At 43.5% G+C, this 61,050-nt stretch overlaps 1 protein-coding gene and 1 non-coding gene across 2 annotated transcripts; both read left to right on the forward strand.

Moving 5' to 3' along the window:
- Positions 1-21,714: 21,714 nt before the first annotated feature.
- LOC129812505 (WD repeat-containing protein 43-like) lies at positions 21,715-57,513 on the forward strand. Its single transcript, XM_055864117.1, has 17 exons — positions 21,715-21,969; positions 23,188-23,322; positions 26,317-26,438; positions 27,064-27,184; positions 33,170-33,288; positions 36,281-36,383; positions 36,737-36,801; positions 38,607-38,766; positions 40,647-40,733; positions 41,456-41,578; positions 43,627-43,767; positions 47,692-47,810; positions 48,240-48,303; positions 48,518-48,631; positions 52,744-52,807; positions 54,807-54,865; positions 55,079-57,513. The coding sequence occupies exons 1-17, from the start codon at positions 21,763-21,765 to the stop codon at positions 55,196-55,198; spliced, it is 1,923 nt and encodes a 640-aa protein (XP_055720092.1). The 5' UTR covers positions 21,715-21,762; the 3' UTR covers positions 55,199-57,513.
- On the forward strand, positions 43,362-43,498 carry LOC129813465 (small nucleolar RNA SNORA15). The gene has a single exon (XR_008753171.1). It is a non-coding gene; the product is annotated as a small nucleolar RNA SNORA15 (small nucleolar RNA).
- Positions 57,514-61,050: the final 3,537 nt, after the last annotated feature.

Genomic DNA, 61,050 nt, shown 5'->3' on the forward strand with positions numbered 1-61,050 from the left:
AGCGATGACCGGTGGCATTCAGTCTTTCTGTAGTTAGTACATCTGTCAAGGGGTTATTATCACTGTACACTGTCACAGAGGGAGCATAAAATAGGTCATCTCGGAACCGCTCAGTCACTGCCCATTTGAGGGCCAAGAATTCCAGTTTCCCTGAGCGAAGGTGATAGTTTCTCTTCGCTTGAGTCAGGGTGCGGTTTTGGTCAGGAGCCCCTGAAGGTGGCTTTTCACCTCAGCATACAAGAGGCGTAGCACACCGTTGTATCTCTTTGACACTGGTATGTTATCAGTCAATGTTATCTCCATTCTGAGATTTTCAATACACCCTATGTCCATGTCATCTTTTGCGAAAACAGCTCTCTGAGCATCCGTTAATTCTTGTTGTTCTTGGCTCAAGTGCTGAACCTCTACAGGTGGGTCCCACCACTCTATTTGACCGTTGTCAGGGCCAGGCTCCGGTGGGGATCTGTCCTGAACCTGTGCTACAGTAACCTTTTCTCCACTGGGCACAGGAACCGGGTGACACGCTACTAATCTCTGTAATGTCCCTATCACTGTTTGTCTTGGTAAGGTAATGTCATGTTTGGTAGTATTCACTACTGCAATGTCAACTTTTCGAGATGGCCGTTTTGATGTTTTCACGACCTGACTTTGTAGGTCCAGGCCCCAGATCACTCTCACGTCCGGTTCAAATAACACCATTTCATCATTGAAGGGAGCCCCTCTTGGGATACAGGAATGAATCCATTTTGTTTGTCCACCTAGAATAACAACATCACGTCTGCCTGCTGTAAGCAAGCATTCCTCCGTGTATTCTGAGTGCTGAAGCAGATGGAGTAGAGTCTTTGCCTTTCCCTGTCCTTGCTTAAGTGCATTTCTAAGCATCTTTACTGTATACATCTTGTCTCAAGATGGCATAGCAGTCAGAGGTCCTTTGTCCTTGTCTTGTTGTGTCCCGTATATATATATATATATATATATATATATATATATATATATATATATATATATATATATATTTACACCTTTCTCCGCATATCTTTTATATATTTTCTTTTCCAAAAACTCAACTTCAAAACACTCTCCTGCAAACCGCCCCACCGATAAAAAAAAAAAAAAGGATTATTTACCTCAATTCTGAAATCCACAATAGAAGCTAGCCAGAAGCTAACCAGAAGCTAGCCAGTTTACTGGCTAACGTTAGGATTCAGCAACCACGGTTTGTGGTCATCAGCTATTCCTTTAGCTCGAAAATCTATCACCAGTTTTGTACAACGCGACTCAGACCAGAACATACCAGATCTATTTTTCTCTCCATATCCCCGGATTTCAGCTCTGGACATTTACACCTGGATTTCGCTGCTAGCTAGCTGCTATCTGTGTGACTATTGGCTTACGTCGATCCCGGAGCAAACATCAATTATTCCGGAGCTAGCCAGCTGAAGAGTTCCATCAGCCACTCCTGGGCTACAATCCCCTATCCGGACCCATTTTACTGCCAATGCGGAGCCCCACTGGGCCTTCATGACTGGACTACCGACGTAATCTGCCCGAGGGAGTTATCCAACTGGCCCCTCCTTCGCGACATTACCTGAACGCCCATCTGCGGCCCGCTAATCATTAGCTGTCTTATCGGCTGCTATCTGAATAAGTCTATCGGACAATCTTTCTTGGGTCACTATAACTATATCTATTTTGCCAATTGGATTGATCCCGTCTACCACACGGAACCACACTAATCTACCGACGGAAACGCACGAGGTGGCTAAAAACAGACCTCCATCCTATGCTAGCTTGCTACCGATGGCCCGGCTAGCTGTCTGAATCGCCGTGACCCCAACCAACCTCTACTCACTGGACCCTTATGATCACTCGACTAAGCATGTGTAACGGATGTGAAATGGCTAGCTAGTTAGCGGGTACGCGCTAGTAGCATTTCGATCAGTTACGTCACTTGCTCTGAGACTTTAAGTAGGGTTGCCCCTTGCTCTGCAAGGGCCGCGGCTTTTGTGGAGCGATGGGTAACAACGCATCGTGGGTGTCAGTTGTTGATGTGTGCAGAAGGTCCCTGGTTCGCGCCCGTGTCGGGGCGAGGGGACGACGTAAAGTTACAACTGTTACATTGATGCTGTTGACCCGGATCACTGGTTGCTGCGGAAAAGGAGGAGGTTGAAAGGGGGGTGAGTGTAACGGATGTGAAATGGCTAGCTAGTTAGCGGGTACGCGCTAGTAGCATTTCAATCAGTTACGTCACTTGCTCTGAGACTTTAAGTAGGGTTGCCCCTTGCTCTGCAAGGGCCGCGGCTTTTGTGGAGCGATGGGTAACAACGCATCGTGGGTGTCAGTTGTTGATGTGTGCAGAGGGTCCCTGGTTCGCGCCCGGGTCGGGGCGAGGGGATGGTTTAAAGTTATACTGTTACACATGCATCTCCTTAATTTCAATATGCCTTGTCCATTACAGTTCTAGTTAGTGTTTATTGGCTTATTTCACTGTAGAGCCTCCAGCCCTGCTCACTATACCTTATCCAATCTTTCAGTTCCACCACCCACACATGCGATGACATCACCTGGTTTCAATGATGTTTCTAGAGACAATATCTCTCTCATCATCACTCAATACCTAGGTTTACCTCCACTGTATTCACATCCTACCATACCTTTGTCTTTACATTATACCTTGAATCTATTTTATCGCCCCCAGAAACCTCCTTTTACTCTGTTCCAGACGTTCTAGACGACCAATTCTCATAGCTTTTAGCCGTACCCTTATCCTACTCCTCCTCTGTTCCTCTGGTGATGTAGAGGTGAATCCAGGCCCCGCAGTGCCTAGCTCCACTCCTATTCCCCAGGGTGCTCTATTTTGATGACTTCTGTAACCGTAATAGCCTTGGTTTCATGCATGTTAACATTAGAAGCCTCCTCCCTAAGTTTGTTATATTCACTGCTTTAGCACACTCTGCCAACCCGGATGTTCTAGCCGTGTCTGAATCCTGGCTTAGGAAGACCACCACATTTTCATCCCTAACTACAACATTTTCAGACAAGATAGAACAGCCAAATGGGGGCGGTGTTGCAATCTACTGTAGAGATAGCCTGCAGAGTTCTGTCCTACTATCCAGGTCTGTACCCAAACAATTTGAACTTCTACTTTTAAAAATCCACCTCTCTAAAAACAAGTCTCTCACCGTTGCCGCCTGCTATAGACCACCCTCTGCCCCCAGCTGTGCTCTGGACACCATATGTGAACTGATTGCCCCCCATCTATCTTCAGAGCTCGTGCTGCTAGGCTACCTAAACTGGAACATGCTTAACACCCCGGCCATCCTACAATCTAAGCTTGATGCCCTCAATCTCACACAAATTATCAATGAACCTACCAGGTACCACCCCAAAGCCGTAAACACGGGCACACTCATAGATATCATCCTAACCAACTTGCCCTCTAAATACACCTCTGCTGTTTTCAACCAGGATCTCAGCGATCACTGCCTCATTGCCTGCATCCGTAATGGGTCAGCGGTCAAACGACCTCCACTCATCACTGTCAAACGCTCCCTGAAACACTTCAGCGAGCAGGCCTTTCTAATCGACCTGGCCGGGGTATCCTGGAAGGATATTGATCTCATCCCGTCAGTAGAGGATGCCTGGTTATTTATTTGTTTTAATTCCTTCCTCACCATCTTAAATAAGCATGCCCCATTCAAGAAATGTAGAACCAGGAACAGATAGAGCCCTTGGTTCTCTCCAGACCTGACTGCCCTTAACCAACACAAAAACATCCTATGGCGTTCTGCATTAGCATCGAACAGCCCCCGTGATTTGCAACTTTTCAGGGAAGCTAGAAACCAATACACACAGGCAGTTAGAAAAGCCAAGGCTAGCTTTTTCAAGCAGAAATGTGCTTCCTGCAACACAACCTCAAAAAAGTTCTGGGACACTGTAAAGTCCATGGAGAATAAGAACACCTCCTCCCAGCTGCCCACTGCACTGAAGATAGGAAACACTGTCACCACCGATAAATCCACTATAATTGAGAATTTCAATAAGCATTTTTCTACGGCTGGCCATGCTTTCCACCTGGCTACCCCTACCCTGGTCAACAGCACTGCACCCCCCACAGCTACTCGCACAAGCCTTCCATATTTCACCTTCTCCCAAATCCAGTCAGCTGATGTTCTGAAAGAGCTGCAAAATCTGGACCCCTACAAATCAGCCGGGCTAGATAATCTGGACCCTTTCTTTCTAAAATGATCTGCTGAAATTGTTGCCACCCCTATTACCAGCCTTTTCAACCTCTCTTTCGTGTTGTCTGAGATTCCCAAAGATTGGAAAGCAGCTGCGGTCATCCCCCTCTTCAAAGGGGGGGGACACTCTTGACCCAAACTGCTACAGACCTATATCTATCCTACCCTGCCTTTCTAAGGTCTTCGAAAGCCAAGTCAACAAACAGATTACCGACCATTTCGAATCCCACCATACCTTCTCCGCTATGCAATCTGGTGTCAGAGCTGGTCATAAACATTACATTATACAGTCCATATTGGCAGTTATTGTTCACTTAATGATCATTAATATTAAATTATACACTCCATATTGTTGGTTTTGGTGTTTTTAAGGTTTCATTCTTTTAGAAACACTTTACTGACACGTCACTAATAACCAATATCCTTTACTGATATTGACTGAAGTACTGCTGCCATATTGCAGCCAACTCATACAAATCTGATCATTTGATGTCCTACATTAAGAACAAATGAAGTTCAACCATTATCATTTAATTAGAACTACATGAAATAAGGCTTCCCATCCACTGCATTAAGTGACATCTCCACTTCTGGGAACTGCACCTTCGTAGTGACTTATCGAATTTCAAATGCATTGATCTAAGAACTAGATTCATTAGTCCAAGGCTCTCCAACCCTGTTCCTGGAGAGCTACCCCCCTGTAGGTTTTCAATCCAACCTCAGTTTTAACGAACCTCATTAACTTATTAAGCAGGTAATTATTCAAATCAGGTGCACTAGATTAGGGTCGAATGTGAACCAACAAGACAGTAGCTCTCCAGGAACAAGGTTAGGAGCCCTGCACTAGTCCATCTTCAACCACATCATTTGAGCTGTCACAATGTTATGTTACTAACTGTAATAGGTTGCTGTTAATCACAATTATATAAAATGTAACGAGTTCAAACCACTATCTTCATAGTTAATTTTTTTAACTACAATTATTTATTTTAACAAGTTATAAAAGTCCCGATTGGGCATTACAAAAATGTAAGTTCTGTTTTAATAATGTCCATTCGGAATGTTCTGTTGTCCTCCCACAGCAGGCACGCTCTGAAGGTTCCAAACCAGTGCTTGCAGTAGGCTTCTCCTGGGTCGTGTTGTACTGAGTGGAAGACAAATAATGTGTCAGCAGATGGAATGCTGTGCTAAAGCGCAATAGAGCAAAATACAATAACCATCGGCCGTATATCTTAACAGTATCTGACTCTCTCCAAATATAACCAAACAGAATCGTACTGGAATGGGGAAGTACTTAACTTTTGTTAAGGCCACCTGTGTCTAAACTCTGGTCCCCATCCGTTTAGAGTTGAAGATGTCTATCGTACGTTTCTACAGACCAAATCATACAGTGTGTGAAAGAGGGGGAATGTTAGTATTATAAAATGTATAATAGTATTATAAAAATGAACTGATTAAAAGGAATGAGTGGCGCTGAATATATAGCGTCCAATCCCTCATCCCAATAGGGGAGTATCAGGGGTGTATGTAGTAAGTCAGGTTGAAGTAGGAACGAGTGGCGCTGAAGATATAACTGCCATAACCCTCTGTAGATTGTCAACTCCCTGTTACGAATCCCGCCGAGGATGGTGCCTCTTCCCGTTCGGGCGGCGCTCGGCGGTCGTCGTCTCCGGCCTACTAGCTGCCACCGATCCCCTTTTCTGTTTTCATTTAGGTTTGTCTAATTTGTATCACCTGTTTTGTGTTTAGGGTTAGGGTGTTATTTAAACCCAGTTGGCCCGCCGACTTTTGTGCGGGCTTGTTATTCTCTTTTATGTGGTGGTGATTTATATCGTGGATTCTGTCCTAATTTATGTTGGACTGTATTTTTTGACGCGCCCTTTGTTGTGTGGCGTAGCCGTCTCATAGATTATTTCTGGTTGAAATAATAAATTCCACTTGCTCGGAACTACCCTGCTCTCTGCACCTGACTCCTTTATTTCACCATTGGAATTGTGACAGAAGCCCGCACCAACCATGGAGTCAGCAGAAGCAGCAACCACCCCTCTTCCATCGATGGAGGAGCGTGTTCTCCATCACACCGCCGTTCTCCATAGGATTGGGTCGGCGATGGACATGATGATGGAGAGGATGGAGCGATGGGAGAGGAGGTGGCTTCTCTTGCACCTATTGTGGCCGAAGAGGACACACTTCGGACCGGTGCTGGAGGAGTGCCTCTGGGAGTAGAGATGGCAGGCGGAATACTTCTCGGCCACCCCAGGTGAGTAGGCACAAGACTCACCCAGAGCTTCCTGTCGGTCACATGTTTTTGGTTATTTTTTCCCCTGCGTTTTTCCCCTCTCTCCAGCATTAGGCGCTAGTCGACTCAGGCGCAGCTGGGAGTTTTATGGATCGCGGACTCACCCGTAAGTTGGGTATTCCGCTGGTGCAGATAGACCCACCTTTCCCTGTGCACTCCTTAGATAGCCGACCGTTAGGGTCAGGGCTGAATAGGGAGGCCACGATTCCGCTGGACATGGTAACGCAGGGGGATCATAGGGAGCAGATTAGTTTCTACCTTATGGACTCACCTGGGTTTCCAGTGGTGTTGGGGGTTCCCTGGCTAGCCATTCACAATCCCCTCATTTCCTGGAGACAGGGAGCTCTTCAGGGGTGGTCAGAGGAGTGTTCAGGTAGGTGTGTGGGAGTTTCCATCGGTGCCACGTCGGTGGAGAGTCCAGACCAGGTTTCCACTGTGCACATTCCCCCAGAATATGCCGATTTGGCTATCGCTTTTAGTAAAAAAAAGCGACCAAATTACCACCTCATCAACGGTGGGATTGCGTGATAAACCTTCAGGAGAACGCTGCACTTCCCAGGAGTCACGTGTACCCATTGTCACAGGAGGAGATGTTGGCGTGGTCCCGTGTGGCTCAGTTGGTAGAGCATGGAGCTTGCAACGCCAGGGTTGTGGGTTCATTCCCCACGGGGGGACCAGGATGAATATGTATGAACTTTCCAATTTGTAAGTCGCTCTGGATAAGAGCGTCTGCTAAATAACTTAAATGTAAAAATGTAATGTAAATGGCTATGGAGGCATATGTCACGGAAGCTCTGAGACAAGGGTTCATTCGGCCCTCCATGTCACCCGCGTCCTCGAGTTTCTTTTTTGTGAGAAAAAAGGAGGGAGGACTGCGTCCGTGCATTGATTATCGATGTCTCAATTCAATCACAGTGGGATTTAGTTATCCGCTACCTCTCATCGCTACAGCAGTGGAATCATTCCACGGAGCGCGTTATTTTCACAAAACTGGACCTCAGGAGCGCGTATAATCTGGAGCGTATTCAGGGAGGAGACGAGTGGAAAACAGCATTTAGTACCACATCAGGCCACTATGAGTACCTCGTCATGCCGTATGGGTTAAAGAATGCTCCAGCCGTCTTCCAATCCTTTGTAGATGAGATTCTCAGGGACTTGCACGGGCAGGGTGTGGTAGTATATATTGATGACATCTTGATCTATTCTGCCACACGCGCCGCACATGTCTCCCTGGTGCGCAGGGTCCTTGGGCGGCTGCTGGAGCATGACCTATACGTCAAGGCTGAGAAATGTGTGTTCTCCAAACAAGCCGTTTCCTTCCTGGGTTACCGCATTTCCACCTCAGGGGTGGTGATGGAGTGTGACCGCGTTAACGCCGTGCGTAATTGGCCGACTCCGACCACGGTAAAGGAGGTGCAGCGGTTTTTAGGGTTTGCCAATTACTACCGGAGGTTTATCCGGGGTTTTGGCCAAGTGGCGGCGCCCATTACCTCACTGCTGAAGGGGGGGCCGGTGTGTCTACGGTGGTCGGCCGAGGCAGAGGGAGCCTTCAACCAGTTTAAGGCATGGTTTACTGAGGCTCCCGTGTTGGCGCATCCGGACCCTTCATTAGCGTTCATAGTGGAGGTGGATGCGTCCGAGGCTGGTGTTGGAGCCGTGCTATCACAGCGCTCGGGCATGCCACCGAAGCTCCGTCCTTGTGCTTTCTTTTCTAAGAAGCTGGGTCCGGCGGAGCGGAACTATGATGTGGGGGACCGGGAGTTACTAGCTATGGTAAAAGCCCTGAAGGTGTGGAGACACTGGCTTGAGGGGGCTAAATACCCTTTCCTCATCTGGACTGACCACCGCAATCTGGAGTATACCGAGCAGCGAAGAGACTGAATCCGCGTCAGGCTAGGTGGCCATGTTCTTTACACGCTTTAGATTTACGATCTCTTATAGACCAGGTTCCATCAACACTAGGGCCGACACGCTGTCCCGTCTCGATGACATCGAGGACCGGCCCATCGATCCGACTCCCATCCTTCCAGCCTCTTGGCTGGTGGCCCCGGTGGTATGGGAGGTGGATGCGGACATCGAGCGGGCGTTGAGGGTAGAACCTGCGCCTTCTCAGTGTCCGACTGGCCTTACGTACGTACCGCTTGGTGTCCGTGATCGATTGAGTCGGTGGGCTCACACACTACCTTCTTCGGGTCATCCGGGGATTGAGGGGACAGTGCGGGGTCTTCGGGGGAAATACTGGGGCCCACCTTGGCTAAGGACGTGAGACTCTATGTCTCCTCCTGTTCGGTATGCGCACAGAGTAAGGCTCCTAGGCACCTCCCGAGAGGGAAGTTACAACCCCTCCCGGTTCCACAACGGCCATGGTCTCATCTATCGGTAGATTTTCTGACTGATCTTCCTCCATCTCAGGGGAACACTACCGTTCTGGTCGTTGTGGATCGGTTCTCTAAGTCCTGTCGTCTCCTCCCATTTCCTGGTCTCCCTACGGCCCTACAGACTGCGGAGGCTCTATTTTCCCACGTCTTCCGGCATTACGGGGTGCCGGAAGACATCGTATCTGATCGAGGTCCCCAGTTCAAGTCCCGGGTGTGGAGGGTGTTTATGGAGCATCTGGGGGTCTCGGTCAGCCTTACCTCTGGGTATCACCCCGAAAGTAATGGGGAGGTGGAAAGAGTGAACCAGGAAGTGGGTACGTTTCTGAGGTCGTATTGCCAGGACCGGCCAGGAGAGTGGGCAAGGTACGTCCCGTGGGCAGAGTTGGCCCAGAACTCACTCCGCCACTCATCAGCGAACATGTCGCCCTTCGAATGCGTACTGGGGTACCAGTCGGTCCTGGCTCCGTGGCATCAGAGCCAGACCGATGCTCCTGCGGTGGAGGAGTTGGTACAGCGCTCTAGAGAGACCTGGCGGGCAGTCCAGGACTCTCTCAGGCAGGCCAGTGAACGGCAGAAGAGGAGCGCTGACCGCCACCGCAGTGAGGCCCCTGTGTTCGCACCAGGGGACAGGGTCTGGCTCTCGGCCCGAAACCTGCCCCTCCGCCTGCCCTGCCGGAAGCTGGGGCCGCAGTGTGTGGGGCCATTTAAAGTCCTGAGGAGGATAAACGAGGTGTGTTATAGGTTACAACTTTCCTCTTACTATCGTATTAACCCCTCGTTTCATGTGTCTCTCCTCAGGCCGGTGGTAGCTGGTCCCTTTCAGGAAAATGAGGTGCCAGAGGTCCCTCCGCCCCCTCTTGACATCGAGAGGTCCCCGGCGTACATGGTACGAACTATTCTGGACTCGAGACGCCGGGTGAGGGGCCTGCAGTACCTTGTGGACTGGGAGGGGTACGGTCCGGAGGAGAGATGCTGGGTACCGGTGGCGATTTTTTGGATCCTTCCCTCTTGAGGGACTTTCACCGCCTCCACTCGGACCCCCTGCTCCTCGCCCTCCGGGTCGTCCTCGAGGCCGGGGTCAGCGCGCTGCAGGAGCCGCGCGTCGGGAGGGGGGTACTGTTACGAATCCCGCCTAGGATGGTGCCTCTTCCCGTTCGGGCGGCGCTCGGCGGTCGTCGTCTCCGGCCTACTAGCTGCCACCGATCCCCTTTTCTGTTTTCATTTAGGTTTGTCTAATTGGTTACACCTGTTTTGTGTTTAGGGTTAGGGTGTTATTTAAAGCCAGTTGGCCCGCCGACTTTTGTGCGGGCTTGTTATTCTGTTTTTTGTGGTACTTCACAGGAAACTACTTCACAGGAAAGCCATTTGAACTCCGATTTCAGAGCACTCGTCTGTGTGCTAGAGTGCATAATATCTAATGAATATACGAATGCTCAACACCTGTTGAATATGGCCGGTGTCAGTAAACGTGGGCAAACATGCATAATTAAAATGTTTCCAGCAGCACAGTTATGGTCACCAACGCCCAGGATAACATAAAAACAGCCTAACCAACTATGCTTGGGCAAGTAAAATGGTCAGTGAGCTGTTCTCTCATTTGTGTCTGGAAGTAGCTAGCAAGCTAGCCGACATTAGCCAGTTAGCTTGGGTGCTTGACTGCTGCTGTTCGATCAGAACGCTCAGTTCAACCCTACTCCTCGGCCAGAGCATCCGGTGTGTGCTCTGAACGCTCCAAGAGTGAAACGCTCTGAATTTACAAACGGACAATCTGACATCGCTCTAAGTTAACGAATGTCAAGAGCTCACTCTGGTACTCCAGATTGAATTTATGAACACACATTAGTATAAACCAGCCTTAAGTCTTGAAATCTTTGGTTGTTTAGTACATGGCCTCACATGTGAATCCTTAAATGGGTGGGGCTAGGGCTTAAGACGGTGTGAACAATGCTGAATGGGTGCAGACAAAGACGAGCTCTCCAGTAGGTGTGCCAAAAAAATTCAAGGGACATTTTCTCAAAGGTGAGGTTTCAAGTTGATCAACTTTCAAAGCAGAATTACTTTCCCATTGTTTCTCAATTACACTGTATAACATACAATTTTCTAGCTCTGAGTCTCTACCTTTATCCAATGTAAAAAAAAAAAAATTTGCAACATAAGACCGAATCGAGCCAGTCGGTCAAATCAAATGTTATTTGTCACAGTGAAATGTTTACTTACAAGCCAAGCCCTTAGCCAGCAATGCAGTTAAGAAAAATACCAACAAAAAAAAATTCAAGGGCAGCAGTAAAATAGCAATAGCGAGGCTATATATGGGCGTACAGGTACAAAGTCGGGGGCACCGGTTAGTTGATAATTGAGGTAATATGTACATGTAGGTCGAGTTATTAGTGACTATGCATAGATAATAAACAAAGTAGCAGCAGTGTAAAAGAGGGGGGGGGGGGGGGGGGGCAATGCAAATAGTCTGGGTAGCCATTTGACTAGATGTTCAGGACTCTTATGGCTTGAGGGTAGAAGCTGTTTAGAAGCCTCTTGGACCTAGACTTGGCACTCCGGTACCGCTTGCCGTGCAGTAGCAGAGAGAACAGTCTATGACTAGGGTGGCCGGAGTCTTTAAGGCTGCTGTGTGTGTTTGGGAATAGTACTAAGTGAATGTGGATGTGAGAGTTGTCAGTTTGGAAAGGAAATGTTAAGCTGATTGGAATTTGGATAAGAGATATTACTATTAAGTACTGAGTGAATGAGAGCTGTCAGGGGACTAGCGCCGGTTTGAAGGTGGTTCGTTTCTGAATGAATACCTCAATCAGTTCTGCGTGAGCTGGGTTTCTCGATCTATAACATCATCTACAGGTTCTGTCCACCACTGCCCATTGGCTCACACAGATCCAGCAACGCCTCTCGCTTACAGAGGTCGGAAATTGCTTATTGGAGTAATGGTTACAATCCGGTACATAGCACAGAATGATACTTTCTTCTGATCAATGAAGAGACCTAAGGTTAGCTAGTTAGCTGCAAAGGCCAGGGTAAAAAAAAATATATATTAATAAAAAATGCAAGGGTAGCTAGCTAAGTATTTAGAAAAATGCTAAACAAGAATATACAAGAAATACATAATATCAATTATTTACACGAAACTAAAAAGGATTATAATATCTACTTGCTAAGTTACTTGCTACTTGTCGATGAGTTTGCGTGGAGAAATGTGCCTTGCTACAGGATGTGTAGTTCTGTATGATAGCCACATTAGCAGCTAGTTAGCATTTCATTTTTGGAGGGTAATTACAGGTGAATAATTGATAACAGTTACCTTGTCCGAGAGAGATTTGAACATTTATCAAAACATTATGCCAGGGTAAGCCTACACGAAAAACAGACCTTATATGAAGTACTTCTAAAATTCCCTATGGGAAAAATGTAGTGAAAAAACTATTGAAACCATTTCCACGTTTTACCGCTAGGCATTATGACTCATACTGTGGTACTCAGTTCCAATGGATCGAGTTCTCACCGAACCGGTTAATACATAAAACATTCTCCATTCAGGATGCAAAGGTATCGATTTTCCTCCTTAACACGATTTATTGTCAAGTATAGTGTAGAGAATCATTGTACCTGTAATGCTCGTCGGAAGGATGAGACCAAGGTGCAGCGTGGTACGTGTTCATGATTCTTTATTAAATCCAAACAAAAGCACAACGAACGTCACGTTCTGTAGGCTACGCAGAGCTAACAAAAAACAACATCCCACAACCTGAGGTGGCAAAACAGGCTGCCTAAGTAAAATTCCCAATCAGAGACAACGATAGACAGCTGTCCCTGATTGAGAACAATACCAAGCCAAAACATAAACACAAAACCTAGAAATAAGGAACATAGAATGCCCACCCAAATCACACCCTGACCAAACCAAATTGAGACATAAAAAGGCTCTAAGGTCAGGGCGTGACAGTACCTTACCTAAACCACTGTGAAAACTTATTTCCATAAGCAAAAATATTGTATTTTCAGCTGTTTGAAGCTGGTGTACAAAACCGAAAGTAAACAGCGCACACAGAACTGATCTACCGCTTCTTAGACTTGCTTTCAATTAAAAATCTATAATACACATTTCTATGTGAATTTGGTCGGTCGCCCAAAAAGTTACATATGCCAACTTGAAATGGTTGAAACCGCAGTGAGAGATATTTGGGCAACATCTAAATGCAGACATTGTTTTTACATTGGAATTTGGTTGGGCTTTTAGATGGTTGAAAGCATAGCAATAACACGCTGGATATTGAACTAACTTTTGACTTTTTGTGTGGGTGAATATAGGTTGTAATCTCATTGATCAACATCTCAAACAAATATTACTCAACTATCCATGTTGAAATGACATGGTGTACCCATTTTTTATATATGTATATATCCACCGAGGCACATGCCTAATCTTACATGAAAATATTACAAAAATACACACTATATGTACAAAAGTATGTGGACACCCCTTCAAATTAGTGGATTCTGCTATTTCAAGTGGTGGGCCACACAAGTTTACAGAACGGGACGCGCATAAAAATTGTCTGTCCTCGGCTGCAACACTTACTACAGAGTTCCAAACTGCCTCTGGAAGTAACATCAGCACAATAACTGTTTTTTCGGGAGCTTCATGAAATGGGTTTCCATGACTGAGCAGCCGCACACAAGTCTAAGATCAACATGTGCAATGCCAAGCATCGGCTGGTGTGCTGTAAAGCACGCCGCCATTGGACTCTGGAGCAGTGGAAATGTGTTCTCTGGAGTGATGAATCACACTTTACCATCTGGCAGTCCGACGGATGAATCTGGCTTTGGCGGATGCCAGGAGCACTGTAAAGTTTGGTGGAGGAGGAATAATGGTCTGGGGCTTTTTCACGGTTCAGGGGTAGGCTTAGTTCCCTTAGTTCCAGTGAAGGGAAATCGTAACGCAACAGCATACAATGACATTCCAGACAACTCTGTGCTTCGAACTTTGAGAAACAGACGTCTCACAAGTCCTCAACTGGCAGCTTCGTTAAATAGTACCCGCAAAACACCAGTCTCAACAGTGAAGAGGCGACTCCGGGATGCTGGCCACCTCACAGTACCTCAGGAGTAAACATCAGTTGGCTTTTCATAGCCAAGCATTCAGAGGTCGAGATAGCAGGTGCGGTAGAGAGAGAGAGAACAGCAGGTCCGGGACAAGGGAGCACGTCCGGTGAACAGGTCAGGGTTCCATAACCACAGGCAGAACAGTTGAAACTGGAGCAGCAGCAAGACCAGGTGGACAACCAGGAGTCAACAGGCCAGGTAGTTCTGAGACATGGTCCTAGGGCTCAGGTCCTCTGGGAGGGTAGGGAGAGAGAGAGAGAATTAGAGGGAACATACTTAAATTCACACAGGACACCAGATAACAAAAAAACAAACATTTGGGAGGCCTATTTTAACAGTAAAATGTAACAATAGCATAATTGTTTACCCAAAATGCATGACAAATCACTGGATTAGGTTGCACATTTTGCACATTAAAATATTTTGAATCACAACATGAAAAGATGAAGAAGCAACTTATTTCTTCAATACCATCTCAGTAGTCTATTACACTTTTTGATAAAGCACTGTGAAATACTTTATAAGATGATATGCCTACACGACCAACTCATGGGCTGGTGCTAACAGTGGAAATAATTTGCCTGGAGCCCTGCTACTATGGAATACCCTTCATATTGACTGGAATGCGGCTCCTGACTGGAATGCGGCTCCTGACTGGAAGGCGGCACCTGACTGGCTGGCGGCTCTGGCGGCCCCTGACTGGCTGGCGGCTCTGGCGGCCCCTGACTGGCTGGCGGCCCCTGACTGGCTGGCGGCTCTGGCGGCCCCTGACTGGCGGGCGGCTCTGGCGGCCCCTGACTGGCGGGCGGCTCTGGCGGCCCCTGACTGGCGGGCGGCTCTGGCGGCCCCTGACTGGCGGGCGGCTCTGGCGGCCCCTGACTGGCGGGCGGCTCTGGCGGCCCCTGACTGGCGGGCGGCTCTGGCGGCCCCTGACTGGCGGGCGGCTCTGGCGGCCCCTGACTGGCGGGCGGCTCTGGCGGCCCCTGACTGACGGGCGGCTCTGGCGGCTCGGGGCAGACGGGCGGCTCTGGCGGCTCGGGGCAGACGGGCGGCTCTGGCGGCTCGGGGCAGACGGGCGGCTCTGGCGGCTCGGGGCAGACGGGCGGCTCTGGCGGCTCGGGGCAGACGGGCGGCTCTGGCGGCTCGGGGCAGACGGGCGGCTCTGGCGGCTCGGGGCAGACGGGCGGCTCTGGCGGCTCGGGGCAGACGGGCGGCTCTGGCGGCTCGGGGCAGACGGGCGGCTCTGGCGGCTCGGGGCAGACGGGCGGCTCTGGCGGCTCGGGGCAGACGGGCGGCTCAGACGGCGCTGGGCAGACGGGCGGCTCAGACGGCGCTGGGCAGACGGGCGGCTCAGACGGCGCTGGGCAGACGGGCGGCTCAGACGGCGCTGGGCAGACGGGCGGCTCAGACGGCGCTGGGCAGACGGGCGGCTCAGACGGCGCTGGGCAGACGGGCGGCTCAGACGGCGCTGGGCAGACGGGCGGCTCAGACGGCGCTGGGCAGACGGACGGCTCAGACGGCGCTGGGCAGACGGACGGCTCAGACGGCGCTGGGCAGACGAGCAGTGCAGGTGGTGTTGGGCAGACGGCCGACTCTGACCTGCTGAGGCGCACAGTAGGCCTGGTGCGTGGTGCCGGAACTGGTGGTACCGGACTGGAGACACGCACCTTAAGGCTAGTGCGGGGAGCAGGAACAGGGCACACTGGACTCTCAAAGCGCACTATAGGCCTGGTGCGTGGTACCGGAACTGGAGGCACTGGGCTGGAGACACGCACCACAGGGAGAGTGCGTGGAGGAGGAACAGGGCTCTGGAGACGCACTAGAAGCCTGGTGCGTGGTGTAGGCACTGGTGGTACTGGGCTGGGGCGGGAAGGTGGCGCCGGATATACCGGACCGTGCAGGCGTACTGGCTCCCTTGAGCACCGAGCCTGCCCAACCTTACCTGATTGAATGCTCCCCGTAGCCCGTCCAGTGCGGGGAGGTGGAACCCGCACTGGGCTGTGTTGGCGAACCGGGGACACCATACGTAAGGCTGGTGCCATGTACACCGGCCCGAGGAGACGTACTGGAGGCCAGATATGTTGAGCCGGCTTCATGGCACTTGGCTCAATGCTCAATCTAGCCCGCCCAGTGCGGGGAGGTGGAATAACCCGCACCGGGCTATGCACACGTACAGGAGACACCGTGCGCTCTTCCGCATAACACGGTGTCTGCCCGTACTCCCGCTCTCCACAGTAAGCATGGGAAGTGGGCGCAGGTTTCCTACCTACCGTCGCCACACTACCCTTTAGCCCCCCCCAATACATTTTTGGGGTTTCTTCACGGGCTTCCAGCCACGCTTCCGTGCTGCCTCCTCATACCACCGCTCCTGGGCTTTAGCTGCCTCCATCTTTTCCCGAGAGCGGCGATATTCTCCGATGTGAGCCCAGTGTCCTTTACCCTCCAGAATTTCCTCCCATGTCCAGGATTCCTGTGTAGTGGGCCGCTGCTGCTCGTACTCACACTGCTTGGTCCGAGTTTGGTGGGTGGTTCTGTAACGGCAGTCTAGCTCTTCCTCCTCCTCGGATGAGGAGAGGAGAGAAGGATCGGAGGACCAATGTGCAGCGTGGTAATTTTCCATTAATTTAATTAACACAAAGACAAGATACTGACAAACTAATACAAAACAACAAACGACCGTGAAGCTACAAACGAAAGTGCAATACACAAGCTACTAACGTTAGATATAGACACTATACAAAATAACAAACAAACTAACCGTCACAGTCCTGTGTGGCACAAACACTGACACAGGAAACAACCACCCACAATCCCCAACACAAAACAAGCCACCTATATATGATTCTCAATCAGGGACAACGATTGACAGCTGTCTCTGATTGAGAACCATATTAGGCTAAACACAGAAACAGACGAACTAGACACACAACGTAGAATTCCCACCCAGCTCACGTCCTGACCAACACTAAACAAGCAAAACACATAAGAACTCTGGTCAGGACGTTACAGGAATGCTACGGAATTCTCAGCAAATCTTGTCTGCTAAATGAACTAGTGTAGCCCACAGCCATATGGCATAGCCAGATCAGGGACTAACATAAGGACAACTCAGAGTAAGCTATTCCAGTGAAATAGACTACATTTTCTTCATATCATGTTTCTTTAGACCTGTCTAAAATAAATAATGGATTTATTGTGATGGTGTAGGCTATATTAAATGGATTTATTAGACGTTTAAAAAAATGTAGATGTTCCAAAGGTCTGCATCAGTGACTTGTTAGCTATGCAGGGAAGCCAGGAGATGCTAAACCTGTTTATGTTAATTAATTGCAAATTACCGTGAGACCGGCAGTTAATTGCTTGACAATCACCAGCTGACAAAATGTTATGACTGCCATAGCCCTAGCTTCTCCCATAACCTTTTGACTTTATAGTGTTCCCAGAAAGTGTGGATTATTGAGTCATTGTTAGTTTTACACTTAAGACATGACTCCGCTGTTGTGCTGTATAATTTGTGAATTTTGTCTCTTATATAACACATTCAAAGTGATGTTTATTTCGATGGGTGAGGGAGAAATAACTTGTATTATTGCTCACCACCTGGATTATGGACTTCGCCATACAGCGAATTGAATGTGAGGCTGGGCTGCGCCATGACATGCCAATTAGCTAACAACGTCGAGCCGGTGTAAATGACCAGTGCAATGGAGTTGTATCAAGGTGCATCCCACTGGGTGGCAGTTGCTTCACCGGGCATCGTGAGATACCGGAACAAACAGTGACCACAAGAGGCGGGTGACCTGGGGAGTTCTGAGGTACCGGAATGTTTTATATTTAAGTATTGAATTCATATCATCGCATTTGCGTTGTGGCATAGAGCAGTAGAGGCGAGGCACTGACAGAAGTTGCACAGGGCGTACATTTTTTGTAGCATCATGTCCGGGAATATGTTGGCCTTTTATTAACACATTTTATGCAATTCTACGTGATTTAACATGACTGGAGACTTTGGATGAATTTTTGTTCATACCACACAATGATCAAAATGGCAGGCTACTTTGAAACTGACAAATTGAGAATCTAAGATCAGTAAAAACGACCTTGTCTTGAATCCATCAATAGCCTAGGCCGAGGTGTGTGGCGACACAGTGTGCTACATGAGGAAATTAGTCCTTAAAATGCTTTCCAGTTTCAATGACTCACCCAATGATTCTCACTCACTGGTGATGGCCTATGCACTCCATCCATTGTCTTTCTCTCACACCCTGATCTGTTTCACCTGTCTTTGTGATTGTTTCCACCCCCCTCCAGGTGTCGCCCATCTTCCCCATTATCCCCTGTGTATTTATACCTGTGTTCTGTCTGTTGCCAGTTCACCTTGTTTGTCAAGCCAACCAGTGTTTGTGTGTCAGCGCCTGCTTTTCTCCGGTCGCTATTTTCTCGTCCTCCTGGTTTTTGACCTTTGCCCCACCTCTGGATTACCTGAGCCTGCATTCTGTCCTGTTCCTTTGCCACTGTTTCAGTAATAAACATTGTTACTTCGACACGGTCAGTATCTGGGTCTGACCTTGATTCCTGATACTCTCGCTCTTTTGCAAAACAATATTTGGAAGTTGATCAAATATGTTGGTAGCCTAAAGCATAGAGTCTACAAATTATTCAGTGCAACGCTTGAGAGATGAGTTCAGGCTCATGTCTATCGGGGGAGAGATCAAAGTTAATCTTATTTTAGTTATGTGAGATACTGACGCACTTCTCACACAGCCATCTCAAACATATACCGTTGAAGTCGGAAGTTTACATACACGTAGGTTGGAGTCATTAACTCGTTTTTCAACCACTCCACAAATTTCTTGAAATTATAGTTTTTCCAAGTAGGTTAGGACATCTACTTTGTGCATGACGCAAGTAATTTTTCCAGCAATTGTTTAGACAGATTATTTCACTAATAATTCACTGTATCACAATTCATATGGGCCAGAAGTTTACATACGCTAAGTGCCTTTAAACAGCTTGGAAAATTACAGAAAATTGTCATGGCTTTAGAAGCTTCTGATAGGCTAATTAACATCCTTTGAGTCAATTGGAGGTGTAGATGTATTTCAAGGCCTACCTTCAAACTCAGTGCCTATTTGCTTGACATCATGGGAAAATCAAAATATATCAGTCAAGTCAAGCAATTTCCAAATGCCTGAAGGTACCACATTCATCTGTACAAACAATAGTATGCAATTATAAACACCCTGGGACCATGCAGCCATCAAACCGCTCAGGAGGAATGGGCCGAAATTCACCAAACTTATTGTGTGAAGCTTGCGGAAGGCTATCTGAAACGTTTGACCCAAGTTAAACAATTTAAAGGCAATGCTACCAAATACTAATTGAGTGTATAAACTTCTAACCCACTGGGAATGTGATGAAATAAATAAAAGCTGAAATAATTATCTTATTCTTAGACTTCACATTCTTACAATAAAGTGGTGATCCTAACTGAACTAAGACAATTTTTACTAGGATAAAATGTCAGAAATTGTGAAAAACTGAGTTTAAATTTATTTGGTTAAGGTGTATGTAAACTTCCGACTTCAACTGTACTTGTGTTCCCACATGTACTTCCTGTATTGATTTGTTAATAAAAAATAAAAAAGTACAATTAAAAGTTGACTTTGAACACTATTCTTCCGCATTGAACACATCTCAGCCTATTTTTCATAATTTAGATTCTAACCAAAGAAATATAATTAATAAAAAGGATGTCCCAAGTCAATAATGGCATAATCGGTGGACTGTCTTTCCCCCCCAACGCAGTTAAGCTATTCAGAGTGCGGTTATACTACGCTCCCATTGGCTAGCTAGCGTTGTCTCACTCACAGGCATCAGCGCAGAGACAGTGGCTTTCCAAGGTAAGGATGGAAAGTGTAATTTAACAATTAGCTGCCGACCGGAATGCAAGTCTATTATTATCATGTTTGGTAAAATTTGCCATTGGATTTATTTTCAGAGTTAAAATAAGTTTTAAAAATGTTTCAGAACTCTGCTGAATTCCCTCAATTGAAGGTCAGTTAACATAGGCTATTTAACTTAAAATACCGAGCCGGTAACGTTATCATTAGTAGTCTTATGTGGTAAAAACATGTGCTTATTATTCATAATTTCTCATTTATTAGGTAATCATTCAGTCGAATACGTTATGCAACAGCCATGGAATCTGTCTTTAATCGTTAATGGCTAGCTCTGTCCACGACATGTTATTATATTTTGAATTAAGGGCAAATTTTATTCATTGACTGACATTTCGCGCTACGTGGTATTCACTTCCGGACTTACGCTTCGAACACACCGACTGTGGTTTTGCGTTTCGATACACCAGAAGTACATTCATTTCCAATGGAACGCTGCATTTGCCTTGCAGCATTGCGTTGCAGAGGCAGTTGCAGTGCGTTCTGTGTGGTGCATACGTTCGATAAATCGAACGTATGCATCAAATTGTATGAGTGGACTTGACAGAAAGTAGCAAAATATGAATGTAGATTTTTTTTTTTGTTGCACATATTCAGTAAAAAGGTGGGATTACATAAAAACAGTTTGATTGCATAATTTCTTTACATTTTTTATTTATTTATTTGCCAAGTATATTATTTATTCGATGACATCCTCAAATTAATTGTGAGAGCCTATAATATAATTTCCCTCCAATGCAGTTTTGGAGCGAAATGCAATAATAAATAGTCAAGATAGGCAGAGTAGGCTCTTTCAACAATGAGACCAACGTTGAGGAAGGTGGTATGACTATTTCTTTCACACACACCTCATTGGCTAGGTTAGCAAGCTAGGTTAGCTAGCTAGCTAACGCTAACTAGCCACATCTAGCACAAGCTCACTACTAAACTGACCTGGCAATCCTACTATCGTGGACACTTGTCTCCAAGCAGCATTTTTTGTGTTTATGTCCCTGTAGCTGTCAGCAGTTGTGTCAAAAAGACACGGTTTTGAGGATACTGCGAAAATGATTCTCTCCTCCATGTGTCCAACCGCATGCGACCATTTGCAAAATGTACCTGCATCAGTATAGTTGCCTAGCTGCGCAAAATGTTATGCAGCAGTGATGCAATTACGCAGTGATGCAATTACGCAGTGATTAATTACGCAGTGATGCAATTACGCAGTGATGCAATTACGCAGTGATGCAATTACGCAGCCGGTGTGTTCGAAGCGTTAGAGCGCTCAAAGCGTTGTACAACAAGCGTGATTTTGGCTTAACTGCGTTGGGAAAAGGGGAGACGTTGGTGGACTTGCGGCTATTTGCGAGTGTACCCATAGATGCAACGCAGGAAGTAAAATCGTAGAACCATAGAACTAAAAGCAAGAAGTAAAATCGTAGAACCATAGAACTAGAAGCAGGAAGTATACCCATCAACCTGTAATGTGATTTGTTGAATTAACTCAATTGCCGTGACAAAAAATACATACCATTGCATGAGCCACGTCAGTTAGCATCACTTTAATTAACATTCTACATTACCAGGCAGACATTGAGAACGTACCCATGAGTTTACCAGTGAAATTAGCATGGTTATTGGTTCCAATGCCGTTGTATTCTTTATATTTCTATAATTTTAACCACGCCCCAATTATCTCACAGTAACCAATGAAACTGATGCGCCAACGCGCCTGCTCGGTGGATGATAACACGTGGTTGTTGGCAAATAACGCAGATGCACGCATTGCTTCAATAATGGCGAACGATGGATACAATTCTTCGTTGTGTCTACCCTGCGTTTTCTCGCCAAAATCACGCCAATACCTAGCTTCATTTGCCCAAGATGGCAGACTCCGTATATGGAACACAGATAGTAAAATACTTCATCAAGAATACGTGCCTTCAGCCCATTTGAGTGCCACTTGTACCTGCATAGTTTGGGGACCATGCCGAATCTCCAAGGTATGTGTGGGGGAGGCATAGCCATAGGCCCGGGCGAGCCTGCAAGGAAATAACTTTCTAATAACTAAATCAAATGTCTGTATGAAAATATTTACTATATTCGATGTATACTTGTGGTGAAGTATCATCTTCAGTCGTTTACCATTATGTTATGTGGACTGCGTAGCAAAGTAATTACCAAGTTAGCTTCGTTAGCAACGAGCTAAAGTTAGTTACAGCAACTGTCCTGCAGGACGCACATGTTTTTCGCACATGGTGGTCGCCCCAAAAATTTGCCACATCTCTTTTTGAAGGTGTCATGATTCTTAACAAAAAGGGACTTTTCAGTAAAACGAATGCGTATAGTGACCACCAGTAATAATGAGTTTATTTCAAATACGAACACGTTAAAAGTAGCTAGCTATCTCCTTAGCGAACCGTAAAGGGTAACTACCTAGCTAGGTTAGCTCCTCTAGTTAGCTCTTCACCGTAAATGACGCAGATTCAGATTTCATTTACATTACATTTATTACATAGATTTCCAAATCCTTATTTTTACTACCTCAATGGTTTACTTCGTACAAGTTAACCGTAACACAGGACAATACACGAATAACTTAATTATTTTAATAGCATTGATTTTGACTCCTCCAAGTGTAAAGGGCTTTATAAATACATTTGATTGACAATTTCCTAGCCAACTAACGTTGTGACTTACGCACCGACAATTTACCTAACCAAGTATGACAAAGTACATTGTACCCCCAAATCAGCATTCCACGGCCAATGTTCCTAGTCTTAAATTGTCACAAACTTTAAGGACAACCTGTAGGAAAACCCTTTTTGGTTCGTTATTGAACCTTTAAACCAAACTAGTAATTTGGTGAAGTGTTTCTGGAACCAGAAAGAACCAAATAACCCATTGTAGTTCTAGGTAGGATACGTTTTTAAATCTAAAAGTGTAGCTAGATGCTAGCCTATTGTCCACATGTGACATTGTGTGATTTGTGACCTTAAGTCTTTGATAACAATATACTTTTGTGATTTAGCAGATGCTTTTGATGTTGTAGTCTAGTCTCATTATTTAGGATTCTTGTCAATGCCAGGTTTAAACTGCAACACTATGGAAATTCAGACCACCCATAGATGAGGCCTTCAAAACAGAAAAGGAAAACTGAAGTCATGTGTCAAAGTTGATAAAAAAACGTGATTGACTAAAACTGTATTCTTTTACTTCAGGAGGGACCTCAGAGGAAAAAGAGGAAATCAGAGGCAGGGCATGTGGAGGAGTTGGCGGATCTGTTGGCTCTGGGAACGGTGGCTGGCAGCATTATCATTTACAGCGCAGTGAAGGGGGCACTGCACTGTACACTGGTAAGGACTGAGGTGTAGCACGACTTTCGTTGACAATTTGGGAAGTACAAAAAATCATATTCAGATGAATGTTGCTTGCCCAATGTAACTAAATGACATGGTACTTTAAAAAATACGTATTATAGACTGCAGTGACAAGTCAAGGGTTAAAGTTCTGTCACTGCGATGGATTTCCATGAAATGCATTTGAGGTTATTTTTTAGATCATTGTAGATCGGCAACAATTTCATTGTTCCCTTAAAATCAGGGACTGATTTAGACCTGGGACATCAGCTCTGTGCAATTAATTATTCGGTAGGACAGAACCAGCAGGCTCCTGACCTTGTAGGTTAAGAGTGGTCCCGTGTGGCTCAGTTGGTAGAGCATGACGCTTGCAACGCCAGGGTTGGGGGTTCGATTCCCACGGGGACCAGTACAAAAAAAAGTATGAATGTATGTACTTGTAAGTCGCTCTGGATAAGAGAGTCTGCTAAATGACTTGAATGTAAATGTTAAGAGTTGAATACCCTTGAAATAGCCCATGCTTTTTCCAATATGTTTAAAATAAGCTAAACATTTGAATATTTAGTTATTGGGCCCATTTTTGGAGGTCGGAGTTATATTTTAGATGGTGTCCGCATCCTTTTATTTGTTAAAACATGAGTAGAATGTCTAAGTCGCCGGAACTTAGCTTCTCAGTCCTTCAACATATCAATTATCCCGGGGAGGACCCCGCATCTACTAAGCATGGGGACTGGAATTGGTCACACTTGCAGTTTAACCTGTCTAGGATCAGCGTGGCGCTAGCGGCACCCCCCCCCCCCCCCCACTGAAAAACCAGTGCCGCGAAATTCAAAAAAAATATTTTTTTAAAATATTTAACTTTCACACATTAAAGTCCAATACAGCTAATGAAAGACACAGATCTTATGAATCCAGTCAACATTTCCGATTTTTAAAATGTTTTACAGGGAAGACACAATATGTAAAGATGTACATCTATTACCTAAAAACACATTAGCATAATCCACCATCTTTTATTTGTCCACCAACACCAGTAGCCATCACCAATTCGGCTAAACTAAGATATTTATAGCCCCTAACCAACAAAAAAACTCATTAGATGACAGTCTGATAACATATTTATGGTATGGGATAGGTTTTGTTAGAAAAAAGTGCATATTTCAGGTATATGGCATAGTTTACAATTGCACCCACCATCACAAATGGACTAGAATAATTACAATGAGCAACGTGTTTACCTAACTACTAATCATCAAACATTTCGTAAAAATACACAGCATACACGAATCGAAAGACACAGATCCTGTGAATACAGACAATATTTCAGATTTTCTAAGTGTCTTACAGCGAAAACACAATAAATCGTTATATTAGCTTAGCACATAGCAATTAGCAGCCCAGCATTGATTCTAGCCAAAGTGAGCGATAAAAGTCAACATCGCCAAAAGATATTAATTTTTTCACTAACCTTCTCAGAATTCTTCCGATGACACTCCTGTAACATCACATTACAACATGCATATACAGTTTGATCGAAAATGTTTATATTTAGCCACCAAAATCATGGTTAGACAATGTGAAATGTAGACAAGCTGGTAAAGAAAACGTCCTTGCGCCACTTAGACAGTGATCTACTCTTATACATAAATACTCATAAACGTGACTAAAAAATATAGGGTGGACAGGGATTGATAGACAATTTAATTCTTAATACAATTGCGTTATTACATTTTTTAATTTATCCTTACTTTTCAATACAGTTTGCGCCAAGCGAAGCTACGTCAAAAAACATGGCGTCCTAAGCCACTAAAATGTTTCGACAGAAACACGATTTATCATAATAAAAATGTCCTACCTTGAGCTGTTCTTCCATCAGTATCTTGGGCAAAGGATCCTTTCTTGGGAGAAATCGTCTTTTGGTGGAAAGCTGTCCTCTTGCCATGTGGAAATGTCAACTACGTTCGGGATGAACTGAAAAGCGTTTCCAACTTTTCACATCGTTGCAAAAATAAATGTCCCAAAATCGCACTAAACGGATATAAATTGCTATAAAACGCTTTAAATTAACTACTTTGTGATGTTTGTAACTCCTATAACGAGTGAAAAGATGACCGGAGAAATATAACAGGCTAAACTAATGCTTGGAACAGGAGAGGGTCGGTGTCTTCCACGCGCGTTACGCAGCAAGAAAAGACTTGCTAGCTAAAGGTTTTTTTCATTTGTAGGGCCTGTGAACGAGCAATCGAGCCCGTTGGAATCGTCATCACGTAAAGGCATCCAGGGGAAGACGTAAGAAGTGTCCGTATAGTCATAGCAACGACAGAGCCCTTTTAAATGACTTCAGAAAAGTGGCCAACGTTTCTCAAATCTGACTCCATGTCAGGGAAATTGCTGTAGAATGGGCTCTGTTCCACTTAGAGACAAAATTTCAACTCCTATAGAAACTATAGACTGTTTTCTATCCAATAATAATAATAATATGCATATTGTACGATCAAGGATTTTGTGGGAAGCCGTTTAAAAAATTAGCCACATTAGCATAAATAGTCTAAACAGCGCCCCCATCCCCAACAGGTTAATACATGTACAAAATCATCCTTTTCCCTAAAAGCATGATGGTCATAACCTCCCCATTCATGTAAGAAGGTTAACTTGGCCCAAGACAACCGAGCTGAGAACGACTTTAAGGAAAATTCAGAGCAAAAACTCTTAGTATTTGTCCATTGTTGACACGGTCCCAAATTGTTTTGCTTGTCAGCCCTTAACTTTGAAAATAGAGAAATCATCCCTGTATGATGCGTTCATTTCCAGTATTGTTTTTGTAATTTCACAATTACTTTTTTGTCATCAACCTTGCATCTCAGGTAATATATAATTATTGTTGACATGTCTGATACTAAGTTTTTATCCAAACTGAAGCGTATGAATAATTTCCTTGGAGTGAAATGTTCTCTCACGTTAAAGCTCATATTTGACCTCTGCTCTTCCCAGGATGGGGGTCACAATGGCGGAGTGAACTGTGTTGAGTGGCACCCCGAGGACGGCCTGCTCTACAGCGGCTCAGACGACTCATACATCGTAGAGTGGGACCTGCAGACAAGCAAGACCCGCTGGTGGGTACTTTCCCTTTCTGTGTTTGTATAAATCAGTCACTTAAACAGTGGTCTAAATTCAGAAGGTATTTCTCTGCGATGGTCTATGGCTTAGCAGCAACACCTTTTTAGGGGTATAAAGGTCTGTCCTCCACCACAGGTTTCTCTTGCTGTAGGAATCAGTTAGTTAATGCAGACTACATTCAAAATCAAAGTGCATTTGAAATTTGTTATGGTGTGTCAACCTGGTAATTCTAATTTGTGTAAATTTCGATATCCAAGAGAAAAAGAAAAACGATGGTCTAGCCACTCAAAGGCTATTTGACCTGGTTAGGTCAGGTGGAACTTGGTGTAGGGTATAGAACAGTGGGTAACAGACTGCTTACAAAGGCAAATGTCCCAGAGGAATCAAAGCATCAGGAAAAATAGTTACATTGTGCATCTATATCAATGCACTTGGTGATTTAGAATTTAGTTAACCTTTGTGTTGGGCCGCCCCCCAGCACACATGTTGGTTAAAACCTGTCCCACTGCCCATTGACACTCCAATCCTATATTTTCTCTCCCCCACGCTCTTCAATAAACAATATGGTGGTAGGAATTCTTATTTTATGGAAGACCCATTAATTGTCACTTTTCTCAACAGTAAGTGGAAAGCGGACCGTGCGTCAGTGACCAGTCTGTGTGTGAGTCCCGATGGCAAACTGCTGCTCTCAGCGGGACAGACCATCAAGATGTGGGACCTCAAGACCAAGGAGGTGTACCGGGTCAGTTAGTGGGACCTGTCCAGCAGTGACATGGCCTACATTCACATGAATTACATGCTACTATCCAGGGGAACTGACACACCAAGGGTCCTATCCTCACCTTTTAGTTAATTTACAGTGCATTTGGACAGTATTCAAACACCTAGATTTGATTCACATTTTGTTACGTCCTTCAAAAATGGATAATTGTTTTTTCCCCGTCAGTCTACATACAATACCCCATAATGACAAAGGGAAAACGGGTTTAGACATTTTTGCAAATGTAATTATTTTTTCTTCAAATGTACAAATGTTTTCAAACCCTTTACTCAGTACTTTGGCAGTGGTTACAGCCTCTAGTCTGCTTGGGTATGACTACAATCTTGGCACACCTGTATTTGGGAGTTTTTTTCATTCTCTTCTGCAGATCCACTCAAGCTCTGTCAGGTTGGATGGGGAGTGTCGCTGCACAGCTATTTTCGGGTCTCTCCAGAGATGTTCGATCGGGTTCAAGTCCAGTCTCTGGCAAGGCCACTCAAGGACATTCATTGACAAGTCCTGAAGCCTCCTGCTTTGTCTATGCTGTGTGCTTAGGGTTGTTGGAAGGTGGACCTTCGCCCCCTGTCTGAGGTCCTGAGTGCTACTTAGCAGGTTTTCATCAAGTATTTCTGTACTTTGCTCCGTTCATTTTTCTCTCGATCCTGACTAGTCTCCCGGTCCCTGCCGCTAAACAACATCTCCACAGCATGATGCTGCCCCCCAGAGGAACTCTGGACCATCGGGTTCTTGGTCACCTTTCTGACCGAGGCCCTTCTCCCCTGATTGTGCCATTTGCCTGGGCGGCCAGCTCTAGGAAAAGTCTTTGTGGTTCCAAACTTCTTCAGTGTAAGAATGATGGAGGCCACTGTGTTCTTGGGGACCTTCAATGCTGGAGAATAAAATAATGGTGCCCTAGCTCTCTGAGATGTACGGACGATTCCTTAAACCTCATGGCTTGGTTTTTGCTCTGACATGCACCGTCAACTGTGAGACCTTATATAGACAGGTGTGCCTTTTCAAAATCATGTCAAATCAATTCAATTTACCACTGGTAGACTCCAATCAAGTTGTAGAAACAACTCAAGGATGATCAATGGAAACAGGATGTTCCTGAGCTCAATTTTGAGTTTCAGAGAAAAGGGTCTGTATGGTTGTGTAAATAAGGTTGTGTGTATGTATGAACTCGGCAAAAAAAACGTCCTCACTGTCAACTGTTTTCAGCAAACGTGTAAATATTTGTATGTACATAAGATTCAACAACTGAACAAGTTCCATGTGTCCCTGAACAAATGGTGGGGTCAAAATCAAAAGTCACTATCTGGTGTTTGCATTGTGGTAAATTGCATTTTAATTCAGTTTGGTAAGTAAATTAATTCAATTTCAACTCTGTGAGGGATCCTCTTTGAGAACAAAGGGCCACTTGCATTCATGAATTTAATTTCAAATACTCATCAATATCATGCCAATATGTAAATGAGGGACTTTTCATTTTGCTGCTTTAAGTACTACAGTACGACGGCACCAGATTTGCCAGTTCTTACTGTGAGATGTTACCCCAGTCTTCCAAGGCACCTGCAAGTTCCCAGACATTTCTGGGGGCAATGGCCCTAGCCGATCCAACAGGTCCCAGACGTGCTCAATGAGATTGAGATTTGGGCTCTTCGCTTCCATGGCAGAACACTGACCTTCCTGTCTTGCAGGAAATCACACACAGAACAAGCAGTATGGCTGGTGGCATTGTCATGTCAGGATGAGCCTGCAGGAAGGGTACCACATGAGGGAGGAGGATGTCTTCCCTGTAACGCACAGCGTTGAGATTGCCTGCAATGACAACAAGCTCAGTCGATGATGCTGTGACACACTCCCTTTTGATAATCACTCGGCGTGAAAGGGGGAAAAAATGTCATACTCTGATCCGGTGGAAACGTCAAAATAGGCTTACCTGATTACTTATTCCTTGTCCAAAAACAATGTTTCAAGGATTTATAGGTTATTTATTTTTGTCTGGATATTTCTTTTACCTGCAGACTGCAATGTTATTTGTTGCCCTTTATGTAGGCTATTTTTACTAAATGGCAATAGTTACAAATATATAAAAGTATCATTTTAATTTATAATTGATTAAGACTGTGTCCTCTTATGGCACTTATATCTGACACGGGCAGAGGGAAGATGTCCATATTCATCTCTATTCAGGGAGGAAAAAGGCTGGTTCATGCTGTGGGCCCATCAAGCAGAATATCTTTCTATGTGGGAGTGTTACCACTCTAGTACTGTTCCAGCAGTGTCATTTCTCAGCCCCCGAAACTAGAATATTCATATAATAGTCAGATTAGGATAGAAACACTAAAGTTTCCAAAACTGTCAAAAAAAAGTGCCTCTTTTTTTTTTTTTGTGAAACCTCTCTTGTGCATGCCTATCAACCAGATTCCTTTTTCTATGGCTTCCCTAATGTGTCTTTAGACATAGTTTCGGGGTTTTTATTTATAGTTTTATTTTGAGAAATGAGTGAGAACGATCATATTACGTAAGTGGATAGGTGGGGCCTCAGAGGGAGTTCTGCGCAACAGAGAAAGGCGGCCATTGTTTCTCCCGGTCCTATTGAAAAACCAACACTCCCGGTTGATATATTATCAAATATATATTTGAAAAACAACCTGAGGATTGGTTATAAAAAACGTTTGACATGTTTCTGTGGACATTATGGATATTATTTGGAATTTCCGTCTACGTTGTCGTGACTGCTCTTTCCTGTGGATTTCTGAGTATAACGCGCCAAACGAACGGAGGTATTTGGATATAAAAAATAATCTTTATGGAACAAAAGGAACATTTGTTGTCTAACTGGGAGTCTCGTGAGTGAAAACATCCAAAGATCATCAAAGGTAAACAATTAATTTGATTGCTTTTCTGATTTTCGTGATCAAGTTACCTGATGCTAAGTGTACTTAATGTTTTGTCGAGCGATCGATAATTTACACAAACGCTTGTATTGCTTTCGCTGTAAAGCATAATTTCAAAATCCGAGACGACAGGTGGATTAACAAAGGCTAAGCTGTGTTTTGCAATATTGCACTTGTGATTTCATGAATATTAATATTTTTTAGTAATATTATTTGACTGTGGCACTATGCTATTCAGCGTTGCTGGTGACAATTATCCCGATAGCGGGATGGTGGATCAGAAAGGTTAACCTGTCTAGGACAGGGGTTCCTCTAGCGCCACTCCTCCCACATTCCACTGAAAAGGCAGAGCGGGAAATTCATTTTTTTTCTTTTTTTTTCTAATATTTAACTTTCACACATTAACAAGTCCAATACAGCTAATGAAAGATACAGATCGTGTGAATCCAGCCAACATGTCCGATTTTTAAAATGTTTTACAGGGAAGACACTATGTAAATCTATTAGCTAAACACCTTAGCAAAAGACACCATTTTTCTTTGTCCACCAATACCACTAGCTATCACCAATTCGGCCAAATAAAGATATTGATAGCCACTAACCAAGAAAAAATCCCATCAGATGACAGTCTGATAACATTTATGCTATAGGATAGGTTTTGTTAAAAAAATGTGCATATTTCAGGTAGAAATCATAGTTTACAATTGCACCCACAATGACAACTCGACTAGAATAAATACATAGAGCAACGTGTATTACCTAATTACTAATCATAAAACATTTCGTAAAAATACACAGCATACACTAATCGAAAGACACAGATCCTGTGAATACAGACAATATTTCAGATTTTCTAAGTGTCTTACAGCGAAAACACAATAAATCGTTATTAGCATACCACAAGTGCAAACATTACCAGAGCATTGATTCTAGCCAAAGAGAGCGATAACGTCAACATCGCCAAAATATATTAATTTTTTTCACTAACCTTCTCAGAATTCTTCAGATGACACTCCTGTAACATCATATTACAACATACATATAGAGTTTGTTCGAAAATGTGCATATTTAGCCACCAAAATCATGGTTAGACAATGACAAAAGTAGCCCAGCTGGTCAGAAAATGTCCTGCGCCATATTAGACAGTGATCTAGTCTTATACATAAATACTCAAACTTGACTAAAAAATACAGGGTGGACAGCGATTGATAGACAATTTAATTGCCAGCAGCATACCACCCTGCATACCACTACTGGCTTGCTTCTGAAGCTAAGCAGGGTTGGTCCTGGTCAGGCCCTGGATGGGAGACCAGATGCTGCTGGAAGTGGTGTTGGAGGGCCAGTAGGAGGCACTCTTTCCTCTGGTCTAAAAACTAGTTCCCAATGCCCCAGGGCAGTGATTGGGGACACTGCCCTGTGTAGGGTGCCGTCTTTCGGATGGGACGTTAAACGGGTGTCCTGACTCTCTGAGGTCATTAAAGATCCCATGGCACTTATCGTAAGAGTAGGGGTGTTAACCCCGGTGTCCTGGCTAAATTCCCAATCTGGTCCTCAAACCATCATGGTCACCTAATAATCCCCAGTTTACAATTGGCTCATTCATCCCCCTCTCCCCTGTAACTATTCCCCAGGTCGTTGCTGCAAATGAGAACGTGTTCTCAGTCAACTTACCTGGTAAAATAACGGTAAAATAATAAAATAATTCTTAATACAATTGCGGAATTACATTTTTTAAATTATCCTTACTTTTCAATACAAGTTGCGCCAAGCGAAGCTACATCTAACAAAATGGCGGCATAAGCGATTAACATTTTTCGACAAACACGATTTATCATAAATTGTTCTTACTATGAGCAGTTCCATCAGAATCTTGGGCACTGAATCCTTTCTTGGGTCTAATCGTCTTTTGGTCGAAAGCTGTCCTCTTGCCATGTGGAAATGCCCACTGCGTTCGGCATGAACTGGAAACGCCCACTGCGTTCGGCATGAACTGGAAACGTGCCCAGAGGTTCAACGTGTCTCAGAAAGAAATGCGTCAAAATCGCACTAAACGGATATAAATTGCTATAAAACGGTTTAAATTAACTACCTTATGATGTTTTTAACACCTATAACGTGTAAAAACATGACCAGAGAAATATTGCTGGCTAAACTAAAAGCTTGGAAAAAGAGCAGGTCCGTGTCCACCTTGCATCAGGCGCAGCTGGAAAAGAGACACTACCTACACGTTGTTCTGTTTTATAGAGGCTCTGATTGCGCAATCGACTCCATTCAAAGCGTCACCACGTAATGACGTCCAGGGGAAGGGGTAAGCAGTGTTTGTATCCTCATAGCGTTCACAGTGACCTTTAAACTGACTCCAGATCAGGGGCCAAGATGTCTGAAATCTGACTCCATGTCAGGGAAAGTGCTGTAGAATGAGTTCTGTTCCACTCAGAGACAAAATTTCAACGGCTATAGAAACTAGAGTTTTCTATCCAATAATAATAATAAAATGCATATTGTACGAGCAAGAATTGAGTAGGAAGCCGTTAAAAAAATTACACGATTTCCAGAAAAAGTGACAACAGTACCCCCTATCCTAATGAGGTTTTAAGAGACAAAAGGAAAATGGACTGCTCCTCTCGTGCGCAGGAACTATTTGGAGGACACCTGACTACTTTTGACAAACCTCGTTCATTTTTCAAAATAAAAGCCTGAAACTACGTCTAAAGCATGGTCACAGCCTGAGGAAGCCATTGGAAAAGGAATCTGGTTGATACCCCTTTAAATGGAAGAAAGACGGTCCAGGTAAAAAATATATATAAAAAATCGCTTCTGTGTTTATATTTTCTCAGGTTTTCGGCTGCAGAATACATTTTGTTATACTCACAGACAATATTTTGACAGTTTTGGAAACTTTGGAATGTTTTCTATCCTAATCTGTAAATTATATGCATATTCTACGATCTGGGCCAGAGAAAATGTCTGTTTACCTTGGGAACAATATTTTAAGAAATAAAAATCTGCCCCCTAGCGCTAAGTAGTTTTAACTTGATGTCTAACTCCTACTTGTTTTCATCAGAAGTTCACAGGTCACTCCACAGCTGTGACGAACCTGCGCTTTGCCACCACACGTCCCCCGGACAGCAATGGCCTTTACTTCCTGTCCGGGGCGGCCCACGACAGACTCATCAGCGTGTGGTGAGAACGGACCGCCATAATGCTTCTCTCAGATCTATTATACACGGGTTGTATTGTGTTGTATGTGATTTGAAGTGACTTGTTTGAAGGAGCTCCTTTGTAAAAGAAACCTGTCATTTGTCTCGACAGCCTCGTTCTATAAAGAATAGGGCTGTCAAATGATCTAAAAATAATTAGTCACAAATAATTGCTTGACTTTCGAATAAATACTTTCTGTATTTAATCCAGATTTAATCGATATTTTTTGAATATGCTCAAATTTGTCCCAAAAGATTTGAAAAGCAGTGCATTGGGTTACAGGCATGAGACGAAAATAAATGTACTTCCGGTCATTGGTGTTTTATACAGGCCCTGATTGCGCAATCGACTCCATTCAAAGCGTCACCACTTAATGACATCTAGAGGAAGACGTAGGCAGTGTTTGTTTCTCCATAGCATTTACAGGGACATTAAAACTGATCTGGGAACAGGGGCCAAGATTTCTGAAATCTCACTCCCTGTCATGAAAAGTGCTGTAGGAGTTCTGTTTCACTCAGAGACATAATTCCAACGGCTATAGAAACTAGAGTGTTTTCTGTCCAATAATAATATGCATATTGTACGAGCAAGAATTGAGTACTAGGCAGTTTAATCTGGAGACCGATTTATGCTAAGTCGAAACAGCACCCCCTATATTCGCAAGAAGTTAACCTGTCTAGGATCAGCGTGGCGCTAGCGGCACACCCCCCCCCCCCCCCCCCACTGAAAAACCAGTGCCGCGAAATTCAAAAAAAATATTTTTTTTAAATATTTAACTTTCACACATTAAAGTCCAATACAGCTAATGAAAGACACAGATCTTGTGAATCCAGTCAACATTTCCGATTTTTAAAATGTTTTACAGGGAAGACACAATATGTAAAGATGTACATCTATTACCTAAAAACACATTAGCATAATCCACCATCTTTTATTTGTCCACCAACACCAGTAGCCATCACCAATTCGGCTAAACTAAGATATTTATAGCCCCTAACCAACAAAAAAACTCATTAGATGACAGTCTGATAACATATTTATGGTATGGGATAGGTTTTGTTAGAAAAAAGTGCATATTTCAGGTAGATGGCATAGTTTACAATTGCACCTACCATCACAAATGGACTAGAATAATTACAATGAGCAACGTGTTTACCTAACTACTAATCATCAAACATTTCGTAAAAATACACAGCATACACGAATCGAAAGACACAGATCCTGTGAATACAGACAATATTTCAGATTTTCTAAGTGTCTTACAGCGAAAACACAATAAATCGTTATATTAGCATAGCACATAGCACATAGCAGCCCAGCATTGATTCTAGCCAAAGTGGGCGATAACGTCAACATCGCCAAAAATATATTAATTTTTTCACTAACCTTCTCAGAATTCTTCAGATGACACTCCTGTAACATCATATTACACAATCCATATAGAGTTTGATCGAAAATGTTTATATTTAGCCACCAAAATCATGGTTAGAGAATGTGAAATGTAGCTCAGCTGGTCAGAAAATGTCCTTGCGCCACTTAGACAGTGATCTACTCTTATACATAAATACTCATAAACGTGACTAAAAAATATAGGGTGGACAGGGATTGATAGACAATTTAATTCTTAATACAATTGCGTTATTACATTTTTTAATTTATCCTTACTTTTCAATACAGTTTGCGCCAAGCGAAGCTACGTCAAAAAACATGGCGTCCTAAGCCACTAAAATGTTTCGACAGAAACACGATTTATCATAATAAAAATGTCCTACCTTGAGCTGTTCTTCCATCAGTATCTTGGGCAAAGGATCCTTTCTTGGGAGAAATCGTCTTTTGGTGGAAAGCTGTCCTCTTGCCATGTGGAAATGTCAACTGCGTTCGGGATGAACTGAAAAGCGTGCCCAACTTTTCACATCGTTGCAAAAATAAATGTCCCAAAATCGCACTAAACGGATATAAATTGCTATAAAACGCCTTAAATTAACTACCGTATGATGTTTTTAACTCCTAAAACGAGTGAAAAGATGACCGGAGAAATATAACAGGCTAAACTAACGCTTGGAACAGGTGCGCGCCGGTGTCCTCTAGGCTCATGACGCAGCTCCCAAAGAATGACTAGCTTCAGGGTTTTTTCATTTGTAGGGCCTGTGAACGCGCAATCGACCCCGTTGGAATCGTCATCACGTAAAGGCATCCAGGGGAAGACGTAAGAAGTGTCCGTATAGTCATAGCAACGACAGTGCCCTTTTAAATGACTTCAGAAGAGTGGCCAACATTTCTCAAATCTGACTCCATGTCAGGGAAATTGCTGTAGAATGGGCTCTGTTCCACTTAGAGACAAAATTTCAACTCCTATAGAAACTATAGACTGTTTTCTATCCAATAATAATAATAATATGCATATTGTACGATCAAGGATTTTGTGGGAAGCCGTTTAAAAAATTAGCCAAATTAGCATAAATAGTCTAAACAGCGCCCCCATCCCCAACAGGTTAAAACATTTTTCAAGTGACCCTCATTTAAGATGGCCGTACTTCATTACATAAAGGAAAAACCTCAACCAATTTCCAAAGACTGGTGACATCCAGTGGAAGCGGTAGGAACTGCAAACAAGTGCCTTAGAAATCTGGTGTCTCTAAGAAAACATTGAAAAGACATTGACCTAAAAAAAAAAATCTGAATAGTTTGTCCTCGGAGTTTCGCCTGCCAAATAAGTTCTGTTATACTCAGACATGATTCAAACAGTTTTAGAAACTTCAAGTTTTCTATCCAAATCTACTAATAATATGCATATCTTATATTCTGGGGATGAGTAGCAGGCAGTTGAATTTGGGCATGCTATTTATCCAAAAGTGAAAATGCTGCCCCCTACCCCGAAGAAGTTAAGTTTACAAATGAACAAAGCAAAGCCAACTGACTCGTCTTTGGTCTGGTGTGTGCGCTTCATCTTCATGTCTGTCTATCCACCCCTCAGGCAAGTCCAGAAGGACGGCAATGACAAGAACTCGGTGGTGTCCTTCACCCTGACAGACGACCCCAGGCACATTGACCTCTTCACTTCCAACAGCAAGGAAGAGGTGAGTTGACCAAACATCCCCCAGTGAAGGACCCAGGAGCACTGGCTGTGGAAGGTTATCTTCATCTCCCGCTCACTCTCCACCCTGCTCTCTCAATCTTTGTCTACTCCCTTCTTACCACACTGCTCTGAGCTAATGGCCGTGAGATTGAGATCTGAGGGGATGGAGCGTATCCTCTGTAAAATAATAAAGGGGTGGTTGACCGATCTTGATTCACTGATAATTGCCTACCTTGGTTCAAGACATTCCTTAGAAACTGGGTGTGCATTTGAGGTCTAAGGCAAGGTTGTGGTGGCTGATTTGGGACTGGACCTCTGACACATGCCTAATGCTGTTTCTCCTTCTCCTTCTAGGCGGTGAGGCTGGCGGTTGTGTGTAAGGATGGGCAGCTTCATCTCTTTGAGCACTTTCTGAACGGGTTAGTCTCTAAAACCTTCTCCCTTCCTGTCACTGCAAGTTGGACTCTTCTTATTCCTCTAGCACAACAAGGATCATATCCTCGTTAATTTACAGCCTCTTAGCAGTCAATACCAACACACCTTTCCCATGTCACTGGGCAAGGCGGAGTACTTAAATGGCACTGAGTCTTATACAATATCTGGCAGGGAAAGAGAATGTTCAATAAGGGCAAGGCTGGTTCCTGCTATGGGCACAGATGTATAGTAGTATGACAATTGCCAATTTCAGGAATGAAGTGATGTTCATAGTAGGGTGAAGAAAATCCTTTGGCATCAATTGGCCAGAAAACTGTTACATGGTAGTTAGACAGCATAATATAAGTGTAGTAGTTTGTTATATAGCACTGACAACTGATATTTTATTTACTCTAATTATAGTGCTGGTACACATTATTACATGGTAAACCAGTGTTTTCCACAAACACATGGAGTAGCCAGCCAAATAGAAAAAGTAGCCAGCCAGATTCCCCAAATGTTATCCGAACAAGCTTTATTTTGTTGGCCTCTGGTACATTCTATTGCTAGATTGGTATTTTAAACTAGCAACCAGGGCTGGAAATTGACACCCTACATGTGGGTAGATTTAGTCATTGGTGGCTAAGAATGTATATTTCGCCAGCCATGTTGGCGGGTGGTTACACAGAGCAAATGTCCAAATCTCACATGGTGAAGTTAGTTGAATTGACAAAGGCTGTTAGTGATATGATCTTGTTTCCTGGCCAGTTACATTGTTCTGTTCACATGCTAGGTTGTTTTTCAATGTTTGAGTTTGCAACTGTTTGCTGCTGAGAAGACATCGCACACTGAGATTTTTAAAAAATCAGACAAGCGTGTGCTCACGTTATGACGGTATCGGCCCATCCCTTAACCTCTCTAGGGTATGCTGGACGGTAGCGTCTCACCTCGTCAACAGGCAGTGAAACTGCAGGGCGCCAAATTCAAAACGGAAATCCCATAATTAAAATTCCTCAAACATACATGTATTTTACACCATTTTAAAATGAACTTGTTGTAAATCCAGCCACAGTGTCCGATTTCAAAAAGGCTTTACGACGAAAGCAAGCCAAACGATTATGTTAGGTGAGTGCCTATTCACAGAAAAACACAGCCATTTTTCCAGCCAAAGAGAGGAGTCACAAAAAGCAGAAATATAGATCAAATGAATCGCTAACCTTTGATGATCTTCATCAGATGACACTCATAGGACTTCATGTTATACAATACATTTATGTTTTGTTCGGTAAAGGTCATATTTATATCCAAAACCTCAGTTTACATTGGCGCGTTACATTCAGTAGTTCCAAAACATCTGGTGATTTTGCAGAGAGCCACATCAATTTACAGAAATAGTCATCATAAATGTTGAGGAAAATACAAGTGTTACACATTGAACTTTAGATCTACTTCTCCTTAACTTCTTATGGCTGCAGCCCGACACCGGTACACTTATGACAACAGCCAGCTCAAAGTGCAGGGCGCGAAATTCAAAATATATTTTATTTGAAATATTTAACTTTCACACATTAATTTACGTGGAAAAGGTACCCGGTTGAAAACGATTTCTGTAATCGACTAAAGCTGGCTAGTGGGAAAACACGGGTACACTTCCGATACCTAGGTTGTGTTCAGTAGGCATGAAAGGGGAGGGGCTTATCTGAACCGGTCCAATAAGAAACCATGTTTTTCTGTTGCCCACGGGTTTGTTACGGTGTGCCCTACTTAAAAGACCCTGTTTATTTGAAATGCCACCTTTACTTTTCTGTAGGCCTTGTAAGAAGCCGCTGGCCCCCTCCTGTACAGTCCAGGTGTCTGGGCTTGAGGACAACCCCGTGCCCGTTCCCCTGTTGACCGCGGCCCTAACCGCGGACACGCGCAGCCTCCTGCTTGCCTATGGCAGCTACCTGCAGCCCATCATGGAGAGATTGGTGAGTGGTGCACAGTTCAATTGAATAGTGTCTACTCCAACACGCAACTGTAACCTGTCAAGTGGAAGTTTACAGCTCAAGGTGGTAGTGCGGGTAGCTAATAAAAAATTCATAAAGACTCAATCCTTTAAGTCTAGGCTGATAATAGGTGAGCAATATTCCTGACTTGAATGTCATGTGCTGTGGCTTGTCAATGTACAGGTCTCACTTTGGTTTTTGCGTTGTTTTCAGCAGAGCACTATACTTTCTACCCTGTTAGAAAATGTGAACATTTAGAAAAATAGAATGCTAAAGAAAATATGGACATTGTGCATTTTATTTGTTCAGTGCATTCGGAAAGTATTCAGACACATTGACACTTTCCACATTTTGTTACATTTCAGCCTTATTCTAAAATGGGTATTTAAAAAAAATAATTCTACGCACATTTTAAATACAAAAAAAAGATACCTTATTTACATAAGTATTCAAACCCTCTGCTATGAGACTCGAGATTGTGCTCCGATGCATCCTGGTTCCATTGATCATACTTGAGATGTTTCCACAACTTGAGTGGAGTCCACCTGTGGTAAATGTAATTGATTGGACATGATTTGGAAAGGCACACAGCTGTCTATATAAGGTCCCACAGTTGACAGTGCATTTTAGAGCAAACACCAAGCCATGTCGAAGGAATCGTCCATAGAGCTCCAAGACAGAATTGTGTCGAGGCACAGATTTGGAAGGGTACCAAAACATTTCTGCAGCATTGAAGGTCCCCAAGAACACAGTGGCCTCCATTCTTAAATGGAAGAAGATTGGATCCACCAAGACCCTTCCTGGAACTGGCCGCCCAGCCAAACTGAGCAATCGGGGGAGAAGGGCCTCGGTCAGGTCACAAAGAACCTGATGGTCACTCTGACAGAGCTCAAGAGTTCCTCTGTGGAGATGGGAGAACCTTCCAGAAGGACAACCATCTCTGCAGCACTCTACCAATCAGGCCTTTATGATAGAGTGCCCAGATGAAAGCCACTCCTCAGCAAAAGGAACATGACAGCCAACTTGGAGTTTGCCAAAGGGTATCTAAAGACAGTCGGACCATGAGAAACATTCTCTGGTCTGATGAAACCAAGATTAATCTCTTTGTCCTGAATGCCAAGCGTCACATCTGGAGGAAATCTAGCATCATCCCTACGGTGAAGTGTGGTGGCAGCATGCTGTGGGGATGTTTTTCAGTGGCAGATACTGGGACTTGTCTGAATCGAGGAAAACATGAACGGAGCAAAGGACGTAGAGATCCTTGAACTTGCTCCAGTGTGCTCAGGACCTCTGGCTGGGGTGAAGGTTCACATTCCAACCGGACAACGACTCTAAGCACACAGTCAAACCAACGCAGGAGGCTTCGGGACAAGTCTCTGAATGTAATTGAGTGGCCCAGCCAGTGCCAGGACTTGAACCCGATCGAACATCTCGGGAGAGACCTAAAAATAGCTATGCCGCAGCGCTCCCCATCCAACCTGACAGAGCTTGAGAGGATCTGCAGACAATGGGAGAAACTCCCCAAATACAGATGTGCCAAGCTTGTAGCAGCATACCCAAGAGGACTCGAGGCTGTAATCGTAGCCAAAGGTTCTTCAAAGTACTGAGTTAAAGGGTCTGAATACTAATGTAAATGTGATATTTGCTTAAAACGTTTAAAAATAATCCAAACCTGTTCACTGTCATTATGGGGTATTATGTAGATTGAGAAAAAAAACTATAAATTATAGCCTTATTCTAAAAGGGATTAACTGTGGAAAAAGTAGGTGTCTGAATACCTTCCGAATGCACTGTATATAATTAAAAAAAAACATGATTATACAGTTACTGACATTTTGTCCCTTCCCTTGTCCCCCATATAGGATGTGAACACAGCGGAGAGACACGTCTGCCTAACCCGCGATGTCCACACCACTCTCACCCTCGCCATGGAAACCACCGTTTCCAAGGTAATGCCCTGCGGATGCCATTTTGGCCTTTTACTCTGTTCTAAATGGCATGGGCTCGTTTCTGGTATCAACGCAACATGTGAAGTGTTTGTTTCATGATAATCCAGCTAAACTGCATGATCATTACACAAGTGCATCTTGTGCTTGGGACAATAGGCCTCTTTAAAATGTGCAGTTTATTCACAATGCCACAGAAGTCTGAAGTTAAGGGAGCGTGCAATTGGCATGCTGACTGCAGGAATATCCACCAGACCTCTTTCCACATAATTTATTGTTATTTTCTCTACCATAAGCCGCCTCCAACATCTTATTAGAGAATTTGACAGTACGTCGAACCGGCTTCACAACCAGATCACGTGTATGGCGTCGTGGGCGAGCAGTTTGCTGAGTTTCCCATTGTGGTGGTGGGGTTATGGAATGGGCAAGGCATAAGCTACAGACAACGAACACAATTGCATTTTACCAATTGCAATTTGAATGCACAGGGATTCTGTGAGAAATATCACAATAGATACTGGCTGATTTTCTAATCCACAAACTAGCTATTTTTTATCAGGTATCTGACAAATATTCCCAGTTATGTGAAGTCCATAGATTAGTGCTTTAATACATTTATTTCAAATTGACTGATTTCCCTAAATTAATTGTAAGTCGGTAAAATCATAAATTGTTGAGTGCTGCCCTGTGTATTTTTGTTCATTATACTTGCTCTTGTCTTTCAGGTGAAAACCCCAGTAGTGAACGCCAAGAGCAAAGCTCTTGTCCCTGGTCTTCCCGGTCACCAAGCGCCGGTCAAAGCAGGTTTGGGATCCGAGAAGAGGAAAAAGGGCACAGGCACCAAAGAGGTATGTTGACCGTGTCAACCTGCCCCTCAACTCGGTTGGCGACTGTAATAAAAACCTTTATTTTGAAGATTTGTCTTGGAAACCCGGCACATGAATTTTGTCTAGTTGTTTCAGATTTTATTTGAACCTGTATGTAACTGGGTAAGTCAGTTAAGAACAAATTCTTATTTACAATGACAGCCTAGGAACAGTGGGTTAACTGCCTTGTTAAAGGGCAGAACGACGGACTTTTACCATGTCAGCCCGGGGATTCGATCTAGCAAGCTTTCGGTTACTGGCCCAACGCTCTAACCACTAGGCAACCTTTTTTTTTTTTTTACTGAACATTGTACAAATGCCATCAACGTGCTGAATTGTAACTCACATAAAAATAAAATGTCAATACAAACTAAAATACTATAAACAGCAGGTACATGCAAAGTATGCTGCTTAAGGAGAGCAGTAGTTCCACTTGTCGATCTGCCAAATTTCCCTTTCTGAAATTTGAAAAACACCTGCGAAATCGTAGTTTGTGATCAGTGACATTCTGCGCACCAGAACAAAGTTGATCATTAGTTGTCGCATCCCTGAGTCTGACACACTACGATAAGTTATATTAGGTGCATCTGTCCACGAGAGATGAGATTAAGCGATGATCTGACATCGTTTCACTCAGCAAAATGTTTAAATATATAATTATCAGACTCTTAACCAAAACTTAGAAATGTGTGCATACAACTTATGAATAGGTGTTCCTAGGAATCAAACCCACTATCCTGGCATTGCAAGCAATGTTCCCTAAAAAAAAAAGAAGGGCACTGGGCAAATTTCACTTCTGCTGTGCACGAACTCGAACGTTGTGAAATTTCTGTAACTTCCAGTGCACATTTACTATGAACACTGAGGCTTTAGCTGCTTTTAGTTAGTTTCAGTCAAGTAGGCTTTTGTTAAAATTTTATCCAAAACCATGGTAGAAAATGCATCACAGAACAGCTATTTCCATGTTAAAATGTTATATCATTGAGTCTACAGTAGCAGCCAATGTGTGGTGTTCAATGTAAGCCTACATTCATAAGATAAAAATAAAAATAAAGCTGCAGTGCTTGACATTAACCTGTTTATCCAATTGTCCTTCAGGCAACGTGACTGAAAATGTGCCATTGGCTACTTAGCTTATTCAAAATACAACACTCCCGCTTAGACAAAGCTCTTTACCTGACTCTTTTCAGATATGGCTTTTTGTGCTCTTGTAGTAAGCAATCACTCATCATTTCTGACTATAGCATCTATAACTGGGCTAATAACTAATTAACTAGCAAAGGTTATGAAGAAATGCGCACACGTGGCTACATGCAGCTCTCACTGATCTCAAAAGAAGCCCGTCTACTCATGACAGCTCATTCTGTGAACACAGTCCAGATCAAAGTGAATGGCAATGGTTTGTTTGCAGCTCTGATTTGGCTTTGCCGCACTGGTCACGTATGACTGAGTCCTGCATGTCAATACAATAGAATCCTACTCCGGTGCGTTCTGCCTACAACCACATTCCTTACGTAGTTTGTTTTTGTTTAGGTATGTTGCAAAGTGGCTTGTTGCCTCGATCATAATTCCCACAGTCAAGGGAAATGTTGCGTGTGTTAGCTGAGGGGTGAAACTCACATCTCGTGCTTCTCTGTGCGGGCTGATATTTATTCTGTGGAAGTCCCAGGGGAGCTGCGTGCCCGCACACTGTTTACAGGAAACATTGGTTGCAAGCAGTATGCTCTACTAACTGAGCTTACAGAGGACCTGTTGCTGGCATTAGGCATGGACGAATTCTGTGTTACTCTGTCAGTAGTAAATACAGTCAGACACCATGCAAAAGTATCGTTTCACTCATCTCTTACTAAGGGCAAGTGCTATCCTGTGGCCTAGCCAGTCAACGGAGGAGTGAACACATTGTAGCACAGCAAATAAAATACTATATAACCCTTCTCAAGTAGTATCTGTTAGCAGCAAACTGCTAGTGGGTCGCCTCATTTACTTCACTGTTAACCCATCCACTGCTACTCCAACTTTTTCCTCCCCAGATGTCCATAGAGGAGCGACTGGGAGAGATCGACTTGTCACTTGAGAAGGGAGGAGTCAAGAAAACCCCCTCTCTGCAGACGGACAACTTCGCGGTGCTGCTGGTGCAGGGTCTGGAGAGCAAGGACGTCAACATCCTCAATGTGAGCCGACCCTTTTATTTGTGTGTATATATATATATATGGGCTCCGATAAGGCACAAGATCCCTGTAGTGTTCAGAAAAATGTATGAAATATTTCTTTCCCTGATTTGGGGCTTCGTAATATCCAAAGGCTCATGTGATCATGCAACAAAACCAACGAAACAGATTGACATGTAAACTACAGTGCATTCGGAAAGTGTTCAGACCCCTTAACTTTGTCCACATTTTGTTACGTTACAGCCTTATTCTAAAATTGATTTAAATAATAGTTTTTCCCCCTCAATAATATACACCATAATGACAAAACAAAAATAGTTAGACATTTTTGCAAATGTAGAAACTGAAATACCATGTTTATGTAAGTATTCAGACCCTTTACTCAGGACTTTGTTGACGCACCTTTGGTAACAATTACAGCCTCGAGTCTACTTGGGTATGACGCTACAAGCGTGGCACATCTGTATTTGGGGAGTTTCTCCCATTCTTCTCTGCAGATCCTCTGAAGCTCTGTCAGGTTGAATGGAGAGTGTCGAAGCACAGCTATGTTCAAGTCCGGCCTCTGGCTGAGCCACTCAAGGACATTCGGAGACTTGTCCCGAGGCCACTTCTGCTTTGTTTTGGTCGTTGTCCTGTTGGAAGGCGAACCTTCGCCCCATTCTGAGGTCTTGAGCGCTCTGGAGTAGGTTTTCATCAAGGATCTCTTTGTATTTTGCTCCTTTGCCTCAATCCTGACTAGTCTCCCAGTCCCTGCTGCTGAAAAACATCCCCATAGCATGATGCTGCCACCAACATGCTTCAACGTAGGGATGGTATTGGCCAGGTGATAAGGGGTGCCTGATTGCCTCCAGGTGTGACGCTTGGCATTCAGGCAAAAAGTGTTTGATTGTATGGTCTGATTGATTTTGTCAGACCATACAATCTTGTTTCATGGTCAGAGTTCTATAGGTACCTTTCGGCAAACTCCGAGCGGGCTGTCATTTGCCTTCTACTGAAAAGGGGCTTCCGTCTGGCCACTCTACCATAAGGGCCTGATTGGTGGAGTGCTGCAGAGATGGTTGTCCTTCTGGAAGTTTCTCCCATCTCCAGAGGAACTCCGAAGCTCTGTCATTGACCATTGGGTTCTTGGTCTTCTCTCTGACCAAGGCCCTTCCGATTGCTCAGTTTGGCTGGGCTGCCAGCTCTAGGAAGTCTTGGTGGTTCCAAACTTCTTCCGTTTAAGAATGATGGAGGCCACTTCTTGGGGACCTAAAATGCTGCCATTTTTTGGTACCCTTCCCCAGATCTGTGGCTCGACACAATCCTGTCTCAGAGCTCTATGGAGAACTCCTTTGACCTCATGGCTTTGTTTTTGTTCTGACATGCGCTGTCAACTGTGGGACATTATGTAGACGGGTGTGTGCCTTTACAAATCATGTCCAATCAATTTAATTTATCACAGGTGGACTCCAAGTTGTAGAAACATCTGAAGGATGATTAATGGAAACAGGATGCATCTGAGCTCAATTTCGGGTCTCATAGCGAAGGGTCTGAATGTTTAAGTTATTTCTGTGGTTTTTATAAATATTCGCTTTGTGGTATTGTGTGTAGATTGAGGAACACTAATTTAATACATTTTAGAATATGTTGAAAAGGTGAAGGGTGTCTGAATGCTTTCCATATTCACTATGTTTAGTCACAATGCGTATTGGACGCAAATACATTTGCACAATGAGCACCTGTCTTTTGAAATACTTTAGTTGTTGGTTAGCTAGCTAGTGGATTTTTGCCATGTTAGCATGAACATGAAGTCAGTCAACATTACATGGTAACAAGAACTTGCTGAAATGAGCCACCTACGATTCCACACATGGCAGCTTCTTGTCATTGTTGCTAGGGAGGTTGATGTTTTAATGTTGGGCTCATTTTCTCCCCCTGCAGTGCAGTTATGACAACTAACATGGCGTTCCCCAAACTGTCCTGGGGACCCCAAGGTGTACACATTTTGGGGGTTTTGCTCTAGCACTACACAGCTGATTCAAATGATCAACGCTGGATAATGAATTTGAATCAGCTGAGTAGGTGTTTGGGAAACGCTGCACCAACAGGTCCCCATCCTTATAAAAAGGCGCAATTTATAGTTTTAAGTCGGTTTAGACATCTACTTTGTGCATGACACAAGTCATTTTTCCAACAATTGTTTATGTGCAGATTATTTCACTTATAATTTACTGTATCACAATTCCAGGGGGTCAGAAGTTTACATACACGAAGTTGACTGTGCCTTTAAACAGTTTGGAAAATTCCAGAAAATTGTCATGGCTTTAGTAGCTTCTGATAGGCTAATTGACATCATTTGAGTCGATTGGAGGTGTACCTGTGGATGTATTTCAAGGCCTACCTTCAAACTCAGTGCCTCTTTGCTTGACATCATGGGAAAATATAAAAAAAATCAGCCAAGACTTTTTTTTTTTTTTTTTTTTTTTTTTTAACAAGTCTGGTTCATCCTTGGGAGCAATTTCCAAACGCCCGAAGGTACCACGTTCATCTGTACAAAGGTACGCAAGTATAAACACCATGGGACCACGCAGCCGTCATACCGCTCAGGAAGGAGATGCCTTCTGTCTCCTAGAGATGCAAATCAATCCCAGAACAGCAAAGGACCTTGTGAGATGCTGGAGGAAACGGGTACAAAAGTATCTATATCCACAGTAAAACGAGTCCTATATCGACATAATCTGAAAGGCTGCTCAGCAAGGAAGACGCCACTGGTCAAAAACCGCCATAAAAAAACAGACTACGGTTTGCAACTGCACATGGGGACAAAGAGTGTACTTTTGGGGGAAATGTTCTCTGGCGTGATGAAACAAAAATAGAAATGTTTGGACATAATGACCATCGTCATGTTTTTAGGAAAAAGGGGTAGGCTTGCACGCTAAAGAACACCATCCCAACCGTGAAGGACAGGGGTGGCAGCATCATGCTGTCGGGTTGCTTTGCTGTAGGAGGGACTGGTGCACTTCACAAAATAGATGGTATCATGAGGGAGGACATTATGTGGATATAGTGAAGGAACATCTCAATACATCAGTCAGGAAGTTAAAGCTTGGTGGCAAATGGGTCTTCCAAATGGACAATGACACCTTGGCGTACTTTCTAAAGTTGTGGCTTAATGGTGCAGTATACAGCCATTGTCAATGGTTGAGGATGTCTGCTTCAATACCGTAATGGTATATCTAGAGCCTGACTACAAATGCCATTTAGAGAAAAAGTGGCGGCCCTGATGGAGTAATTGTACAATGATGGCTCTGCAAGTACAAAGCACGAGCTCTCAAACCATATGTGGCGATAACACATTGTTGGACGTTGATGAATATGCCGACATGCATCACTGCAATGATCCATCACATTGAGAAGTGGGACATGAAGTCCTATTTACTGAGACCTTCAAGGAGAGGCACACAAGAGAACCTAAAATACACCATCGTTGCTGAGTGGTTGGGGTACAGCAGTAAGGTGAGCGGCAACTGGTAGGTTGCCAGGACTGCTCTAGATCCCGCTGCATTGCCCCCTAGTGGTCATGCGCAGGACCACATCTGAATTGTGAATGTAAATATTGTGAAAAGTTTAAACGACAATGGTACATTAAACCTTTTTAAATTTGTCACATCACTAATTGGTATCTCACGTTCAGAATCATAAAGAATGTCTACCGCCCCCATCGCATCATTTCCGTGACGTTTCAGCCATCCAGTTTTGATCTTCCGCTTTATTTCTAGCTTATAGAATAAAGGGAAATTGGTATAGAGTTTATTGGTCCATAAGATCCCTGACCCTTCTGCTTTTTGTCTGTGACATACCTTAACAGTTGCCAAACTTGATACCACTTTCAACTTTTGGTTTCTCTGAAGTCTATTCATTGACGTTGGTCTCTCCTCTGCCCCACAGAATGTGTTTCAGACCCGGAAGGATAACTTAATAAAGAAAACCGTTTCCCGGTTACCCATCCCTGCCGTCTTGCCATTGGTGGAGGAGATCACCAAGAGAATGCAAGGGCATCCATACACGTAAGTGAACACCCCCGAATCGTATATGATCAGGTATTGATTATATTCACATTCCCGTTGACGCAAGACAAAGACCAACTAAATTGTGCCGCTAAATCTATATTTACCATGAGTCATTTAGCAGACATTCTTATCCAGAGCAATTAGTGTTAAGTGCTTTGCTCAAGGGCACATTGGTAGATTTTTAACCAAGTCCGCTCAAGGATTCGAACCAGTGAACTTTTTGCAATGTTCTTAACTGCTAGGCTGCGTGCAAATCCGAATTTTGTCTGTAATACCAGAACCAAAGCATCTATATTCCTTTTGGGTTGTTTTTAGTTAAATTCAGAATGCATCATTCCCTGAACCCTTCACCCTGATATTGTTGCCTGAAGGGAACCTAACTGCACCCCCACTCAACTAGTTTCTCCTTTCCCCATTGTACTACAGGGCAGTGGTGATGGTGCGATGGCTCAAGGCTGTTCTCATGCAGCACACCTCCTACCTGTCCTCGGTGAGTCTACCCTTGTCTTCAGCTAGCTACTAACTTCAAACCCAAAACATGGTTTGTTCTGGGGCATGTATAACGGAAATACTGTTCAGCTCACAAACTTGGTTTTGTTCAACAGTTTATACAGTTGTACACACTTATACAGTCAGATTATTGACCCAGGGCCAGTGTTTATACTTAAATACTGATCTATGCTTTTGTTCTATCCCCGTACCAGTTGCCAGACTTGGTGTCTCAGCTGGGAGTGTTGTACCACGTGATTGAGAGCAGAGTCAAAATGTTCTACAAACTGACCAAGCTGCAAGGCAAGCTCTACCTGCTCATGACACAGGTACGTCTTGGCACTAGTTTTTACTCCAGTTAATGCAAGTGCTACTCCCAAAAACTCCACACGGGAAAGCAGGTCCAGAGAAAGACCTACGCTGTGTTTGAATACCCATACTAACATAGTGTATATTACATACTTAATGAGTATATACAGTTGAATTTGGAATTTTACATGCACCTTAGCCAAATACATTTAAACTCAGTTTTTCACAATTCCTGACATATAATCCTAGTAAAAATTCCCTTCCAGTTCCTCCTGCAGCAAAGCACCCCCACAACATGATGCTGCCACCGCCGTGCTTCACGGTTGGGATGGCGTTCTTCGGCTTGCAAGCTTCCCCCTTTTTCCTCCAAAGATTACGATGGTCATTATGGTCAAACAGTTCTATTTTTGTTTCATCAGACCAGAGGACATTTCTCCAAGAAGTACAATCGTTGTCCCCATATGCAGTTGCAAACCGTAGTCTGGCTTTTTTATGGCGCTTTTGGAGTAGTGGCTTCTTCCTTGCTGAACAGGTCATCGCCTGCAATGACCACAAGCTCAGTCCGATGATGCTGTGACACACTATGACAGACCCTCCACATCCAAATCGATCCCGCTCCAGAGTACATGCCTCGGTGTAACACTCATTCCTTCGACGATAAACGCGAATCCAATCATAACCCTTGGTGAGACAACCGTGACTCGTCAGTGAAGTGCACTTTTTGCCAATCCTGTCTGGTCCAGCGATGGTGGGCTTGTGCGAAATTGTTGCTGGTGATGTCTGGTGAGGACCTGCCTTACAACAGACCTACAAGCCCTCAGTCCAGCCTCTCTCAGCCTATTGAGGACAGTCTGAGCACTGATGGAGGGATTGTGTGCTCCTGGTGTAACTCTTGCAGTAGTTGTTGCCATCCTGTTCCTCTCGCAGGTGTGATGTTCGGACGTCCGATCTAGTGCAGCTGTTACACGTGGTTTGCCACTGCGAGGACGATCAGCTGTCCGTCCTGTCTCCCTGTAGCATTGTCTTAGGCGCCTCACAGTACGGACATTGCAATTTATTGCCCTGGCTACATCTGCAGTCCTCGTGCCTCCTTGCAGCATGCCTAAGGCACATTCATGCAGATGAGCAGGGACCCTGGGCATCTTTATTTTGGTGTTTTTCAGAGTCAGTAGAAAGGCTTCTTTAGTGTCCTAAGTTTTCATAACTGACCTTAATTGCCTACCGTCTGTAAGGTGTTAGTGTCTTAACGACCGTTCCACAGGTGCATGTTCATTAATTGTTTATGGTTCATTGAACAAGCATGGGAAACCGTGTTTAAACCCTTTACAATGAATATCTGTGAAGTTATTTTGATTTTTACGAATTATCTTTGAAAGACAGGGTCCTGAAAGGGACTTTTTTTGTCTGAGTTTACATGCAGTTGCTGTAATGATGGCCTATGTGGTTCAAAGACTAGCGTAGCTAACAATTTGTCAGCCAACATAACATGTAACTTAATTGAGATGTCATTAAAGTACAGAGGGTTCCTTTGATGAAAACCTGCTCAGGACCTCAGACTGGGGCAAAGGTTCACCTTAAAACAGGACAATGACCCTAAGCACACAGCTAAGACAATGCAGGATTGGCTTCGGGACAAATGCCAATGTCCTTGAGCCCGGATGAACATCTCTGGAGACCTGAAAATAGCTGTGCAGCTATGCTCCCCATCCAACCTGACAGATTTTGAGTGGATCTGTAGAGAATGGGAGAAACAGGTGTGCCAAGCTTGTACCCAAGTAGATGTGAGGCTACACTTGCTGCCGAAGGTGCTTAACCTGTCTAGAACCGGGTTCCCGCTAGCGGCACACCCCCCCCCCCCACAATCCACTGAAAAGGCAGAGCCGCGGAATTCAAATATATATATATTTTTTTAAATATTTAACTTTCACACATTAAAGTCCAATACGTCTAATGAAAGACACAGATCTTGTGAATCCAGCCAACATGTCCGATTTTTAAAATGTTTTACAGGGAAGACACTATGTAAAGATGTAAATCTATTTGCTAAACACATTAGCATAATCCACCATCTTTTCTTTGTCCACCAACACCAGTAGCTATCACCAATTCGGCTAAACTAAGATATTGATAGCCACTAACCAAGAAAAAAACTCATCAGATGACAGTCTGATAACATATTTATGGTATAGGTTTTGTTAGAAAAATGTGCATATTTCAGGTAGATGTCATAGTTTACAATTGCACCCACCGTCACAAATGGACTAGAATAAATACATAGAGCAACGTGTTTACCTAATTACTAATCATCAAACATTTCGTAAAAATACACAACATACACTAAGCGAACGACACAGATCCTGTGAATACAGACAATATTTCAGATTTTCTAAGTGTCTTACAGCGAAAACACAATAAATCGTTATATTAGCATAGCACATGTGCAAACATTACACCAGCATTGATTCTAGCCAAAGAGAGCGATAACGTAAACATCGCCAAAATATATTAATTTTTTCACTAACCTTCTCAGAATTCTTCAGATGACACTCCTGTAACATCACATTACAACATACATATACAGTTTGTTCGAAAATGTGCATATTTAGCCACCAAAATCATGGTTAGACAATGAGAAAAGTAGCCCAGCTGGTCAGAAAATGTCCTGCGCCATATTAGACAGTGATCTAGTCGTATACATAAATACTCATAAACGTGACTAAAAAATATAGGGTGGACAGCGATTGATAGACAATTTAATTCTTAATACAATCGCTGATTTACATTTTTTAAATTATCCTTACTTTTCAATACAGTTTGCGCCAAGCGAAGCTACGTCTAACAAGATGGCGTCCTAAGCCATTAACATTTTTCGACAAACACGATTTATCATAATAAATTGTTCCTACTTTGAGCTGTTCTTCCATCAGAATCTTGGGCAAAGAATCCTTTCTTGGGTCTAATCGTCTTTTGGTTCGAAAGCTGTCCTCTTGCCATGTAGAAATGCCCATTGCGTTCGGCATGAACTGGAACCGTGCCCAGAGATTCAGTGTCTCAGAAATAAATGTCCCAATATCGCACTAAACGGATATAAATTGCTATAAAACGCTTTAAATTAACTACCTTATGTTTTTAACTCCTATAACGAGTAGAAACATGACCGGAGAAATATAACTGGCTACACTAATGCTTGGAAAAAGAGCAGTTCGGTGTCCGCGCGCACGACGCATCTGGAAAAGCGTTCCTACCTACACGTGTTTTTGTTTTATAGTGGCTGTGATTGCGCAATCGATACCATTCAAATCGTCATCACGTAAAGGCATCCAGGGGAAGACGTAAGCAGTGTCTGTATGCTCATAGCGTTCACAGTGGCCTTTAAACTGACTCCAGATCAGGGGCCAAAATGTGTGAAATCTGACTCCATGTCAGGGAAATTGCTGTAGAATGAGTTCTGTTCCACTCAGAGACAATTTCAACGGCTATAGAAACTAGAGACTGTTTTCTATCCAATAATAATAATAATATGCATATTGTACGAGCAAGAATTTAGTAGGAAGCCGTTTAAAAATTACACGATTTCCAGAAATAGTGACAACAGCACCCCCTAGCCTTAACAGGTTAAACAAAGTACTGAGGGAAGGGTCTGAATACTTACGTAAATGTGAAATTGGCAACATTTTTTAACCCAGTTGTCATTATTGGCTATTGTGTGTACATTGAGGGGAATAAACGTTTTAAATGTAAAATAAAGTTGTAATCTAACAATGTGGATAGTCAAGTGGTCTGATTACTTTCCGAATGCACTGTATGTGTTAAAATATGCTGTGTTTATATACAACTTAACAACATTTGAATGAACTTTCTATATTGTCTTGAAAAAGATTGCGTCACAATACCAGGCAGCCATTGCGAGTGTTCCTGTGAAATGACCTGTCAACTGCCAGGTTTAGAAGTTCCAAACCAAGTCTATTTCTGTGTGCTGCTGCATTGCTGCCAAGTCATGGGAAACACTGGCCTATCTCCAGTCCTGTGCTCAACATGACAATGCCTTCATTGGACAAATGAAACTGTCCATTCAGCTTTTACCCCACCTGTGGAAACTGCTGCCCCCTAAAGCATTTTTCTCTCTCGCCAGGTGGTGGCAGGTGACCGTGGTGTCACAGACGTGGACCACAAGGCCAAGCTTGTCTACGAGGACGGTAAGGGCTCACTGTTCACTTTCCTTTCTTCACCTTTATACCTCTATCACTCTCTGTATCCTCTTTTTATATATTTTGCTTGGTTAACAATGATTTGAAAAACGGATAAGCAGGAGAGCAATTGGGGGGGGGGGGGTTAGGATTTGCATACCCTGAACGGCATGCCAAATCACGACTACCGCTTTTGCTGGGCGGCCAGCGAACATTGATCGTACACACTTACACTCATTACGGCACTGTATAAAACAGCATAAGAAATTGGCTTTTGATTAAATAATTAGGGCTGGGGAATATGGCCAAAATAACAATGTTTTAATGTTTGGAGGCTAATTAGCAGTATTTTATGCTTGGGTGGTGTTCTGTATATTTGGAAATGGCCACGGGATGATTTTTCAATACCTTTTGGAACTATTGCTGACTGTTTTTTAATACATTTGAATGTTCGTAGCAACTTAAGTAAATACCTGCAGTCAACATGAGTGGAACGTTAGGCGCTAAAGCAGATGGCGTTCATTTCCCCTACCACATTATTTTACATTATGAAGCTTACCGTGGTTCCCCCAGAACAGTTGAGCCAGTCAGGTGTTTGTAAATGGCACAATGGGGGAGCAGCTGAGTCCAGCTCTTTGGCATGGGAGGAGTTTTATATTGAATGTCACGTTTTTTTCTTCAATATGGTGATCTGGGACATGCAACAAGTTTTTCTTCACAGAAAATACATTAGCGCAACACATTCGGCAGAAAATGGCTTCATTTTCAAATGACAACAGAAGTGCAATGCTATTTGGTTGGCAGCCACAAGTAAATGAGCTTACAATGAAAATCATGTTTGTTTTTTTTACAAAAACAATGCATGGCCATCATATTTAATGTATATCATAAAACTATTACATGCAGTTCCTAATGTTTTGCTTGAAATGTATATTGCGTTTTACCGTTGAAAAGTAGGCTGGCTACACTGAAGTAGCTACACATCAGTCAGAGCACAGAATGCCCGTTCATGAACTCTCATCCGAGTGGAATGACACTCGGATGAGAGTGTGGGGTGGGGGGGGGGGGGATAGCAGAATTCCGCTTTAACTCGACCCGCAGTTTGACTTGCTAGTGGCTGAATTATTAAGGTGACGGGGCATCCTTGCTTTCTCCCCCCTCTTTCCTGGGACAATTTCCTCTGAGCAGACGACAGGCCCGTTGCCCTAGTGACACTGGACGCCACACAGACACAGCGTATAGCCTACACATGCTGCTCCAGAGCCAATAGTGTTCTTCCTTCGAACAAGCGTGAAACATGCGTAAAAACCTTGTTTATTTGTATAATGGATCCACATTTAGTTCCTACCAAGGCAGCAGCTACTCTTCCTGGGGTCTAGTAAAGTTAAGGCAGTTTATAAAATGAAAAAAATATTACAATACATTCACAGATTTAACACTGTGTGCCTTAACAGACGGAGCCGGCGCTAATGGAAAACATTGGTATTTATTGTTTTTGTACCCCTTTTTATAATCAGGACCTGTTAATGGTAGGGACCAGCACTTTGATTTTGACTTTTATTTTTATAATTGGGTAGCGATATTTTTTTGTGTGTAAATGTTAAAATCCCAATTTTGCGTTAACATCCCTAGTGACTGTTACCTGTGTAAATGTGCTCTAGCGGACCTGTGTATTTGCTTTAGGGATGAATCACATCAAGCAGCCAGTCGAGATTCCCCGTCACAGCCACTGAGTTTTTAGCTCAAGTGTGTTGTCAAAGCGAACAGGCCCTGAATGTTGACTAATTCAAATCCGAATATGGACGTTTCACCCAACAGCATTTAAGAGAAATTGGTGCACTTCAAGGGGCTTTTATACAGTTTTGTTCCATCTCTGGCCATCTATCACCTTTTTCTGTGGTATGACTCATGTCTCGCTGATGTAATAAAGCTGTCAAGTGGTTCTGTAAAGTGTCTCGACTGTGGCTTTGTGGCCGACTGTTTTTTGTCTTGTCCCTCCGCTCTATAGCGTCCTCTGATGAAGACAAGGCTTCAGGCGATGAAGGCCTTCCAGATGAAGATTCTGATGTAAGTGGTACTGAGACAAAGGGGCTGTGGGTGGGAAGGAATGCAGATGGGTTGTGAAATGCCTACTCAAGTTTATACGCCGGACTTGTAAAGCACGCTTTTGCTCTTGAACAAACACATTCTCACAGATCATTACGTTTATTGTTAGTTTGACTTGTGAACTGCAGTCTTTTACTGAGTTGTGGGGTTGACCTGGGAATTTTGTCTGTGCAGAACTGGGAGGAGGATGGCGATGAGGATAGAGAAGAAGAGACGGAGGAAGACATGAGGACGGAATCCAAAGCTAACGGCGATTCCGACATGGAACCGGGGAACGAGAGCGAAGAAGAGTGATGCTCTTCAAAGGAAACTATCTCAAAATGAACACACAAAAATGGACCCAAGATTTATGTACTTTCATTTTATTTTCATGCTTTGTTTATATTGTATCAGAACAAAAATGGTTTAACAAAAAAAATGGACAGGCAGTGGGTGCGTATGACCGGCTGTGAACGTGGTCTTTTACCGGGACAGCCCCAAAGGCGGGAACGTTATATCCCCACAACCAAGCTGAAAGCCCCATATTTTGAATCTTTTCCAGCGATCCAAGCCCCATGCTCCTGTCCCAATCTCCTGCTTTCTCCACTTTGTCTGTGGTTCTGGGTGTAAATAAAATGTGAACCCCCCCCAACTGCTTGTTCCAGAGAAATGGTGGCCTTGATGCCTGACATGGGATGCATCCAAATAGCTCCATATTCTCTACATACAGTTGATGTCGGAAGTTTACATACACTAAGGTTGGAGTCATTAACACTTTTTCAACCACTCCACAAATTTCTTGTTAACCTCACTAGGATATGTAGGACGCTAGAATCCCACCTCGTTAAAGCTTGGTCGCAAATGGGTCTTCCAAATGGACAATGACCCCAAACATACTTCCAAAGTTGTGGCAAAATGGCAACAAAGTCAAGGTATTGGAGTGGTCATCACAAAGCCCTGACCTCAACCCTATAGAGAATTTGTGGGCAGAACTAAAAAATCATGTGCGAGCAAGGAGGCCTACAAACCTGACTCAGTTACACCAGCTCTGTCAGGAGGAATGGGCCAAAATTCACCCAACTTTGTGGGAAGCTTGTGGAAGGCTACCAAATACTAATTGAGTATGTAAACTTCTGACCCACTGGGAATGTGATGAAAGAAAGAAATTAAAGCTGAAATCAATCATTCTCTCTACTATTATTCTGACATTTCACATTCTTAAAATAAAGTGGCGATCCTAACTGACCTAGGACAAGGAATCTTTACTGGGATTAAATGTCAGGAATTGTGAAACTGAGTTGAAATATATTTGGCCAAGGTGTATGTGAACTTCTGACTTCAACTGTAGCTCACTACTTGCTCTGGCCCGTATTGCTCTGGTTGAAATTAGTGAACTATATACAGTGCCATTATGGATGCAACCATGACTAATAGATAATGTCCCCTTGCAATGTAAATCTGCATGAAAGCTGCAGTGTTTGTAGGCTTCCCCAGCTACCCTTGAATTAAATTCTTCTGTAAAGTCTCCAACTGAACCCTGTTTTTTTGTTTTGTATTTTTCTTTCTCCCAACCCTCTTGTTTGTCCTTCACTCCTTTTGTGCAATGAGTTTTTCAGGGCATGGAGATCATTCCACTGCCTAAAATCATAGCTTGAGGGGGGCGACCGGAGAAAATAATGAACTTTGCTCGATTTTGGTGAATTAATGGGTTTTCAAACTGGTTGCAGTTCACTTTGTTCATTTATACATCGGTCAACAAATTTGATTGAAAATCACTCTCCTTGTACTTAGCTGTTTGCTACTTTACTTTTTCTTGAGAGGAAAGTACAACTGACTGAATGTTCCTTGACGTAGTTTAGCACTTTGTGGGCAGACTAAAAGTTGAATTGATATAAATGTATGCTCGTGGTACCACCTATTTACAGGTTGGTTATTCAAAAAAATGCAACCAAGGGTTAGTAGTACAATAGAAACAACCTGGCGGGGTACTATTTGGGGCTGAGATGAGCAGGGTTGCACATGGGTATAAGGACTAACATTAGGTTATCTGCTCTGTAGACGACTAAAGCAAAGATTTAATAATACTCCATTAGGACAGAAAGCGACAACTGTTGAATCTACTAAAAGGTGGGAAAGTTTAAATCTCTCCACACGCTACAATGTAGGATAAGCTGATGAAAGGCACAGAAAATAGAACTAAACAAAAGATTCAAGATGGAGCCTGCAGGGCATTACTGTCAGTAGCCATGTTTCCATGCAAGTAAAACCATACCGTAAATAAAAGCGAAATCATGACAGCTGTAATGTAATGTGTTTTTGTACAATTTTATAAATGCTGACGGATCATTTGTCTGACTTGGTTGGATCTTTATGTGTTAGTAAAATGTAATTATGCGAGAAGTGTTGGTGGAAATGCCTTTGTGCAAATATTGATAACCATATCGACGTAAACTTGGAGTCACGTTATTACGTGGTGTGTGGTCCTCCCACTATGACTTGGGAATCCATGCTGTTTATTAGGCTACAGATGAAATAAGTTATCATGAATTTCACAGAGTGGTGAAAGTGTGCACTGATCTGATCTTGACGCTCCTTTCCAATAAATATTGAGGATCTTATTCTGTTGTCATGATTAATGCTTGACTACTGTTTTATTTATCAATCATGTAGACTAGCCGCACTATCTGCAAGCTGTTTGCTAGAGTGTACATGCCAAGACCAGAATAGGCACATTTTCTATTTAATGCAAGTTTTTGACCAATTGGAGTTGAAGATTCGTTGGAAACACATTGAACTTCAGATTTGTTTTCAGTACATGGAAAATTTGTGTGCACTACATCACACACTGATTTTTATCTGCATCAAGTCAGTTTGGTGGTAAAAGGTGCAGATTTTCTTTATGCATAATTTTGAATTTTTTCATAGAAATCTCTGCGAGTTGGTTGCAAACCTAGCTACGATTTCTCGAGCGTTCATACCACAAGGCTGAAAAGCACGTTGGCTATTAGAACTGGGAGTCAAGTGGGGATTCAGCTCCAACGGCGCCATATTATACCATCTAGAAACCTGAAGATTGATGCTTTCTAAAGAGCACCCTGATGTATTCCTGTCAGGCCTTAGTCCACTGAACACCTTCCCATTTTAGCTGAGCAAACCTGGAGTCGGAGAGTGCAAATCCGAATGCGCTTCAACTGCTAACGAGTGTGTCGTTCATATATGTGGTGGTAATCCAAATTCCTTTTATAACGGGAAATGAAGTGAACTAGGCCTAATATAAGATTATTTTTATATACACTGCTTAAAAAAATTAAGGGAACACTTAAACAACACAATGCAACTCCAAGTCAATCACACTTCTGGGAAATCAAACTGTCCACTTAGGAAGAAACACTGATTGACCATAAATTTCACATGCTGTTGTGCAAATGGAATAGACAAAAGGTGGAAATTATAGGCAATTAGCAAGACACCCCCAATAAAGGAGTGGATCTGCAGGTGGTGACCACACACCACTTCTCTTCCTATGCTTCCTGGCTGATGTTTTGGTCACTTTTGAATGCTGGCGGTGCTTTCACTCTAGTGGTAGCATGAGACGGAGTCTACAACCCACACAAGTGGCTCAGGTAGTGCAGCTCATCCAGGATGGCACATCAATGCGAGCTGTGGCAAGAAGGTTTGCTGTGTCTGTCAGCGTAATGTCCAGAGCATGGAGGCGCTACCAGGAGACAGGCCAGTACATCAGGAGACGTGGAGGAGGCCGTAGGAGGGCAACAACCCAGCAGCATGACCACTACCTCCTCCTTTGTGCAAGGAGGAGCACTGCCAGAGCCCTGCAAAATGACCTCCAGCAGGCCACAAATGTGCATGTGCAAATGTCCATTATAAAAAATGGGCATATCTTTTTTTATAATCAGGACCAAATCTTAATGCTATGTATTTGTTAGTGCTTTAATGCAATACTAACAATTGTTTAAATACAGTGCTTTCACACCACTTAACTTTTTCCTAATTTTGTGTTACAGCCTCAATTTAAAATGGATTAAATTTAGATTTTGTGTTAGTGGCCTACACACAATACCCCATAATGTCAAAGTGGATTAAGTATTTTACAAATTCATTACAAATGAAAAGCTGAAATGTCTTGAGTCTAAGTATTCAACTCCTTTGTTATTGCAAGCCTTAATAAATGAAGCAGTAAACAAGTTGCAAAATAAGTTGAATTTTGTACAATAATAATGTTCAACATGATTTTTTAATGACTCCATCTCTGTACCCTCAGTCGAGCAGTTAGTTTCTAACACAGATTCAACCACAAAGACCACGGAGGTTTTCCAAAGGATACCTATTGGTAGATGGTAAAATAAAAAATCAGATATTGAATATCCTTTTGAGCATGATGAAGTTATTATTTACACTTTGGATGGTGTATCAATACACGTTGTCACTGCAAAGATACAGGCGTCCTTCCTAACTCAGTTGCCGGAGAGGAAGGAAACCACTCAGGAATTTCACCATGAAGCCAATCGTTACTTTAAACAGAGTTTAATGGCTGTGATAGGAGAAAACTGAGGATGGATTAACAACAGTGTACTTACTCCATAATACTAACCTAATTGACTGAGTGTGAAGAACAAGCCTGTACAGAATTTAAAAAAAATCTAAAACATGCATCCTAACAAGGCACTAAAGTAATACTGCAAAAAATGTGGCAAAGCAAATTTACTTTCTGGGGAAAATACAACACATTACTGAGTACCACTTTCCATATTTTCAAGCATGGTGGAGGCTGCATTAAGTTATGGGTATGCTTGGAATCGTTAAGGACTGGGGAGTTTTTCAGGATAAAAAGGAAACTGAATGGAGCTAAGCACAGGCAAAATCTTAGAGGAAAACCTTCTTCAGTTTGCTTTCCATCAGACACTGGGAGATGAATTCACCTTTCAGCAGAACAATAACCTAAAACACAAGGCCAAATCTACACTGGCGTTGCTTACTAAGAAGACAGTGAATGTTCTCGAGTGGCCGCGTTACAGTTTTGACTTGGCAAGACCTGAAAATGGTTGTCTAGCAATGATCAACACCCAATTTGATAGAGCTTGACATTTTTTGAAAAGAATAATGGGCAAGTGTTGCACAATCTAGGTTACTCAGAACACCTCAAGTGCTGAACAAAAATATAAATGCAACATGTAAAGTGCTGGTCCTGTTTTTCATCAGCTGAAATAAAATATCTCAATGTTCCATACGCAAAAAAAAGCTTATTTCTCTCAAATTTTGTTCACAAAGTTGTTTACATCCCTGTTAGTGAGCATTTTATCCTTTCTCAAGATAATCCATCCACCTGACAGGTGTGGCATATCAAAAAGCTGATTAAACAGCATGATCATTACACAGGTGCACCTTGTGCTGACTCTAAAATATGCCGTTTTGTCTCAACACAATACCATAGATGTCTCAAGTTATGAGGGAGCATGCAAACTGCAGGGATGTCCACCAGAGCTTTTGCCAGACAATTTAATGTTAATTTCTCTACCATAAGCCGGCTCCAATATTGTTTTAGAGTATTTGGCAGTACGTCCAACCGGCCTCACAACCGCAGACCACGTGTAACCACGTCAGCCCAGGACCTCCACATACGGCTTCTTCACCTGCGGGGGGAGTGGGGGGGGGGGGAGTGGGGGTGCGGAGGAGTATTTTGGTCTCTAGTAAAGCCCCTTTGTGGAGTAAAAAACGAATTCTGATTGGCTGGGCCTAGCTCCCCAGTGGGTCGGCCTGGCTCCCAAGTGGGTGGACCTATGCCCTCCCAGGCCCACCGATGGCTGCGCCCCTGCCCAGTCATGTGAAATCCATAGATTAGGGCTTAATGCATTTATTTCAATTGACTGATTTCCTTTTATGAACTGTAACTCAGCAAAATCTTAGAAATTTTACCCTGATGTAACAGCACATTTCCAGAAAGTTTGCTATCTTTTTCCCCACAAGAAATAAAATAACACCTGTGAAGCTTTGAAAGTAATCATGCCGGATAAATTGGCCTGTATAACTGATATTTTCCATGCAGCGCCACTTGACATTTTGAAATGGACCATCTGGTGGCGTGACACTAAAATGATATAGTTTCACTGTGATTGCACACTCACCCCCCCCCCCCCCCCCCACCCCTCCTT

Source organism: Salvelinus fontinalis, chromosome 16 (assembly GCF_029448725.1).
Source record: "Salvelinus fontinalis isolate EN_2023a chromosome 16, ASM2944872v1, whole genome shotgun sequence".
NCBI lineage: Eukaryota > Metazoa > Chordata > Actinopteri > Salmoniformes > Salmonidae > Salvelinus > Salvelinus fontinalis.

Bases quoted from the DNA above. Each gene is read 5' to 3' on its own strand.
- LOC129812505 (XM_055864117.1), top strand. From the start codon at position 21,763: ATGGCGAACGATGGATACAATTCTTCGTTGTGTCTACCCTGCGTTTTC. The intron at 40,734-41,455 runs GTAATGCCCTGC...CTTGTCTTTCAG, and splicing joins TGGAAACCACCGTTTCCAAG to GTGAAAACCCCAGTAGTGAA. The intron at 48,632-52,743 runs GTACGTCTTGGC...CTCTCTCGCCAG, and splicing joins TCTACCTGCTCATGACACAG to GTGGTGGCAGGTGACCGTGG.